The 60,948-nt window shown below is 39.2% G+C and overlaps 3 protein-coding genes and 1 non-coding gene across 4 annotated transcripts; 2 read left to right on the forward strand and 2 right to left on the reverse strand.

The window, feature by feature from the left end:
* Positions 1–2,153: 2,153 nt before the first annotated feature.
* Positions 2,154–5,826, forward strand: LOC131327451 (probable LRR receptor-like serine/threonine-protein kinase At3g47570). The gene is made up of 6 exons (XM_058360620.1): positions 2,154–2,196; positions 2,493–2,613; positions 3,809–3,877; positions 3,966–5,425; positions 5,514–5,689; positions 5,752–5,826. Exons 1-6 carry the CDS (start codon positions 2,154–2,156, stop codon positions 5,824–5,826), a joined length of 1,944 nt encoding a protein of 647 aa, XP_058216603.1.
* Positions 5,827–17,147: 11,321 nt separating this feature from the next.
* LOC131327459 (uncharacterized) lies at positions 17,148–18,383 on the reverse strand. The gene is made up of 4 exons (XM_058360628.1): positions 18,248–18,383; positions 18,053–18,164; positions 17,724–17,941; positions 17,148–17,470 (listed from the first exon to the last, which is right to left on the reverse strand). The coding sequence occupies exons 1-4, from the start codon at positions 18,381–18,383 to the stop codon at positions 17,148–17,150; spliced, it is 789 nt and encodes a 262-aa protein (XP_058216611.1).
* Positions 18,384–44,567: 26,184 nt separating this feature from the next.
* LOC131327478 (uncharacterized) lies at positions 44,568–49,967 on the forward strand. The gene is made up of 4 exons (XM_058360645.1): positions 44,568–46,037; positions 46,215–46,343; positions 47,271–48,854; positions 49,350–49,967. The coding sequence occupies exons 1-4, from the start codon at positions 44,568–44,570 to the stop codon at positions 49,965–49,967; spliced, it is 3,801 nt and encodes a 1,266-aa protein (XP_058216628.1).
* On the reverse strand, positions 44,949–45,055 carry LOC131308942 (small nucleolar RNA R71). The gene has a single exon (XR_009194621.1). It is a non-coding gene; the product is annotated as a small nucleolar RNA R71 (small nucleolar RNA).
* Positions 49,968–60,948: the final 10,981 nt, after the last annotated feature.

Consider the following 60,948-nt stretch of genomic DNA (forward strand, 5'->3'; position numbering starts at 1 on the left):
AATCACCGAATAGCATGGGGTATCGCCGCCTAGCACGAACCGTCTTACTAGTACGATCCATCTCTATGGCACGGATCGTCAAATAGCACGCCGCGTCTTACGGAGCATAACTCATCTTACCCAGCTATCACAGAACAATTAAGAACTGTTGCATGAACGTGCATAAAAATCTAGAAAATTATACACAAGATTTGATAGAGAAAATTAATACCGCAAATAAATCCTTATATCATACAACCATGATTCGAATAATAAAACACTAAATCAAAATATAAACTTTATTACTCAGAGATCGAGTTTCATCTATACCCTAGAAACGAGTTTAGCCGGACATCGGAGAGGAGAACATCGCGCTGATCTTTCTGTTGATTGCTATGACTGACTGCCGCGGTACTTTTGCGCAGCCCTCTGTTCTTTTCTCCCGTGATACGTGCGTCAAAAAGTCCTCTCTTTTTTTTGTTGCTGTAGCCGACTTCCTCCTGTTTTTCTTTCTTTTCTCTTCCCGAAGGCGTGTCTCTCTCGCCCACTGTTCTCGTCTCCTTTTATAACCCCTGTAGCCGACTTATATTTTTCGTCGTGCCTTGCATGCGTGGCCTCCCAAATCCCCAGTAACCCTATTTGTTCCACTGCATATGTCAAAGCTGTGGGCAATTAATTCCCATTGCCGAGAATAGCTTGGAGGGCCCCCATTTTCCAAACATTGTGGGCAGGCCCATTGCTGAGAACTGGCTTGGGCCAATTCTTTTTTCCTCTTTTTTTTTCTTAGTCTCAGTCAAAATAGGAAAATACTACAATTCTTGGGCCACCAAGACAAGTACTCAAATTGTATTCTGTTACACATTCACTTCCAAAAACACATGGACTGCAGGAGTATTCATAAGGTCCATTAGAATGTTAAAACCTCTAAGTACCTAAAACACAAAAATCAAGCATTAAGCACTGAGTAATAATATAAATGAAATTCGCAAGGATAAATTAAGAAGCGCTTATGTGAACATTTACGCGCCTATCAATGGTCTAGCGGTTTTTTTTATCCTTGGAGATAGACGCCGTGCTACGTCCCAACATCCTTGGTAAGGTGGCAAATCTGTTTTAAGAAGACTGTTGATCATACAAAAGTCGGTTCACTTGTTGATTCGTTTCAGTTCGTTATAATGTGTAATTTCAGTTTGCATATTATACATGGAAATGTTCTCTGGAATTCGCGGATGAAATTAATTTTTTTCCAACATTAACATTATGGCGTCCTATAATCGCCACCCTTTTTTCTCCCTTTGTGTCACACGTTGAAGAAAAACAAGGCCATTCAAGTTTCTTTCAGTCAGTTCCAAAAACAAAAAACAGTTTTATCAGTCCAATCGGGAATGGGTTGGGTGGGAAATTGGGAGAAACTCAGAAAGACATTAATTGGATTATTAATGGACTCTTTTATCTTTTTACACGGCAATTGGGAAGGACAGTGGGAATGTTGTAAAACAAAAAGCAAAAACAGAAAGTGTAGAGAGCACATTCAGCACAACATGGAAATCACGATTTGGGGTCGGGAAGTCAGTTTTCCCTTTTTCACCCGTCGGAAGTGGGGTAGAAAATTGGTGGATTATAGAGTAATATGTACTACCTCCGTCCCTAAATAAGTGTTCGGCGCGCAAAACTAGGCTTTACAAAACAGGCATATTTTTTATTAAAAAAATTAATTTTTTTCCACAATCTAATAGAACTCATTGCTATCTATTGATTTGTGAAAAAAAAATAATTTTTTTAACGAAACAAATGCATTTTTTTGAACGCCTAGTTTTGCGCGCCGGACACTTATTTAGGGACGGAGGGAGTATTATGTTGTGCGCATCAATGGACTTTGGGGTCCTGATCGAACATGGTTCAAGGTGAATTTTTTTAATAATCGGATGTTGAGTCAGCTTGCGCGCAGCTCAAATAAATACCGAATCTTAAAGTTAATAACCGAAAAAACCTCCAGTACGACGTCAATGTTTGGAATGTTTGGTCTTTTTGAAATTCGAACTTGGAACCTTTAGTGGAACAACTTGTGACCTAGCGTTACTTTCTCATACCCACCTAGTTAGATTCCTAGCGGCTGCTCAAATGTGAAACAGCTACTCCTATTTGATGCATTTTTTTTTATTTTTATTATCAAAATGGTAGAAACTTTTATTGATGGAAAGGAGTTTGATACATCAAGTAAGATGGTCATCATTTTCAAGAGAATACAATAACCAAATACGAGGCCTATAGCTAGATTCCCAAGTTTAGACTCTAGAACCTCGCAAACCACAAGCCAAATGCCGGCCAGCTCATGACAACAAATGCCGACGACAAACCGCCACTACCAAAAATGGGAGAGAGGGTCCCCAAAAGGGAAGAATAAAAAACCATACAATAAATTGAAAAGCTGTAAATAAAACTGCCAATTTTCCTTCTCTTTTGTTTGCTCGACACTCCGTCAACTCAAAACTCACTTGATTTGCCCCTATCAGGAGGGTTGAAAGGGGAAGGAATTAAGGAACTAGAAACCGGACCAAGTAGAGAGAGCATCGAATGGACTGAAAATGACAGGATCGTAGCCTTCGAAGCAAAGCCTAGCGAAGCGAGACCAAGGTAGCTAGGTTCGTTAGGCAAGTGGGTTGCTAGTGGGAAGAGGTAACGTCGCTTGTTTGTACACCGCCTCGAAGAACTGCTAGAGATGGGTGAAAGGATGGAGGGTAAGCGGTAGGGCAAAGATCTTTCAAGGAAGAGTCTAACAGAGACAGTATCAAGGAGGGAAGGAGGAGGGGGAGGGGGAGGGGGAGGTGGAGGTGAGAGGTGGCGGCGACCCCCTTAGTAAAACCCTAGTTGATGGAAAGCTCTAGAGAGAGAGTGATTGTGGCATTTACTCATTATTGACATAAAGACCGCATGCAAAAGAAACAGAAAAAGAAAAAACCAAAAAATAAAATAAAATAAAATAAAGAAAAGAGAACCAAGGCCGGCCACTACAATATTTTTTTGTAACGTAAATTTCTTCGCAAGTGCATAACACAAGCCTAGCTTCTCTAGCCCAGAATTGTGGGACCATTGACGGCACGAGTCTCCACTGCAATTTCTAATAATAATAATTTATACCCAAAAATTATAAAAGTATGGCAATTTGTATCCGTTAATTATACACATTTTCCCTCTAGTATCTTTGTCAAAGTTCTCAAAAACAGTTTCTTTTTCGTAATTTTTTTTCATAAAGACCCGTTATCTATATGTATATTGTAGCAAATATTATGTTTTAAGTTCATTTCTTTTATATTATAGTTGTTTACTACGAAAAATAAAAAATTCTAAGATCATGTTAATTAATGGTGCCTCCACCAAACTAACTTTTTGGCTACGCCAATGCTTTAGACGCCTGAGATATAACAATAACTGGCCCTTTTATTGATGGTGAACGAACCTGAGACCTTACGGTTTTATCTTTTGTGAACTTTTGCATGTGGTGTGTGTTTGTAGTAAATTTTTGGGTCGTCCTAACGAAAAGATTTCAAGAAAAAGATGGCCCTCAAAGTCAAGCCAAACAAGGCCTAAACCATGGAAACAACTACCCATTGCCCACTGGTCCCACTACAATTTTAAATTACGGGCTTTTAAATCTACGAAAGTCATGAAAGTACACCATCAGTCTATTTAAGCAAGGTTATCAGCAAGCAGCATATTCAGCATTACCATTCCAATCACCAAATGGCTATGGCAGTGTTAAAGCCAATATTCTTCCTTTTGATACACGTCGTTTTTCTGCTGTCCTTGCATTCTGGCTCTTCTCTTGTAGTCGGCATGGTGCAAGGCGGGAACGAGACCGATCGTCTAGCCTTGCTCGCATTCAAGGCTGGAATAACCAGTGATCCCTTTGGAACTCTGAACTCGTGGAATGAATCCATCCACTTTTGTCAATGGATTGGCGTGACATGTGGCCGCTGACACCATAGGGCCACCGTGTTGAGGCTTGAACATCAAGAGCTCATTGGGTCTGTTTCCCCTCATGTTGGAAACTTGAGCTTTCTTAGGGAACTATGGCTGCGGAACAATAGCTTGAGTTATATAATTCCACCAGAACTCGGCCGCTTGCGGAGACTACGAATATTGACAATGGTCAATAATTCGATTACCGGTGAAATTCCGTCCAATATATCTGGTTGTTCTAACCTTGTTGCCCTTGAACTCTCTGGCAATAGGCTGGCTGGGATAATTCCTATGGCGCTCGGTTCTTTGACAAAGCTCGAGAGATTGCTGATCGAAAGAAACAACATAACAGGAGGTCTGCCTTCTACTCTTGGGAATATATCTTCTCTTACGAATCTTACTGCTTATTCCAATAGAATTATTGGGAATATACCAGATACTCTTGGTGGATGCAAAAAGTTGGAAGTTCTCAGATTAGCGGCAAACAAGTTAGTCAGTACCTTTCCTTTCTCAATATATAACCTCTCTTCCATGACACAATTAGTAGTAACGTCAAACCAAATCGAAGGAAGCCTTCCTTCAGACATAGGGATCACTCTCCCTAAACTCCAACGCCTAGGTCTTATTGACAATTTGTTTACTGGTTATATACCTATTTCAGTATCCAATGCCACCAAACTACATCTCCTTTCGCTTGGAGGGAATAGATTTAAAGGAAAAGTCCCTCCATTAGAAAAGCTACGTGATCTTGAGACGTTACATTTATATCAGAATCTTCTAGGAACAGGGGAAGTGGATGACTTGAGCTTTCTAAACTCATTGACAAATGCTTCCAAGTTGCGCACTCTGTCACTGAGCAACAATAACTTTGGAGGTGTGTTGACTGAATCTATTAGCAACTTTTCTGCTTACCTTAGTAAACTAGCTTTGTATGGCAATAACATAGGGGGAAGCTTCCCAACAGGAATAGGGAATCTCATCAATTTGCAGGTTCTTTCCATGTACAACAATCATCTAAGCGGTAACATTCCTGCTAATATTGGGAAGCTTCAAGAGCTATATGTATTGGATCTCAGGGGTAACAATATCTATGGGGAGATCCCATCATCTCTTGCAAATTTAACTTTATTAAATCAACTTGGTTTGTCTGAAAATAATCTCCAAAGCAGCATCCCTTCAAGTCTGGGAAAATGTCAACTATTGCAGGCACTATTTATTGGTCAAAATAACCTTAGTGGTATCATACCCAAAGAAGTTATCAGCATCTCATCATTATTGTATCTAGATTTATCTTACAACAATTTGGCTGGTACCCTTCCAGTAGAAGTAGGAAATTTAAAAAATCTAGAAGGATTTGATGCTTCTCAAAACAAACTGTCCAATGACATTCCAAGCACTCTCGGTAGCTGTGTCACACTAAGATTACTGTACCTTGATGGCAACAAATTCTGGGGATACCTTCCTGCAACCTTATCTAATTTGAGAGGTGTGGAAGAATTAAATCTTTCTCACAACAATTTCTCAGGGAAAATCCCAGTGTACTTGGATGGCTTCATCTTTTTTAAACAAATTAGACTTGTCATTCAATGATTTTGAGGGTGCAGTACCAGAAAGAGGTGTATTTAAGAATGCAACCGCCATTTCTGTTGGTGGAAACAACAAGCTTTGTGGGGGCATCGCTGAATTGCAGTTGCGCAGTTGCAACTCTAGAAGGAAAGGATTCTCTCTAATTGGAAAATTAATACTCTCGGTATCATTTGAGATTCTAGGACTATTTGTGATGTTGAGTGTTCTTTATCTTTGTTGGTCTAGGAAGACAACAGAAGTACCCCCCTTCCGGATTTTAGGAAATTCATTTCTGCAATTGTCCTACCAAAGTCTGCTTAGAGCTACTGATGGGTTCTCTCTATTCAACTTAATTGGAGTGGGTAGTTTTGGTTCAGTTTATAAAGAATTCTTGATCAAAGTGGAAAAGTTGTAGTGAAAGTTCTAAACCTTCAATTCCGTGGCGCCTCGAAGAGTTTCATTGCCGAGTGTAAAGCCATGAAGAGCATCAAACATCAAAATCTTGTAAGTATTCTGACAGCATGTTCGAGTATTGACTATCAAGGTAATGATTTCAAAGCTCTGGTTTATGAGTTCATGGTCAATGGGAGCCTACATGAGTGGTTGCATCCAAATGGAAATGAAGATGGTGTGCACGAGGAGCTAAGGAGTTTAAACTTGCAACAAAGGCTTCATATTGCAATCGATCTTGCTTCTGCTCTTGATTATCTTCACCATCATTGCTGGGAACCATTAGTTCACTGTGATTTGAAGCCGAGCAATGTTCTTCTGGACAATGAAATGACTGCACGTGTAGCTGATTTTGGTTTAGCAAGGTTCCTTCCCACAGCCACTCATGAGTCTTCTGCAAATCAATCAAGTTCCATTGGCATGAGAGGATCTGTTGGTTATGCTCCTCCAGGTAAATACATCTCTTAAGACTTTCATTTTTCCTTAGCAAAACCACTGCCAACATTATTTTGGCTAATAGACATTTGGTTTTAATGTAGTTTGTCAATCACTTTATAAAGCTCATTGTATATTGTTATTTTTTCTCCTAACCTTATCATTTGACTCTCAGCTGAGAATCGAGGGGAATTTCCAATATGTCATGACTTAAGACAAAATTGCCAAAGTGCTTATTTCTGCCCCGCATGGCAAGGTGTACCAACATATTGCCATCAAGTCGGTATATTGTCAATACCCTAAATATAAAGTTTGAATCTGTTTATGCAACCAACTAGATTCGTGAGGGCCTTTGATGGCTACCAAGCAATGTGGGAAATGGATTGCGTAGTTAGTTATGCTATTTCCACTATAATTAGGAAAATAGACGGTTTTCAATGTCTTTATTGTGTAAATCAATCAGTTGAAGTAAAATTCATGAACTGTATCTTCAACTTTTTATAAGCATTTAGAACCATTGACATTTATTTAACATATATTGCTAAGAATTCCTTAATAGAGTTTCTAGTTTCAAATTATATAACCACAAGAAGCTAATGTTGTTATGATTCTTATGACACATCTTTTCACAAGGCACATTACTATGCTCTCATATATTTCTGACCAAGCAACGTCAAAAGTTTATTTGCTACACTAACTAACGTATTGTAGAGTATGGCATGGGAAATGAGGTATCAATATCCGGAGATGTGTATAGCTATGGCATTATCCTTTAGTTGGAGATGGTCACTGGAAAGAGACCGACCGATAGCATGTTTACCGGTAGTCTTACTTTGCACAACTTTGCTAAGACAGCCTTGCTTGAATTAGTGGAGAGCATTTTCGACCAAACATTGATTCCACAAAGACAAATGGGGGAGGCAAGCGCAATTATCAACAGTGTTCGAAATCAGAGCTCTCTTAGCAGTCACAAAATTCAAGAATGCTTGATTTCACTACTTCAAGTTGGAATCGCCTGTTCGCAAGAACAAGCATCAGATCGGCTAGACATCAACGAGGTTCTCACAGGTTTGCATAAGTGTGGGCTACCACAGCCCCGGGTGGATCGGGGCGGCCCGAAAAATAAAGTGTTTTGATTAAAAAAATTGAAGAGTCGCCACCCGGGTTTGAGGTTTGCCACCCGAGAAACCGTTTCATTTGAAAATGATTGCTTTGAATTGAAAACCAGAGATCGTTTTGGGTTCGGAAGCCACGTTACGAGGGGGGAAGGTTTTTACGGCACCCCCCTCGCTCGACATGGAGTCGGTCTTTACTCAACATTCGCGGGATTTATTGAAAACATTTTATTTCATGAAGACAGCTAGCATATTCATAAAAACAACAAACAACAGTGTATACATGTGATTGTGTACAAAGTATGCATGAGATATGAGAGATTAAAATGGAAAAGTACTTTAAAATGAAACAACACCATTGAAAGCAATCTTGAGCGCTCAGCAGTGTTCCTGGGCGCTTAAAAGTGGCTCTGGGCCCATAGGGATGGTCTTGGGCCCTCAAACAAGCCCTCAGAAGTGATTTCGGGCGCCCAGAAATGGTCCTGAGCGCTTAGGAGTGTTTTAGGCCTCCTGTGGTGATCCTGCCCCCCTTGGAATGATGTTAGGCGCTTAAAAGTGGTCTTGGGCGCTCAGGAATACACCTAGGAAGCTAAAAAAGTTTAATTGAAAAAAACTTTTTGTGATCTCTTTGCTCTTGTTGTTAACCTAAGATCAAGTGGCTCACAACTAGTATGAGGAACTGGTATGAGCCCCTGATCTCCCTCAGAAGTAGGAAAAACAGAAACAACTTGAAAAACCAAAGTTTATACCTTTTCTTGGCTTGAACTTGACTTCTTGGATGGATTTGGAGGCTATAATGTGGCTGGAAAATAGTTAGAAACATAGTCTTAGATGTATCTAAGACTGAAAATACTTTTGTGATTTTCTTGGAAAATTATTTGAACATAGTAGTTGAAAAATGTTTGAAGATGGTTGAGAACTTGGGTTTCTGAAAATGGGAGAGTGAGAGAGAGAAATTTCATGGCCCTTTGAGTGTAGAATGAAAGGGGTATTTATAGGGAAGGAGAAAATATATTTGAATTTTGAAAAATAAAGAGAAAATAAAGAGAAAATGGTTTTGGGAGGGAAAACAGGCATGATGAGATGCACTGCTGGCTCAGGCAGGCCTCTGCTATATTCAGGTTTGAAAACCTGTAAAAAAAACGTGGCCAATGGTCAAACTCATTATCCATTGGCTTGTCAGCACTCCCGAGCGCTCAAAAGTGGCACTCCCAAGTGCTCAAGAGTGGTCCCGAGCGCTCAGGAGTGTCTGCCCAAATTCAGAAGGGCGCCACGGACACTCTCGAACTCGGTTTTGGGTGTTTTTCAAAGCGTTGGAAAGTTGGTTGAGTCCTCTTTCTAACCCAATTGATTTCATTCAAATATATTTTGTATGCTTAAATGTGTGCCCATTTTACCCTCAAGGTGTCGGGAAAAATGATGGTTTGTATATGTGGGCACGCGACCCGAAAATTTTCAATTTATAGAGTCGGGTGCGGCCCTTTTTTGGAAAGCGCGGCGAAACACTTCGATTCAGAATCGCCACTCAGGTTTTAGCCGTGAGAGCACCCAAGGAACCGAACTCGAAAACGTTTGCCACGTTTGCTTGACTTTGAAAAGGCATAGACCGGTCCGTCGTCACCTTCGATATCTGATGTTCGAGAGCCAGTTTACGAGAGGGGAAGGGTTTTATGGCACCCCCCTCGCCCAATCCGGAGATCGGTCTCTACTCTGGCATTTTGTTTTGTAAAACACTTGCATTTTTCTCTCGTTTGATCATTTTTCTATCCAACTAGGGCGGGGAAATAGTTAATGGGGATTAAAACCGTAATAGCTTGAGATTTATATGACAAAAATGCTTTAATGGATTATTTGCTTGCAATGCTAAATATAGATTGAGAACAAGCACTAAGCAGCTTGAATAAGTTGGAGTACGCTGTCTTGAAGGGACGAGAACAGGCTTCGCACCAGCATGCACTGGCCGAACCAGTGCATGCTGATATGACCTGCGCACGCCACAACCCAACTGGCGTACTCCACTTATCTAGTTTCTCAGTCTTTGTTTGCAATCCTCTGGGTTCCGGAAAAGGACCAGCGCACACCCAGGACAAACCACGCAGTTAATAGAGCAGAGTACATATATTTACAGACAGGTGAGATGGCTTCAAGCCATGAAAGACAACAAAATGCCCCAAAAACAGTGTGGGGACAGAAATAAGGCCAAGACAAAGCTAAGATGCAAGGACCAGCCACTGGATCCTGGGCAACACTGCCGTACGCCAGTCATAGAAAACCGTACGCCAGTCTGTCCTTAATCCAGTGCTTGGCTTTGCATCATCTGGGCTCTGGAACACGACCAGAAGGATCCCAGATGGCCCTTTTAAGCAGATGAAAGCAAATATTGAATGCTATAGCTAAACAGTTTTAGGATACAGAAAGCTGTAAAACTGGTTATTAGCACGCTATAAGGTGATGAGAGAAAGTATAAGCAAGAAATGGATGATCAATGATCCCCACGCCAGTAGTGCGCATACCGCCAGGACTGGCGTACGGCTCGATATTACTGGCGTGCGCCATTGTTCACTCCTTACGATCCTTGAAATTAGGCCAGCTTTAGGGCCAGAACTGGTATTGATTACCAGCCTTGACCCTGCTAGCCCCCCTCAGGGGTCAGAACAGAACGTAAGCAAAAAGGTGGTATACCTCTTTGGATTGAGTTTTGATGATGGATTTGAGCTTTGAACTTGAGTGTTGATGGATGGGAGATGGAAGAATGGCTGTGTAATGGTGTGTAAGAGAGGTGTTTGCTTGCTCTTTCAACTAGTGTGAGAAGAGAGCAAGAAGAAGAGAGGGAGAGAGCTTGAGAGCTTCTTGAGTGTAGCCCTTTTTTTTTTTTGAAACCTTTGCAAGAGTGAGAGAGGGGTGTATATATAGAGGAGAGGGGGGCTGAAGATAGACTGAGATCAGTTGGGGCTAAGGGCTGTTTGGCCTTGAGTGGGAGCCTCCCATGCATTAAATGCATGGGACTTGCCTTGATGGGGGGTGTAGGAGAGAAGGGGAACGGGCCTGGACGATATAATCATCAGGGAGACTGTAGCCGACGTCAGGGTGGCACAAAAGTCTCGTCCATGTGGCTGAATAAAGTTGATTTGAATGGGCTTGACTGGCGTGCGCCATGTATTGACTGGCGTGCGCCAGTGATAACTGAGTCAACGGTCGATGACCGGCACGTGGTAGCTAACTGGCGTGCGTCATCAGGGTACTGGCGTAAGCCAGTTTGGGTCTGGTTTGAAGGGTTTGAAAGAGGTTCGGGACGCTCAAAGCTCAAACACACCATCGTCGTCAGACTGTTCTCGACCATTAATCATCATTGGGGAAATAAAAGATCGAAAAATAACGTTATCTGGACAGTCCAAAATGGGGTGTCTACAGTATAAAACCAAGAAACATCATTCAAGCTTTAGCCAAGTCCTATTTCGATTCCGTTTCATCACTGGGGAGCCTCAAAGCCACAAATTAAGAATTATTAATAGGTCTAAATTGGGGTGTCTACAATAAGACACAGAACATTCTTCTTGGAAGTTGAGTATGTGGAGGTAGAAGATCGATCACGAGTACGTAGGGCCACACTTTCTTCCTCACTTAAGAAATATCATACGTTTTGCCCTAAAAACAGCAGAGTTCTTCGCTAGTCTAGCTAACCTTGGCATTTTCTGTAGATGCTTAAATACATAATGCCTTTCGCAACAATTCTACTTAACAAGGGTTGTCAAAGTTTATGTTTTTATTTTTATTTTTAAAAGGTGTTGCTTATGCTAGCATTACAATTTATAAAAATCTATGCTAGCATTAGGTACAGCACAAGCAGACGAATTCTGTTCAAGACAGCTGACAATTGATGTTATTAATGGAACGAATGCTTTATCAGTCATTCTCATTCGTTCAACTTTTCCTTCTCTCTGCAGTATGCAATCAGGGACATTTAAGCAATGTATTGATCGTAGCTTTTCCTTTGCCTTGCATTATGAGTGAGAGAGAGAAATTTCGTGGCCCTTTGAGTGTAGAATGAAAGGGGTATTTATAGGGAAGGAGAAAATATGTTTGAATTTTGAAAAATAATGAGAAAATAAAGAGAAAATGGTTTTGGGAGGGAAAACAGGCATGATGAGATGCACTGCTGGTTCAGGCAGGCCTCTACTATATTCAGGTTTGAATTGCAGGTTTGAAAACCTGTAAAAAAAACGTGGTCAATGGTCAAGCTCATTATCCATTGGCTTGTCAGCACTCCCGAGCACTCAAAAGTGGCACTCCCGAGCGCTCAAGAGTGGTCCCGAGCGCTCAGGAGTGGTCCCGAGCGCTCAGGAGTGTTTGCCTAAATTCAGAAGGGCGCCACGGACATTCCCAAACTCGGTTTTGGGTGTTTTTCAAAGCGTTGGAAAGGTGGTTGAGTCCTCTTTCTAACCCAATTGATTTCATTCAAATATATTTTGTATGCTTAAATGTGTGTCCATTTTACCCTCAAGGTGTCGGGAAAAATGATGGTTTGTATAAAACCAAGAAACATCGTTCAAGCTTTAGCCAAGTCCTATTTTGATTCCGTTTCATCACTGGGGAGCCTCAAAGCCACAAATTAAGGATTATTAATAGGTCTAAATTGGGGTGTCTACAATAAGACAAAGAACAATCTTCTTGGAAGTTGAGCATGTGGAGGTAGAAGATCGATCACGAGTACGTAGGGCCACACTTTCTTCCTCACTTAAGAAATATCATACGTTTTGCCCTAAAAACAGCAGAATTCTTCACTAGTCTAGCTAACCTTGGCATTTTCTGTAGATGCTTAAATACATAATGCCTTTTGCAACAATTCTACTTAACAAGGGTTGTCAAAGTTTATGTTTTTTTTTTTTTTTTTAAAAGGTGTTGCTTATGCCAGCATTACAATTTATAAAAATCTATGCTAGCATTAGGTACAGCACAAGCAGACAAATTCTGTTCAAGACAGCTGACAATTGATGTTATTAATGGAACGAATGCTTTATCAGTCATTCTCATTCGTTCAACTTTTTCTTTGCTTATTCCTTTGCCTTGCATTATGAGTCGCTTATTTGATATATAAGTCCCTAGAAAACTAACTTCAAATCTCCTGTAGCTTCTTAATTATGTGTCCATCTTTACGCTTCTCATCATATCTATCCAACATATGTGTGATCGAATTATTACTTTTTCTTGTCCTAGGTTTCTGAGGTGTAATTGGTATAGTGTACTGTAATTTCTCATTCTGCTTCTTTAATGTTTTCTCAGTTTTGCAACTTTCCTGAATAAATGTATTGTACTAAGGCTACGGCTTGCTATGATGATCCTGTCGTTAAGCATCTGTTACACTACTCTAAACAGTGTTATCTTAATGTGGTGCTGCATGTAGTCTCTTTCAGTTAGGTGGTTTATGGAACTGAGGGAAAGGATGAAGCTGTGATACAGCCGACGGTAAAAGGGCGGAAAACATTGAAGTAACCCCCAAAGACTATGCCAAAGATCATGCCTACATTATTTACTTTCTATACTTCTTGTGCAGCAATATGACCTTCGGGATTAAAAAATAAACTCAGCAATCAGAATCTGAGATGCTCATTCGGATTTAAAGAAAAGGCAGTTTTTTTCTGCTATTTTTTTTGGTGATTTTGGTGTTAAGCAATGTATTGATCGTAGCTTTTTGGGGAAATCCAGAACCGTTATCCTTTTCGCTCAATTTTTTCAGCTTGTACACAATTGGGCCCAATAGTTGTCAAGCCTAGCTATCAGCCATCGATCACGCAACAAGATGTTGGATAGTGTCGGTTATTGACTAGGCTGATATATAGAGTACAACAAATTTGGGGTTTCTGAAATAATATCAAATTTGGAGGCTCGATGTGCGGCCGTATCCTCAACGTATAGCCAAAGGTGGCCGGGAGAGGTCGTATCCACTGTATCATTAAGGCCGTTTTCTTCTACTTTTCCTCCACTATGAAAGGTACTCTAGTTAACATAAGTAGGGCTGCAATAAAAACCAAAATAACTGTAAAACTGGTCCGAACCGAACCTTATATTTTGAATATGAAGTGGAGTATAGCAAGATATTCTTAATAAGAAAGTCACCTATTAAGCTTACCATTGTACTACATGTCCATTTTAAAGATGCCTGAAGGGGTCATCAAATCCATCGAATCTATTCAAGCAAAATTCCTATGGGGGGGCTCTGAGTTGAAAAGGAAAATTCATCTTGTGGCCTGGTCCAAGTTATCACAAGAGAAAAGATGTGGTGGGCTTGGAATTAGGATTATCAAATTGATGAATGAAGCTCTCTGTTCATGAAATGGGGGTGGAGATTTGGCATGGAAAAAGATGCTCTCGGGAGAAAAGTCATAAATGAAACTTAACAGAAAGGTCTCAAACATTTGGAGGGATATCATGCAAGTTCAAACCAGACAGCCCCTAATGTTTCAAACTTTTGTGGATGATGCATGTAGAGGTGGCAAATGGAACCAGATCCATTAAGAAACCCAAACCCACCTATTAAAAAATAGACCCAACCCAACCCATTTATTAGTTGGGTTAAAATGAGTCCAAACCCATATAACCCATTTATTATTGGGTCTTAATTGGGTTTCAATTTGGTCAACTTAAATGCCCAATGGGTCATGAACATTACCCAACAAAAAAATAGAACTACCACATAAATGAAAAAAAACAAAAGCAAACATGTTTCATTAAACAAACCTTTTTCTTAGTCAAATCGGAAACTAGAGACTTGGTTTGAAAGGTTTCATGTTACGAATTCCACTTACAGTACAAGCCGAGTTTTGTAGTGAACTCATACACTAAACGAACCAAAAATTCGAACTCAAACTTCATTTGTTTGTAAACGAGCCGAGTCCGGTTCGAGAATTTAAAGTGTTGAGCTCGACTCATTTACTAAACGATAATAGTAATTTTAGTATACAGGTCGACTAAAATTGATGAGTGCATTTTTGTTCTCTCTCATCCCTATCCTTATCTCTCGCTTTCCTCTCGCATCGCAAATCTTCTCTCATTAGAACCCTTCTCTCAATCACCTGTCGCTGGGAAGAGTCGGTGGGGGAAGGATGAGATGCATCTGCCAGATTTAAATGACCAAATGAAGGATGAACTTCAGTAATCGTGGGAAATAAGTTGAATTAATTAAAGTTTGTCGATTGGGTTTCTCCATTCGGTTCAGTAATTTGATTATACATGGGTAATTTGAGATTTAATACGAACAATATATGTCGTATCGTTTTACCCAAAAAAAATTTATGCCATATCTCCTCCTTCATTTTAGGCCCCGTTTGGCTAAATAAGCTAACTGGCTTATTTTTTGTCCATATTCAAATTTTTTTGTATTTGTTAATTTTTCGTTAATTCTTTTTAGGAATTATTGCATAGACATGGCGAGAGGAATCTAAAAAGTAAAAATTTCTGATCGAAATCTTTTTTTTTTTTTTGGAATAAAGACGAAAAAATTAGCATATTGGCTTTTTTTTTTGTCTTTATTCAAAACAATTAGGTTTCGATCGTAATTTTTCACTTTTTAGATTCCTCCTTTCATGACGATACAACAATCTCAAAAAAATTGACGAAAAACTAACAAATATGAAAAAAATTTGAATAAGAACAAAAAAAAACCCATTTGGCTTATTTAGCTAAACGGAGCCTTAGTATATAGGGGTATTATGGTAATTTTAATATGTAAGGGTAATTTGGTCATTTAAATGTACAAGGGTGATATAGTCATTTCAGTGTATATGGGTATTTTAGTTATTTTTAACTTTAATTGGATTAATGGACGAGTTGGGTTTGATTTTAAATAAATGGGTTGGGTTGGGTATGGATAATTGGACTCCTAACTAATTAGGTCTAAATGGGTCATTGACCCATTAAAGACCCAACCCACTTATAATTTATCCAATTTGGTCCAAACCCGCCCATTTGACACCCTTAGATACATGCCAAGCTAAAAGAGGGGGATGGAAGCACAATCCTATTCTGGAAAGATGTTTGGATGGGCATTACACTATAGATAAACTTATAGCTCAGGTTTCATAGTAGCGAGTGGGCATTACGTTATAAATTAGTACTACACAGGAAAAGTGAGATTTCACAATATGTTTTGTAGTGTCTGAAAACTACTGTACTGTAGAGTTTTTATTTCTTTGAAATTGTTGCCTCATACGTAGTAAACTTTATTGAGTTTTTGGTCAAAATTCATGATTACTTTTCATGTGAGAAACCAAAATAAGTCAAATAAAAAAGAAGACATGTTTGCAACGAAGTTACTTAACAAAATAAAAAAACAAAAAAACAAAAACCCCGTGAATCTTTGTTCGAAATGTGCTTACTTTGTCCATTCAAGAGTATCTAATTTTTTATTTTATTTTTTTTAGTAACCAAAAAAAACTATTTTTTTAAAAAAATTTTGGCGGACAAAAAACTGCATAAAAGCTAGATAACGACAACCCAAACAAGTTACGGAGTAAATTATCAGCGCATTTTGGCAAGAATGGGCTCATAGTGTAATGCCCATTATCTATAGTCTCTTCGGGAATTCCGTTGCGTTAACTCTTTTCCTTCACTCGTAACTTAATAATATGACCGATTCTCCACAACTGCAATTTGTCCACACCTATATTTCTTCTCGTTGAGCCGAACTGTTCATATGGTAGGCCTCGTCGAATAAAACATCCACGCAAAACTCCATGTTGATCAGACTTTTTGAACTTCCAAATACTTTTATTTAAAAACTACAAGGTTTAACAAGTTTTCTTTTTCAAAAATAAAATGTTATTATCAGTTCCTCGGGATTTGGAAATCTTATAGTGCATGGGTGCACTACATGGTGTACTGCGGCATCCGAGCCCTTTGTTCGACAATTAGTGATCCAGATTTCATCTCAGCTCTTGAAAATCTGAGTCGTCCATTGTCGAAATGAGATGTACGTGGACCATTGATTACTGAGACAGACTGCTGAAATGCCGCATGCCACCATGTAACCCCCCCACCCCCACTTTGTATCCCCATTTCCGGCATTACGGGCCGGGTGTCGAATCAACTTGAATTTTTGCACCGACAATTTATTTCACAGTGTGTATTACATTATATATAAACGGCTCGGATCATAGAGAAAAGATTCAAATATGAGCAAAGTACTATACTTCCGAGTCCTAAATCGAACCAGAAAAAAACATAGTGGCAAAAACAAAAAGCAAAAACAGAAAGTGTAGAGCACATCATGGAAATGATTTGGGAGCATCTCGACCCCACAAAGTCAGTTTTCTTTTTGTTACCCGTCTCAAGGGGGTAGAAAATTGGTGGATTATATATATATATATGTGTGTGTGTGTGTGTGTGTGTGTGTGTTGTACGCATCAACGTACTTTGGGGTCCTGATCAACATGGTTCTGAAAACTTTTACAGAACTTGAAGGAACCCTAAACTTGATCTCATTAGATTGTAATTTTAGTTCTGATTACAAGAGAGCAGCAAGAGTATTACACGTATATATAAGCATCTCAAATACAATGCAAATGAATCTAAGATTCTACTCAAATGAAACTACATTTGCCAGCTCAGCAACTAACCAATTAACAAGAGAAAAAAACCTAACGTCACCTAGCTGTGATCACGGTCTTCATTTTCTTTATCAGTTAACAGCCCCCCACAAACTGATGCTGGTACTTGAGATAGCTTCAGTTTGTCACGTAATAGAAGAAATCTAGCCACAGTGAGAGGTTTAGTAAGAATGTTTGCAATTTGGAACATAGAAGGAACATGTCGAATGCTGAACTGCTTTAGAGCTATCTTTTCTTGGACAAAATGAAAATCAACCTCAACATGTTTTGTGCGAGCATGGAAGACTAGATTTGTGGCTAAGGAAAAGGCAGAATTGTTATCACACCAAAGAATAGGAGGAGCAGTCAGTTGAACACCTAAATCTTTGAACAATTGAAGCAACCAAATCACTTCAGCAGCAGCATTAGCTAGCTAGGGCTTTATACTCAGCCTCTGTAGATGATCGTGCCACAGTCGTTCGTTTCATAGCTGACCAAGATATGATATTAGAACTTATAAAAGCACAATAACCACCTGTGGAACGTCTGTCAAGAGCATTCCCTACCTAGTCAGCATCAGAAAATGCTGAAATAGTGAGAGAGCTCTTGGAGAAGGCAAGCCCATGAGCCAAAGTACCCTTGATGTAGCGTAAAATTCGTTTCACAACAGTGAGATGACACTCTAATGGTGCATGCATATGTTGACAGATGGTATTGACAGCAAAAGAGATTTCTCGGCGCGTGAGAGTAAGATAATGTAAAGAGCCAACAAGAGATCTATAGTGCTCTGGATTGGCAAGAGGAGTGAGGTTTTCTAGAGTAACAGGTTTGAGAGAAGAAGGTGACTCACAAGGCCTACACTCAGTCATACCAGCTTTGGTAAGTAAATTCAAGGCATACTTGGCTTAAGAGAGAATGAAACAATTAGCAGTGGGAATAGCTTCAATGCCTAGAAAGTAATGTAACAGTCCCAAATCCTTAAGAGCAAAGGAAGAACTATGCTGAGCACCTATAGCAGCAACTAACTCAGAACTTGAACCAGTAATTAAAATATCATCCACATAAACCAAATCTGAGCCTTTGTGTAAAACAAACAAGGAAAAATCAGCAAGATTGTTCTGGAAGCCAAGAGAAATCAAAGATTGAGACAGCATATCATACCATGCTCTTGGGGCCTATTTGAGGCCATATAGGGCTTTATGCAACTGACATACATGAGAAGGAAACTGGTCATCAACAACGTCTTATGGTTGCCTGATATAAACCTTTTCTTGAAGAGAACCATGAAGGAAAGCATTGGAGATGTCTAACTGTTTAATAGGCCAAGCAAAGTGCAATGCTAAAGATAGAACAACCCCGACAGTTGATTGTTTAATAACTGGGCTAAAGGTCTAAGTGTAATCCACTCCTTCAGTATGTTGAAACCCTTGGGCTAGCAATTGTGCTTTATATCTAGCAACAGAGCCATTTGGATTTCGTTTGATCTTGAAAATCCATTTGCAACCAATAACAGGAGCACCAAGAGGAGGAGAAACAAGAGACCATGTTCCCTAGGACATTAAGGCCTTGTATTCTTCAGACATGGCCTGTTTCCAATCAGAAAAATGCATTGCTTCCTTAAAAGTACTTGGTTTAGTAGAGGGATGAGTTTGTACTAATAAAGAAAATGGAATCTTAGGAACAGAAATACCATTTTTGACCTAGTTTGCATGGGATGAGCTGGAATTGGAAGACAATGACCAGGCAGAGAAGAGATAGGAAGAGGGGTAGAAGAGGTAGGAGTAGAAGTATGAATAGAGGAAAGGGAATCATGAGGAATAGAGGAAGAATAGTTAACAATAGAAGAGTTAGAGGGTGCAAGAGATGGAGGAGTTACAATAGAAGAAGGAAGAATAAACAGTGGAATGTCAGCTGAAGGAGCAGAGGTAGAAGGCTTAGGAGTAGAAATAAGAGCTGGATAAGGAAAATCATGCTCAAGAAACTCGGCATGTCTAGAAACATAGACCTTGTGAGTTGTGGGATCGAAGCACCTATAACCCTTGGTATTAGTACAATAGCCTAAGAATACACATGGTGTGGATATAGGTTCAAGTTTATTGGATGCATAAGTTCGAAGCGAAGGGAAACAACAACAAACAAAAGGTTTAAGGAACATGTAATCAGGTGCAGTATTGTAGAGTTTTTGAAAAGGGACATTAAAGTGCAATGAAGAATAAGGTAAGCAATTGATAAGATATAGAGCTGTATTTATAGCTTCAAGCTAGAATGTAATAGGAAGGTGAGCTTGTTGAAGGAGGGTAATAGCTGTTTTTATGATGTGAGCTTGTTGAAGGAGGGTAATAGCTGTTTTTATGATGTGAGCATGTTTTCTTTCCACAAGACCATTTTGTTGAAGAGTGTAAGGACAAGTTGTTTGATGAAAGATACCAAATTGAGAGAAAAAATAGGTCATGACTTTGTTAAGGAATTCTCCCCCACAATCTGTTCGAAAGGTCTTAATTAGAAACAAACACTTGAAATGCTTTAACATGAGAGGAGACATCACTCTTAGCATGGAAAAGGAACAACCAACAATATCTTGTAAAATCATCTACAAGTAACAAATAATATCTATATCCAGAAAAAGAAGCAACTAGGAATGGTCCCCAAACATCCATTTGAATGAGTTCAAAAGGTGTAGTAGTGTGAGTGGTGGAATCTGGAAAAGGAAGTTTATGACTTTTCCCTTTATTACAAGCATAACAATCTAGCTTAGGAATAGAAGAAATAGGTAAACGATACTTGTTTGCTAAATGTTGAGTAAGGCCAGCATGAGGATGACCTAATCTTCTGTGCCACAGTTCATCAGAAGATGTGGTACTGAGAAGAGCTGTGACACCAGGCAGAGTTCTAGAAGAAGGCAAAAGGGGATACAGGCCCTGAAGATAAGGCCCCTGGTGGACCACTTGATTGGTTTGTCTGTCCTGGATAACATAGCCATAAGAATCAAAAGTTATACGACAGTTGTTGTCCAGGGCAAATTGCTGAACGGATAAGAGATTATGGGAAATTTGGGGAACATGAAGAATATGATTAAGAAGAAAAGAATGATGTGGAGTAGGAAGCAACCCTTTACTTGAATTAGAGACGGGTACTGCCTGACCATTTCCCATTGTAACAGTGGTAGAAGCTGTGTAAGAGGGAGCTGTAATATGTGTTATATCACTAGTAACATGAGCTGTTGCCCCTGAGTCAAAATACCAAGTCCACAAGATACGGTAGGAGGTGTGCCAGAAGAACTAGGACCAAAGGAAGTGAACCCTGTTGGTGTGCCAAAACCTTGACCAATAGGAGGCATGGAGACTTGTGACAATGGAGGATAACTATGGGGGAAATAGAAATGGCAGAAACGAAAGTCCACTGTTCAATCTTCTTCAACAACTGAAACATCTTTATCTTCCTCAGATCTTCATCAATGGCGAGCTCTTCCACAGAGTATTTACCCCAAGCTCTCTATTTTCTTATCACCAATTTTCAGTCTTTCATTACCGTCAAATTAGATTCTTCTAACTACTTTGTTTGGAAAACACAAATTGAGAATGCCTTAACAGCGAATTCTCTATTTGATTATGCAAATGGTTCAATTGAAGTACCTTCTCCTGAAACTCAAGATACATTAGGGAACAACATACCTAATCCAGCATTTGAAAATGGGAAACCATCGATCGCATGCTCGTGTCTTGCATCATAGCTACTATAACTCCAACTATTTTGCCTCACATCATTGGATCTCGTTGTACTTGTGAAGTTTGGTCTAAACTAGAGGAGAAATATAGTAGTCTCTCACGCACTCAAGTTCATGATCTTAGATGCCGTATCTATAGCTTAAAAAAGACCACTTCCATGGAACAATACTTGGACTCTATTAAAGTCTTGATTCAGAGGTTGGAAGCTTCGGGATCTCACATGGTTGATGAAGAACTGGTCTTTCATACGTTAATAGGTCTTCCAAATGAAGAATATCATTCGTTCAAACAAGCTGTACGTACACGCTTTGAAACTGCTCCACTTACTTTTAGTGGTCTTTCTTCTATGTTAATGGCTGAGGATTTGTACTTGGACACTGATCATCCTGTCACATTTACAATTCTGGTTGCTCAACATAGTGTTCCTCCTTCATCCACTACACAAACTAGTAGTATCAATTCTACTCCTACTCTACCATCAACACCTCAGTTTTAATTTCCTGTTGCATTTGGTTCTCAAGCACCATAGTTTGAACCTGTTCGCCCACAAATGTCTGGTTTTGGTCCTAACAACTATGGGGGAAATAGAAATGGCAGAAACTACTACAATGGTAACAGATTCAAAGGAAACCAAGGGCCATCATCCTCTCGTAACAGCATTCTTATGGATTTTCCTTTTCCTCTAGGCAGTTGTCAAATCTGTGGGAAAACCAAGCATCAAGCCTACAATTGTTATTAAAGGCATAATTTAACATATAGACCTCCACAGTTTGGTTTCTCTCCAGGTACTGGCTCTCAGTTTGGGCAGAATGGACCTTTATTTGGGCAAAATGGTATGGTACATGGTGCAACCTTTCTAACTTCTGGCTTAGGAATGCCACAGACTCAGGGTTATGCTTCTCAAAGGCCACAGGCTTTCATGCTCACTGCAGGTTCAGGTGGCTATCCAGGTTCCCAACAACTTTCTCAGTATAGTGGTTTTCAACCACAATTTTCTTAGTACAGTGGCATTGCACCACACTTTTCTCAGTTTAACAGGTTCAAGTTGAATTTTTTTAATAACTGGTTGTTTAGTCAACTTATTTGAACTTTGATTAATTACGGGGCCTTAAAGTTAACAACTAGTGATCAGAAGAACTTGTTTGTAAAAGCATCGCTCTTAATTGTTTAATATCTCAACTGATTATGAATTTGTATATGTATATCTCATTTTAAGATTGCTTTGTTATCTTATTCCGAATTTTCAAGTATTCTTAAGAAAGAGCGTCTGTAGAGACCCATATAAATTTTAAATATTTGAAAGGTTATATGAACGTTAGAAATTGAGAAAAATGAGGGAGAGTGTTGTGATTATGTGAATTGAGGTCTGAAGTAATGGAATTGTTAGCAGTGGGAGTTACTGTGTAGTTTGCATAAGTATGTTAGTATATAAAGGGTGTGTGGGTGTAGGAGATATATATCTCCCTCATTTCTCTCCCTCATCTCTCGGCTCCCTCTCTTCCCTCTACCGTCTCTCTATCTCTCTACCTCTCTCACACAAAACTCCACTCAATACATCAATAACCTTACGGATCTACTTCCTCTCCACCTAGTGATCGTGTGTTGAGCTTGGGTTTCGTTGCGTTGTGCTTGGAGCGGAGTATCTCGGTCGATTTCAAAGTTTGGGAGCTAGGGCTCGTCCAAATCACGTGGGTTTCAATCTTCACTTAGAGGTAGGGATTTCTTACTTGTTCTATGCGTTGATGAGTTGAATTTGTGCCTAAATCTCAGGTCTGATCATTATTTTGAAGTGTATTGTTGGTCCTTGAAAACTGTGTATCGCGTTGAAAATTTCCAGGCACTACCTGTAGTCTGTTTTTGGTTCTACCCATAGCCACTGATCAGAAACAGAACATTTGTTCCGCTACCCGTAGTCCGTTTTTGGTCGTAACCGTAGCCACTACAGATTTTTGTAAAAACTCTTGTTCTCATAATCTAACGTCGTGGTTCATTTCCATGCGTGGTGGTATGTATCTTTATGAGTTCAAGGATGTTAATTTACATCTAACGGGAAGTATGACGATAGCTTGATGTATATGATTACCGAATGCTGAACCGAGAACTTATGACACTTTATTTGAGGGATATGATTGAAATAGAGCACACGAACATCGAATGCAAGTTGTGAACTTTATGACTTGGTGATGTAATAAGAATCGATGACATGAGTAATGAAATGGTTTAAGGAAACTTGAACGGGCTCGTCAATTGGCGTGGTGATCGGCAGAGGATGAACGGGGTCCCAAATACCCGGAATGAACGGGTCCACCTATTGGTGCGATGACCGGCAGGGAATGAACGGGTCCATCTATTAGTGCGATGACCTGCAAGCGGCAGGGAATGAACGGGTCCACCTATTGGTGCGATGACCGGCAGGAGATGAACGGGTCCACCTATTGGTGCGATGACCGATAGGCGATGAACGGAGTCCCAAATACCCAAAATGTGCACTTGGAGAAAAAGACTTATTAACCATAAAACACGGGACACCTTGAATGTGACGGAGAACTAGATGATTGTTTCATTTTTTGGCTTGTCATTTCGTATGCTCGTTGATTCCTTGAATTCTTGATCTCTTATCCATATATCTTCCTAGTAGTGCTTGATCATCTCATTGACATACAACATGAGTATAGAATTCTCTACTGGGCGCTTGTTTGCTCAACCTTATTATCATTTTCAGGTACACCACAGGGACATTGACATGACATACATGGAGTGCATTGTTGATCATTCTTTTGAAAACTAACATGGGAAATTACTTTGGCATTTTTTTTGTAGAAGCTCTTTTGAGATGTAATTGTAATTTTAGATATTATTTTCGTTTTGACTATGGATGACTGTAAACTCTTGACTCCTTCCTTTAGTATAAGTATTATGTTACTTTGGGCCGTCGAGCCGAGGATGTAACCTTTGAACTTAACTTGTAAATTCTGGGAATGAAGTATCTTTTGGGGTATAGTAGTGTGTATTTGAGAGATTTTGTTTATTAAAAGCTGTCATTATTAATTATGTTGAAAATCGAAGACGTGACAAATGGTATCAGAGCGTCTAGATTTGAATACTTTGAGACCGTGGGGAGACCTTTTAGTCTCATGGGTTCAAAATGTCGCATATCTTTGCTTGGGTATAGTAGTGTGTATTTGAGAGATTTTGTTTATTAAAAGTCATTATTAATTATGTTAAAAATCGAGAGCGTGACAAATTGGTATTAGAGCGTTTAGATTTGAATATTTTGAGACCGTGGGGAGACTTTTAGTCTTATGAGTTCAAAATGTCGCATCTCTTTGCATGACATGTGTGTGCTTGTGTGAATTGACATTCCTTGGACTATATGGCATTACATTTATATTTGAGAAGAATGACGTGTCGTTGTCGACCCGTGTTAGAAGTTGGAGGCTGAACCTTATAGGTGATGTGGTTGTTGTTGATTGCTCCCTTTCTTTAACTCTTGTGATGGCTCGAAATTGCTTGTTCTGTAAATACGTGTGTCTGTAGAAAGTTAAGCCTTAACGTGGTTGATGTGAGTGATTAGACTTTGTAGTTGTTACGTTCTAGTGAGTATTCTGTATGTTTATCTTTATTTAATGCTAAATACATTTGATGCTTGTTTATGTTATCATCAGTGATAAAGATTGAATCAATAGTGTGTCAAATATGTTCATGTTAAGAGATGTTTTGATCACTAAAGGAGGACATATATAACATTTGTGAAACTCTTTTTTTCTAAGAACTTTGAGGATCTATTTTTGGATATCCAATTTGAAGTGCGACTGGCCACCACGACCTCAGGATTGAATATCTAGAATAGATGCTCTTTAAATAAGGTGAAAGGAAGTGATTTACCTTCAACTATGGATCAAAAAGAAATGAATTGTGAGATGTTATAGTTAAAGGTTAGCACGTAGCACTGCTTATTGGTTTTATGCTTTTAAACAAGGGAGTAGTGTATTGTAAGGATTTTAGTTGCAAAATGATAAAGACGTAGACATATCAATTTGGACCTTGTTCTTATATGGTGTACTAGTAAGCAAGATAGGATTCAAACTTTCTTTTACCATAAGGAGATAAAATTAATTGCAAAAAAAAAAAAAAAAAACTTATGGTTGACCTCACCAATCTACTTGAAAGGAGGTTTTGAAAAGTATGTATGTCTAAGTAGATTTGCTTTCCATTCTCCTGTAAATGAGAGGTTTTTTTTTTTTTTTTTGTATCCTATTAAGAATTGAGAACAGATAGGTGACGATTAAACCCTTTGGAGTTGAAATGTTTTCTCTTGTTTCCATGAGAGTGAATTGGTATGTGTATTTTTGATACTTGGAAAGGCAGTGGTATGCCATTGTGATTGAAGGAATGTTTGTGAACAGATAGGAGATAGATAACGTGAGATGGCCAAGGGTTAGATTGAAATTAGGGATGGGAATAACCGTATTATATAAAAGTCATGTGTAGCATAATCGAGGATTATCTTATGAAATGAAGATTTGGATATCTAATGAAGCAATCGGAATAGAAGATGGATAACAATGGATTATATTTTTGACGATGACTTGACAAGTGAATTGTTGATGTAATGTATAAGTTATTTGATGCCGTTACGTGACATTGAGCAGTAGATCGTCTATTTGACACTTGTAGTATGATGAATGGAATTTGGTAAAATTACTTGGCAAGAATTTATGGTTGATAAGTATTGATGGGTGCTATATTGCTAAAGGTCCGTATAGGTACTTGCAAATTAGACTACTAATGCGAGGGGATATCTCGAAGGAGATCTATTAGGTGGTAAAATGAGATATGAAACAAATGTTGATTTCCTATGTGAAAGATGTGGAATTTTGTGTCATTCTTATTGAAATTGTGAAGATGAGATTATTTACGTGTGTTTGCTCCATGAATTAGTTTGGTGGCGTGCTTTGTTATGTATTGATTAGAGAGAATGTCTAATGGTGAAGCTGCTAGACTAGTGTGGTTCGAGAGGTTGTAGTTAAGAATTGAAATGTGAGGATTACTGCAATGCAAGGGTTGGAAATGCCGTGGTCGGTGAGTATGTGTCTTTTGATTCAAATTGTGAAATGAGATTGTTATTTACACCTTGGTTGCATGCTATTAACGTCGAATATGAATGTTTGTGGTTTATGAAGAAAAAGAAAAGTGAAGTATTCAGATGAGAAACTGTGATTATTGAATGGGATTTGGCACCTTGGATCATTTGAAATGTCGATCAATACCAGCCTTGTTGTCTTCTTATAGATTTTTCAATTACTATAACATGTTGTTATGATATTGGTATAGACTTTTATTTGGTAATGAATGCATGTTTGGTAATCGTGATATGATATATGTATTGTGAAGGGTTTATAATGGTACTTGTACATTAGACTTATAAGGAAAACCCAGAGAAAGGAGAAACTTGGTTCGAGGATAGATTTGATGCTAATATAGAAGGCGTACATGTGTTCGAAGGAGTTTATGTGGGTGGCTCGAGCCTCTTAGTCAGATGTAACGCTATGTGATAATTGGAAACCTTTTGTCCTAACTCCTTGTTCTGTTTTAGCTTATGATTTAATGATAACTTTGTCTGTCTCTCAACTTCTTAACTATGGTCTTAATGAGACTAGTGACAGTTTAGTTAATTCTTCGTAAGATATTGAACGAGTTAGGCAAGTTTGGACGTTGTGGGCGTATGTCAAACCTGAATTGAGATCTTTACTTGGCGTGTCGAGCGAGTATAATGAAACATGTGGGGTAGTGAACTTTTGTTTCAAGATTTGTTGCAAGTGCACATGTTTGAAATTCAAGATTTTCTGGAAGGGGTAATATTTTGTGAAGTTGGTTCTTTAAAATAGTCCATTTGGGAATTTGAAATGGTACCGACGTGGAGTTGTGGGCACGCGCCCCGGAAATTTTGCTTGATGAAAATGGGGTGCGGCCCTTTTTGTTTGGAAGAGCGCGGCGAAACGCCTCGATTCAGAGTCGCCACTCGGGTTTTAGCGGGGAGAGCACCCAAGGAACCGAACTCGAAAACGTTTGCCACGTTTGTTTGATTTTTGAAAAGGCTTGTAGACTGGACCGTCGTCACCTTCGATATCTGAGGTTCGGGAGCCAGGTTACGAGAGGGGAAGGGTTTTATGGCACCCCTCTCGCCCAATCCGGAGATCGGTCTCTACTCGGGCATTTTGTAAAAGCGCTTGCATTTTTCTCTTATTTGATCATTTTTTTTAGCCAGTTAGGGCGGGGGAACAGATAATGGGGATTAAAGCACTGTAACAAGTTGCAGTTATGTGACAAAATGTTTATGGATGATTTGATTGCAATGCTAAATATAAATTGTGAACAAGCACTGAGCAAACTGGACAAATTGCAGTACGCTGCCCCGCAAGGGCATGAGCAAGTCCTACCAGCATGCACTGGTCGAGCCACTGCATGTTGGTTCAACTTACGCACGCCACAGAAAGACAGGCGTACTCCACTTATCTAGTTTCACAGTCTTTGTTCGCAACCCTCTGGGCTCTGGAAAAGGACCAGCGCACACCCAGGACAAACCATACAGTTTAAACAAGCAGGATATATATATTTACAGACAGATGAAAGGGCTTGAAGCCAACAACAAATGAAAAAGACAGAAAACCCACTAAACTGAGTGGGGACAGGAAGGAGGCCAAAACTAAGCTAAGATGCAAGGGCCAGCCACTGGATCCTAGTTTAAACTGCCGTACACCAGTCATGGACTGTCGTACGCACGTTTGACCCTAATCCAGTGCTTGGCTTTTGCATCATCTGGGCTCTGGAACATGACCAGAAGGATCCCAGAGGCCCTCTAAACAGATAAAGAATAAGCAATAACCTTTATCTAAATAGTTATAAACATACAGAAAATAGTAAACTGGTTATTTAGCATGCAAGGGTGGTTGACAGAAAGATAAAACAAAAGGAATGACGATCCATGATCCCCACGCCAGTTGTGCTCGTACTGCCATGACTGGCGTACGGCATGTAGAAACTGGCGTGCGCCAAGTATCGTCTTATACGATTGTTGTGCTTCTACCCGTTCAAGGCCAGGACTAGTATTGTTTACCAGCCTGGGCCTTGCTGGTTCCCCTCGGGGGCCGAAAACAGAAAGGAATGCAAAGGTGGTATACCTTTTTGGGTGTTGAAGTTTGAAGGTGGTTTAGAGCCTAAAGGTTGAAGATGGATGTTGTATAGTGACTGGATATCAGTGGAGGTATATGGAAGTGGGCTTCTTTCCTTTCTCTTTCAATGGAAGAAGAAGAAAAAAAAAAGCAAGAAGAGAGGAGAGGGGATCTTTTTACTTCTTGATGATGCTAACCCCTTGCAAATGAATGCAAGGGGGGTATTTATAGGGGAGAGAGACTGAGATCAGTCTGGTGCTAAGGCCTGTTTGGCTGGCTTGGGTCAAGAAGAGAGCCTGCCCATGCATTAAATGCATGGGACTAGTTGATGGGGGGTGTAGGAGAGAGGGGGAGCGGGCCTGGCCGATATAATCATCAGGGGCTACTGTGGCCGACGTCAGGGTGGCACAAAAGTCTCGTCCATGTGGCTGAATAAAGTTGATTTGACTGGGTTTGACTGGCGTGCGCCACACTTAGACCGGCGTGCGCCAGTGATAGCTGAGTCAACGGTCGATGACTGACACGTGGCAGCTAACCGGCGTACGCGTCCAATACACTGGCGTATGCCAGTTGGGTTTTGCTGGGGCTGTTTGGCTCTGGTTTGAAAGGTTTGAAACGGGTTTGAGAGAGGTTAAGAGCGCTCAAAGCTCAAACACACCTTTGTCCTCAAACTGTTTTCGACTAAAATCATCATTGGGGCAATAAAGGATCGACAAATAACGTTATCTGGACAGTCCAAAATGGGGTGTCTACAGAAGCCCCCCTTTGACGGCACTTGAGGCACCATCGACTGGAGACAAGTAACGTCAAAGGTTTTTCTAGACACCCTCTTCGAGGCTATTCAGAATACGTGAATCTTAAAAGACCTGTTTGATTTGGGATTGGACGGATAGATCGTCGTTGATTTGAAATTGGACGGATAGACCGTCGTTGATTTGGAATTGGACGGATGGATCGTCGTTGATTTGAAATTGGACGGGTAGATCATCGTTGATTTGGAATTGGACGGATGGCTCGTCGTTGATTTGAGATTGGACGGATAGATCGTCGTTGATTTGAATTTGGACTGGTGGACCGTCGTTGATTTGAAATTGGACGGGTGGACCGTCGTTGATTTGGAATTGGACGGATGGATCGTCGTTGATTTGAAATTGGACAGGTAGACTGTCGTTGATTTGAATTTGGACGGGTGGACCGTTGTTTGAGGGGGTCAAGCTATCCTTGGCACGAATAGTTCCAACAATCACGGGTAGGTCGCGTCAGGGAGGTTAAATTCCATCTGTTGGGAATCAGAGCCAATCTCCTTATCAAGGACCATCCGAGACAGAGCAATAGGACTGCTGGAAAATGTGCTCTAAGCTGGACTGAAGTAGAGGTAGTCATTCAGAATGGACGGACCATCGTTGAACATGGATGGTGGATCATCGTTGAGGATGACTCGGGAACCATCGTTGATTTGAGATGGTGGGTCATCATTAAGGACGACTCGGGAACCATCGTTGATTCGAGACGGTGGGTCATCGTTGAGGACGACTCGGGAACCATCGTTGATTCGAGACGCTGGGTCATCATTGAGGACGACTCGGGAACCATCGTTGATTGGAGACGGTGGGTCATCGTTGAGGACGACTCGGGAACCATCGTTGATTTGAGACGGTGGGTCATCTTTGAGGACGACTCGGGAACGGGAACCATCGTTGATTTGAGACGGTGGGTCATCTTTGAGGACGACTCGGGAACCATCGTTGATTTGAGACGGTGGGTCATCTTTGAGGACGACTCGGGAACCATCGTTGATTTGAGACGGTGGGTCATCACTGAAGACGACTCGTTGAACCATCGTTGATTTGAGACGGTGGGTCATCACTGAAGGACAACTCGGGAACCATCGTTGATTTGAGACGGTGGGTCATCTTTGAGGACGACTCGGGAACCATCGTTGATTTGAGACGGTGGGTCATCACTGAAGACGACTCGTTGAACCATCGTTGATTTGAGACGGTGGGTCATCACTGGAGGACAACTCGTTGAACCATCGTTGATTTGAGACGGTGGGTCATCACTGAAGACCATCGTTGATTTGAGACGGTGGGTCATCACTGAAGACGACTCGTTGAACCATCGTTGATTTGAGACGGTGGGTCATCACTGAAGACGACTCGTTGAACCATCGTTGATTTGAGACGGTGGGTCATCACTGAAGGACAACTCGTTGAACCATCGTTGATTTGAGACGGTGGGTCATCACTGAAGGACAACTCGTTGAACCATCGTTGATTTGAGACGGTGGGTCATCACTGAAGGACGACTCATTGAACCATCGTTGAAGGATTGAGAAGGACGACATGGCTGATTGTCGTTGATTTGATTTGATTTGAAGGACGGCATGGCTGGTCGTCGTTGATTTGATTGAGAAGGGACGATAGACGACATGGCTGATTGTCGTTGATTTGATTTGAGAAGGACGACATGGCTGATTGTCGTTGATTTGATTTGAGAAGGACGACATGACTGATCGTCGTTGATATGATTGAAACGGACGACATGGCTGATCGTCGTTGATTGAATTGAAAAGGACGATAGACGACATGGCTGATCGTCGTTGAAGGATTGAAAAGGACGACACGATTGATCGTCGTTGATTGATTTGGAATGGATGACATGACTGATCGTCGTTGATTTGATTTGAGAAGGACGACATGGCTGACCGTCGTTGATTTGATTTGAGAAGGACGACATGACTGATCGTCGTTGATTTGATTTGAGAAGGACGACATGGCTGATCGTCATCGATTTGATTGAGATGGGTAGCACAAGCCATTGTTGCTTTGAATTGCATTCTGATTGCCAAAGTGTGCTCCAGGTGCTAGTGGAGCGGGACAGTGAGGCTGTGTGCTTGACATTTGTCATGGAGAAATAAATAAGGAGAACAGCATGTGGCATCCCCCTTACAATTGCACTTTCCCAGAGCAGTGGCTTTGGCTCCAGTTTCAGTAGTGACTAGATCCCAGGTATGAACCCCCAAAATCCTGATTACTTGCTGCTTTCGATACTGGACAGGTATGCTTTGACGCTGGATAGATTTTCCCTGTTTTCAACAGTTGATATACAATATGCAATGATATGTACGAAATTGAATGCATAAATTGAAAATGCAAGGGCAGACTAGGGCGGCCTCTAGAGGATTGATGGCCTAGGATGGCCACATAAACAAGAGTTACAGAAAGCGGTACTGTCACCTTAGCCACAGCTCAGAGATACGAGAGCAATAGATAACCAATGACTATAGGTGTGCAGTTTGAAAGAAAGGCCCATAGAAAGGGTGGCTCGTGCCAAAGAGTTTTCAGAGGTTCAGAGAGAGTAGTCTGAGAGATTAAGAGAGAGTGAGAGAGAAAGAGAACGCGTCAGCGAAAGCCTCCTCAGAAGAGGCGGATGGGAGAGGAGCCCCAGGTACTTCAAAGAGATCAAGAGTGACGACAACGACGACAACGAGGCCGAGCTCTACCACTGAGGACTACCATTGAGCCTCTTTACTTCATTGTCCTTTGCTTCTTAGATGCACTCCCACATAGATAGACATTGAGTGGGCCGGCCTGCCCCAGTTGACATTTGGAAGCGGCATTGGGTCGATGTACCCCTTTTTCTTCGATGCTTGGGCAGATGAGCCCCATAGATAAGCTTTGCTTGGCCTTGATCCAACATGCCCTCATTGCTCACAAGATTCCACTGCTTGTGGACCACAGATGGTAGGGGAGCAATGTAAATTGCATTTTTTAGTTTATTTTGACTTTCTTTTGAGAATGTCTAAAAGAATGCATAAACCAATCGCTAATATCTAATTTGCATTGACAAGTGAACTGAATTGACAAACAGACATATATATGTACAGACTCGCCTAGCTCAAATGAGAAAGGAAGAAGAGCCCTGGATATATCACGGACTCCTAGACATATGGAAAACAATGAAATTTTGGGCATTAATGTGCCAAAATTCACAGTATCCCTTAGACAGGTGAAACTGACACTTGCATAAGGTTCAATAAATGTACATTGACCTGCACAAATCGGTAAAATTTAGGAAAAGCATCCCGATATGACAATGGATTGAAAAACTTGAAAAGTGTCGCAAAGATGGACAAAAGACGCAAATGATGACTCATATAGGCCCGGACTGAAATCGACACCCCTGTGCAGCCACATTAGGACCATATGACTTGCACAGCATGACAAGACTTGGTAAAAGCCCCTTGAACGAGATTCGAGGTGCTTTGAATTTGAAATGTACTCCCGAGGGTCTAAAAATCTTTGTTAGGCGTGGTGGTTGCCTACTGTTGTCTGATGCAGGGATTGAAGAGGCGCGCGCAGGCTTGAGACCAACGCGCATCACTTTTGTACGAGTGCGTGTGAGCCTCAAACTAGCGCGCGAGATTGCAAAGCTGTTGTAGCCGCTTAAACTAGACGTTTGCTGAACTTAGAATAAACTGTGAGCCATTAAGCCTCATAAGCATTTCGTTCTGTTTTTGATGCTTCAAAATATTTTAAGGCTTTTGCTCAGCTTTGAAATCGAAGTAGCAGCTTGCATTAAACTTGAAAGACGAATGGTTTCCCATGTCTGTTTCTCCAATGAAGCTTGTCTTGTTCTCGACTTTTCTTGACCCTTGATGTGCACCAAAACGTCAACCATGGATCCAATTGATAGAGTGTGACCGAGCCTCGAAGAGAGACTGCCTACGTATCCCTTTCTGGGAATCAGGTCAAAACGTAGTTCAGGCAAAGGTTCACTCGTGTGTTCTACCTCTCCTTTTATGCTCTAACTTTTGCCTAGTACCGCCCTTTCAGGTTTTCGGTCAGCGAGCTTTCGACTTTTTGCCAATTCATTTTTGCCTAGACCGCCTTCATAGGTTTTCGGTCTAGCAAACTGCTCTAACTTTTGCTTGGAATCGTCCACCCTTGTGGTTTTCGATCCAACGAGCATCTCTCAGGGATAATAACGCTTGAGTTGATCTGGGTTGACCGAGGTATTGAATTTGTTGCCATCGAGGTCGATGATCTTTGATTGTAGCCCCAGATAGAACGGCTTTGATAGTGAAAGGGTCCTGACTGCTACAATTGGAAATGCCTCGCTCCAGGCCACTTTTGCACCCTTTTAATGTGCGCTTGATGGAACACTGTTGTTACTGTTTTGAACATGGTACAAGGCCTGGAGCCTTCTGAGCTACTACTTTCTGGCTTGGCATTCGGCGGCAGGGGATTTGATACTTCTTTATCCCATGATCAACGCTAAGCGTGTCTTTGTGAGACCATGTCAAGATATTGTTGAATTCTTTGAACAAGTCTGAACGGGTGCAATACTCTTATGGGGACAGTGCTGAACCAATATGAACCATCCGAGGGTTTGCCCCATCTTTCAAGTTTATTTGAAATTACTTCTTCTTTTTAGAGGCTGAGCATGCCTTTCATCTTCCCTTTCGGCGAGGGAACACATTTCCTTGGGGATGATCCCATCGAAATCTATCCCTTCGTCGTCGGGGTCGACACGGTTTATTCAAAAGCCAGCAAAGTACTTAAAAAGCAGGATAATGCATATCATAAGGACCCTCGGGGTTGCCAAGTACAGCAAAAAGACTCAAATTGAGAATAAAAGCTACGACATGGAGGGCCAAGAGGCACAAACTCCGACTCAGAGCTAGACTTAGACGACTTGACAGACACTGCGTCAGACTCAGACTCGAAAGTGTCAATGCAAAAGAGACGCGATTTGAAAATGCAACTTTTATAGTTACCCTTGACTTCCTCGCAGAAAGGTGGGAGCTAGAGGACAACAGGCTCAAGCAACAGCACTTCGGCTTCTTCAGCTTCTTCGTCCAAACCCACTTGAGAGAACTCCTTGAACAACAGCCCCAAATTCTCATGATTGAAGGATCCAAGCCAGTCCGTTTTCTCCTTTGATTGATTAAGCTTCCTCTTGAGTTTCTCCTTTGTAGACTGCTCATCACTGTCAACCCAGGTATCGGCGGTAAGGACCTCGATTGCACCTATGGCCATCAGGTTAACCTCGGGTTCGGATGGGAGAGACAAAATTGGCTTGGTTTGATTTTCTGGGCTAATGAAAAGGGTTGGGTTGAATATGGTGGAGCTAGGTTTGATTTGAGTGGAGCTTGAGTTGATTTGAGTAGAGTTGATGGATATCTGGTTAACTCATGGGTTGGAACCGTGTTGGAGCATGAAGTTGGATATGACGCTGGGCTTTGATGGGAGTGGAGCTTGAATGGTGCCATTGTCAATGAGATTTTGAATTTCATGTCGAAGGCGGAAGCAGGCATCGGTGAGATGGCCGGGCATTTGATGGAAAGCACAATAGGCGTTTGGGTTGTAGGATGCCGGAAATGTTCGAGGCGAAGGAGTTGGAAGGAGTGGCTTGAGGAAGCCAGCTTCGAGGAGCTTCTCATAAACCGAGGACAAAGGTGTGGAGAAGCGGGAGAAGGTCCTTGGTGGGTTCCGGCGATTGGATTGGGGGTTCAAGGTGGAGCCTTTGCTTGCTTTGTAGTTGCACGACATTGCACCATCAACAGGGTGCACTCTTTTTCCTTTGGGATTGATTTCTTTGTCGCGCATATCCTCCCTATTAGCGTTGTCTTTGAACAGGGATCCAGCATCTTCCTTCGGGTGAGTTCTGGCTTCATGAAACTCAGCCAGGTCTTTAAACACGTCTTTCGAGCACAGCTTGGTTCCAATTGCAGGAGTGTGGCGGGCCTGAAGAGGTTCTTTGACTAGCCCCAGATCTGTCTTTGAAATGACAGAGGTAAAAAGGTCAACCAGTCCCTGGACCATAGCCATTTGTTTGTCCATTTTCTGGTTCATTTCTTGACCAACCCTCTTTAGCTCAGCCAGCTCTGTTTGTGCTGCCATTTTGGATTGATGATTGAGGAGGGTAATATGGCTTTGGAAGTAACGGTGAAATAGCCCTAGCAGACGCTCCCAAGTAGGTTTGGCTCTTTCCTTCAGTGAAATGGCCTAGAGCTTTTGACAGTAAAGTAAATGAGAACTCAATGGCGTTCCTGCAGCAAGCTTTTGAAAGAATTTGAAGGAATGCAATGCGCATGTCATCGTCGTCGGTGTCCTCCTAGACTCTAGAACTAGAGGGAGTCTGCTTCACGACACTCGGACAGTTGCCATGGAATCCTCGGATTTTCTTTTCGACGGTGTATCCTTGATTGAATCGAATGTTACTAAGAGATGCCAAAACAGCCTAAGCTTTTGGCTTTCTCCCTTCTCGAAGTTTCAAAGTTTGAGCTCGGAACAACTCGGTGTAGATGGCGTGATACTGTAACCGAAATGGCGTAAGCAGCACTGTGCCGGAGCCTGAGCGGTGTAAGTGATTGGCACTCTTAACTTGAGTGGCGTAAGTATCACGTCATTCTCTCCGTTGTTCCTTGTTTTTCGATTTGAAACCTCGATGGGGTATTGGACAAAGACTTAGAAAGTGTTGATTTCCCAAAGTCTCATTGATTAAGAACTTGAAAATTTTTGGTAACGTGTAACATCGAGATGCACGACTCGTCATCGGTCCAAGGCAAAGCCGAGCGGGCGCAAGACAGACTCGACAAAAGACATCCTAAAAGCCGCCCTAGCATGCTCCTACGCAAAAACGGTCATGAATGTATGTACAGGCATGCGATATGGAAAGCAGTAACACATAAACAGGATGATAGGGGTTAGAAGCAAGTAATCCTACCCTGCGGGTTCCTGTCTTAGGTTGAAAGGTTCTAGTGCTTTGTAAATGCTGTAGAGGCCGGTTTTGGCTTAAGGGGTTCCTCTGATTAGAGCCGCGATATACCTCCCACTGCAACGCGTAGAGCAAAGCAATGGTCGAACGGTAGTACGACTCATCATCGTCCAAGGTTGCTGGGCGTTCAAGGACCCCGGGCTCCAGTAAACTGTGCCGGTTACCCAAAACACCTCAACGGAGCTGACCAACCATCGATACGAACGGAGAATGCCGAAGAATGATTCAATGAGAGAGAAATGCAACGCTTTTGAAAACAAATGCCTTTTGAAGCTTGGCTCACTTTTGTTAATTGATATTTGGAGAAAACTACACAAGAGAACAATAGTAAAAGCCTCAGTTCGGATTGGTCGGATGCTGAGATCCTGTTACGTTACCATTCCGTTCTTCAGTAGCGCGAAGCGTACTGTTTTGACAGACTTTTGAAAATTATTCAATTTATGTATTAATCACCAAATATCAATCAATGTGATGAGTCCCCAGCGGAGTCGCCACTGTGGGCACGCGCCCCGGAAATTTTGCTTGATGAAAATGGGGTGCGGCCCTTTTTGTTTAGAAGAGCGCGGCGAAACGCCTCGATTCAGAGTCGCCACTCGGGTTTTAGCGGGGAGAGCACCCAAGGAACCGAACTCGAAAACGTTTGCCACGTTTGTTTGATTTTTGAAAAGGCTTGTAGACTGGACCGTCGTCACCTTCGATATCTGAGGTTCCGGAGCCAGGTTACGAGAGGGGAAGGGTTTTATGGCACCCCTCTCGCCCAATCCGGAGATCGGTCTCTACTCGGGCATTTTGTAAAAGCGCTTGCATTTTTCTCTCATTTGATCATTTTTTTTAGCCAGTTAGGGCGGGGGAACAGATAATGGGGATTAAAGCACTGTAACAAGTTGCAGTTATGTGACAAAATGTTTATGGATGATTTGATTGCAATGCTAAATATAGATTGAGAACAAGCACTGAGCAAACTGGACAAATTGCAGTACGCTGCCCCGCAAGGGCATGAGCAAGTCCTACCAGCATGCACTGGTCGAGCCACTGCATGTTGGTTCAACTTGCGCACGCCACAGAAAGATAGGTGTACTCCACTTATCTAGTTTCACAGTCTTTGTTCGCAACCCTCTGGGCTCTGGGAAAGGACCAGTGCACACCCAGGACAAACCATACAGTTTAAACAAGCAGGATATATATATTTACAGACAGATGAAAGGGCTTGAAGCCAACAACAAAGGAAAAAGAAAGAAAACCCCCTAAACTGAGTGGGGACAGGAAGGAGGCCAAGACTAAGCTAAGATGCAAGGGCCAGCCACTGGATCCTAGTTTTAACTGCCGTACGCCAGTCATGGACTGCCGTACGCACGTTTGACCCTAATCCAGTGCTTGGCTTTTGCATCATCTGGGCTCTGGAACATGACCAGAAGGATCCCAGAGGCCCTCTAAACAGATAAAGAATAAGCAATAACCTTTATCTAAATAGTTATAAACATACAGAAAATAGTAAACTGGTTATTTAGCATGCAAGGGTGGTTGACAGAAAGATAAAACAAAAGGAATGACGATCCATGATCCCCACGCCAGTTGTGCTCGTACTGCCATGACTGGGGTACGACACGTAGAAACTGGCGTGCGCCAAGTATCGTCGCATACGATTGTTGTGCTTCTACCCGTTCAAGGCCAGGACTAGTATTGTTTACCAGCCTGGGCCTTGCTGGTTCCCCTCAGGGGCCGAAAACAGAAAGGAATGCAAAGGTGGTATACCTTTTTGGGTGTTGAAGTTTGAAGGTGGTTTAGAGCCTAAAGGTTGAAGATGGATGTTGTATGGTGACTGGATATCAGTGGAGGTATATGGAAGTGGGCTTCTTTCCTTTCTCTTTCAATGGAAGAAGAAGAAAAAAAAAAGCAAGAAGATAGGAGAGGGGAGCTTTTTGCTTCTTGATGATGCTAACCCCTTGCAAATGAATGCAAGGGGGGTATTTATAGGGGAGAGAGACTGAGATCAGTCTGGTGCTAAGGCCTGTTTGGCTGGCTTGGGTCAAGAAGAGAGCCTTCCCATGCATTAAATGCATGGGACTAGTTGATGGGGGGTGTAGGAGAGAGGGGGAGCGGGCCTGGCCGATATAATCATCAGGGGCTACTGTGGCCGACGTCAGGGTGGCACAAAAGTCTCGTCCATGTGGCTGAATAAAGTTGATTTGACTGGGTTTGACTGGCGTGCGCCACACTTGGACCGGCGTGCGCCAGTGATAGCTGAGTCAACGGTCGATGACTGACACGTGGCAGCTAACCGGCGTACGCGTCCAATACACTGGCGTATGCCAGTTGGGTTTTGCTGGGGCTGTTTGGCTCTGGTTTGAAAGGTTTGAAATGGGTTTAAGAGAGGTTAAGGGCGCTCAAAGCTCAAACACACCTTTGTCCTCAAACTGTTTTCGACTAAAATCATCATTGGGGCAATAAAGGATCGACAAATAACGTTATCTGGACAGTCCAGAATGGGGTGTCTACAGGAGTCAATCGCATTATAGTGGAGTCAGGCGCCCCATCGCAAATTCTTTACTATGTCATCTAGATCGACATTATTTTGAAATAATCATGTGAAATGTCTTTGCATGACTGTTACTCCATCCGTTCCAAAATGAATGATCTTTTTGGGAAAACGTATCATTTTCAATTGCTCATATCTTTCGATGTGAATGTCAAAAAATATGCAATATGGATATTGTTTGATAGATTATAATTAGTTTTATTAAACAAAGTTTTCGAAATCACATAAAACTTCGTAAATCGAAAGATATAAGATTTGAAAATGACACGAAGTCCCAAAAAGGTCAGTCATTTTGGAACGGAGGGAGTACTAATTAATGTTTTTTTTCCAAAGACAAACTTTCCCTTTCAAATATTTTTGTTGTTATTGTAAAATTTCGACACAAATGGACATATTACGAGAACTTCTAAACTACTCAGGCTTAAATCTTCAACAAGGTTCGATATTCGTCAAAACTACTTGATGACTTGTGACACTACACTCATGTTTTGGAAATTGTAAGTTGGAAACTTTTGATCATCGTTCAGTTTGGACTTCGTCGTTATTGGACGCATTAACGTCGAGTTAGTGTTCGCCATTTCGAGGGAGCTTGTCTTGAGTTAGTGTTGAAAATTATTAGAACTTTACTGGTGTGAATCTTGGGAACGAGAATAAGTCAGGGAGTAAGAAAACGAGATAAAAAGAAATGTATGAGAATTATCTTCCTTGTAAGTGTACGTGAAGATTATTGTATGCTTGAGATAGATGAGTTGATTTTAGAATTTGTTGATTATGTGTTGAGATTTGGAAATAGATGCTTAATCCGACTTTAATTGGGGATAATGTGAGCTAAAGTGTTAACGTACTTGCAAAACAAAAAAAAAAAAGGAGCGGCGAACCTAACTAACTTGAATATTACATAGTTGAGTATTAGTTGAAAGGGGGTGTTGGAGCTTGTAGCGGTATTTAATGTGATTAGTCATTTCAATGTACTAGGATTTTCACGGATTTCTGTTTTCGAGCAATCTTTTATTCCTAAACTGTGAACTTAAAAATTTGAAGTCACTCATAGCTTATTCTTTTGACACCTAGTTTGTGTAGACTCATTGACGATTGTGTGACGTTGTTTGACTGGACACTTAGAAGTTTTCCTTGTAGAAATGTAATTGAGGCTAAAGTTAATGAATAAGGAAGTATGTTACAATGGGGGTGAGATGTTTGAAGAGGCTCAACGGTAAATGTTATGAGTCGTGACCATGGATGGTTAAGTCATGCATTTCTTTCGTTCATATTAATACATGTTTCGGCTCTGAGTTTGTTGGTCATTTCAACTAAAGGTATTGACAAAGGTTGCACAACGTTGTCTTTTTCCTTTTCTTTCGAGTGCCAATAGCGTTTGCGATCTTACGATGTAGGTTTCGAGCATAATCTTGGGTTGATATAGGATTTTCAGTTAATAGAGTTCATGTCCTTAGACTTGTTAGGGAAAGTTGAAAACTTGGTAATCAACAACAAATAGTTGCTTGAAAGTTAATGTACGAATTATAAAGCACATATTGGTGCGATTGACTTTGGTATCGAAGTTGAAAGATTCTAATGGTTTTTTGCATGAAATTCATGAAAATGGGTCGAAGATGGAAACTTGTACTTATATATAGGGCTGCAAACGAGCCGAGCCGAGCCGAGTTTTAGAGTGTTCGAGCTCGGCTCGGCAAAAATTTAGTTGGCTCGAGCTCGGCTCGAGCTCGTGACGAGCTGCAGAACTCGAGCTCGAGCTCGGCTCGATAGGTATTTACGGAGCTCGAGCTCGGCTCGTTCGGCTCGTTTATGAAACAAATATATATAAATATATATATAAATAAATATAAATATGTAAAAAAAAAATATATATAAATATATTATATAATCGAGCTCGCGAGCCAATTCGAGCCGAGTTTTGACTAGCTCGAGCTCGGCTCGTTTATGAAACGAGCCCAGGACTCGAGCTCGAGCTCGGCTCGTTTTTGTCTTGAACCGAGCCGAGCCGTTATCGAGCCGAGCTCCGAGCCGCTCGCGAGCGGCTCGGATCGTTTGCAGCCCTACTTATATATATATATATATATATATATATATATATAGGGAAATTGGAGGGTTGAAGTACTTTTTGTGTTTTCTCCGTGAATGATAGGAGCATGAGTTTGATTACTTATTGTACTTTCCTAATTTGATTCTAGAAGGATTCGTTGGTTTGAGATCGAGATTAAAGATTTGAAGTATGATGTGTGCTTGTAGATCTTGAATTCGATTATTGCAACAAAGTGAAAATTTCTTAGTTGTACACTTGTGTTTTCTTGGATCATGGTGGTTGTAAGCTCATTGCATCTACTTGACTGATGTGTCATAAGTGTATCTTAGCATTGCGTGATTGGAATGATCTAGTTCATCAAATTTCGGGACAAAATTTCTTTATGGAGAGTAGAATGTAGAGACCCGTATAAATTTTAAATTATTGAAAGGTTATATGAATGTCAGAAATTGAGAAAAATGTGGGAGAGTGTTGTGATTATGTGAATTAAGGTCTAAAGTAATAGAATTGTTAGTATAGGGAGTTATTGTGTAGTTGGCATAAGTATGTTAGTATATAAAGATTGTGTGGGTGTAGGAGATAATATATCTCCCTCATTTCTCTCCCTCATCTCTCGGCTCCCTTTCCTCCCTTTACCGTCTCTCTATCTCTTTACCTCTCTCACACAAAACTCCACTCGATACATCAATAACCTTACGGATCTACTTCCTCTCCACCTTGTGTTCGTGTGTTGAGCTTGGGTTTCGTTGCGTTGTGCTTGGAGCGGAGTATCTCGGTTGATTTCAAAGTTTGGGAGCTAGGGCTCGTCCAAATTACGTGGGTTTCAATCTTCACTTCGAGGTAGGGATTTCTTACTTGTTCTATGCGTTGATGAGTTGAATTTGTGCCTAAATCTCAGGTCTGATCATTGTTTTGAAGTGTATTGTTGGTCCTTGAAAACTGTGTATCACGCTGAAAATTTCCAGGCACTACTTGTAGTCCGTTTTTGGTTCTACCCATAGCCACTGATCAGAAACAGAACATTTGTTCCGCTACCCGTAGTCCGTTTTTGGTCCTACCCGTAGCCACTGCAGATTTTTGTAAAAACTCTCTTGTTCTCATATTCTAACGTCATGGTTCGTTTCCATGCGTGGTGGTACGTATCTTTATGAGTTCAAGGATGTTAATTTACCTCTAACGAGAACTATGACGATAGCTTGATGTATATGATTACCGAATGCTGAACCGAGAACTTATGACACTTTATTTGAGGGATATGATTGAAATAGAGCACACGAACACCGAATGCAAGTTGTGAATTTTATGACTTGATGATGTAATAAGAATCGATGACATGAGTAATGAAACGGTTTAAAGAAACTTGAACGGGCTCGTCAATTGGCGTGGTGACCGGCATGGGATGAACGGGGTCCCAAATACCTGGAATGAACGGGTCCACCTATTGGTGCGATGATCGGCAGGGAATGAACGGGTCCACCTATTGGTGCGATGACCGACAGGGGATGAACGGACTCCCAAATACCCAGAATGTGCACTTGGAACAAAAGACTTATTAACCATAAAACACGGGACACCTTGAATGTGACGGAGAACTAGATGACTGTTTCATTTTTCGGCTTGTCATTTCGTATGCTTGTTGATTTGTTGAATTCTTGATTTATTATCCATATATCTTTCTATTAGTGCTTGATCATCTTATTGACATATAGCATGAGTATAGAATTCTCTATTGGGCGCGTGTTTGCTCAACCATATTATCATTTTCAGGTACACCACAGGGACATTGACATGACATACATGGAGTGCATTGTTGATCATTCTTTTGAAAACTAACATTGGAAATTACTTTAGCATTTTTTTTGTAGAACCCCTTTTGAGATGTAATTGTAATTTTAGATATCATTTTCGTTTTGACTATGGATGACTGTAAACTCTGAACTCCTTCATTTAGTATAAGTATTATGTTACTTTGGGCCGTCGAGCCGAGGATGTAATCTTTGAACTTAACTTGTACATTCTGGGAATGAAGTATCTTTTGGGGTATAATAGTGTGTATTTGAGAGATTTTGTTTATTAAAAGTCATTATTAATTATATTGAAAATCGAGGGCATGACAGCGTCTACTGTTATATAAATTCCTGTAAGCACCCATCCCTCTGATCTTCAAATCCCTTGAGATAGAGTAGATTCGGTTTAACGAATGACAAAAAAAAAAGAAAAAGGAAAAGCGTTACTGTTAATTTCCTGTATTCTTTAGCCACTGATGAACACAAAATATAGTATTAAAAAGTATCTCATACTTGCATTTTTAGTCGGCACTTAATAGTTATTTATGACTTATTATTATTGATTCATGTTTTGTAGGTATTTTGGACTTGTCGCACAAAAAGGCTTTGTCCGAGATTTAAAAAAAAGGATTTTGAGTCGGGTTTTGGAAGGAAATATGAAAGGCAGCTCATGTTTGGACGGATTGTACGAGTATGGCAGGACCAAATACTAGTGTTTGATCACCACCATATATACCTAATATTATTATACAATTAGGAAACATATTATTCTTTATTTGGGGTAGTGGTTCACAATTTTAGGGAAGCAAAATCAGAAAAGGTTTTGTTTTCCTTTAAAGGAACTCTCAGCTAGCCTTATAAAAAGAAAACATGACGAAACAGAGCAGGAGGCTTTCACAGAATTCGGCTTTTGAAGATTGCAAGGCAGCAACTTCTCGGCACGTACAGGAGCAGCGGCAGAGGAAAAGGCTAGGGAAGAAAAAAAATAACTACTTTAATTTTGTAAGCTTTTATGGAGTTCTTTTATGATTTGAGTATGTGTTTTGACTCCATGAGCGGCTAAACTCTTCAACTAGGGTTGAGGATGAAGCCCCATTAACGATTATTATTATATATTTATGAGATTTGATTTTACCCAAATATGTGATTTCGATTATGATTAAATTGCTCTTACTCCAAATCAACTGTTAGGGATAAATTTTGGATATGAGTTCAATCATGTTTTTCTCATGATTTGGAATTGTCTTTAACATTGGATGTTGTTTTTTTTTCATCATTAACTATAAAACTGGATATTTATTGTGATTTGTTAAAAGCGGATACAATTAATGATTTGGTTTTATACTTACGAGCGGAGAGGAACAAACATTAAACTTTTTGATGAACTTTCACGATGATATTTTCCGTGGTAACAGAATTAGCTTTCAGATTATCATGAAGGAATTTTGGGTAAAGTCAATGATCATGAATATCTAATGATACTAGTTAATGGGTGTGGATTCCGAAACCCTAGTATTTTCTCCTTTGATTAAAAAGAAATTTTAGTTTCCTCGTCTTTGATAATTTAGTTTATTGTTTTTACTTTTCACTTTTAGTTTAAAAATCAATCTCAAACTTCTGTCAACTAGGTTAGGGTTGGATCATTTTAAAATTATTTAGTTTTCCTATAAAAATCACAAAGTCCCTGTGGGTTCGACCTCGCTCTCACCATACTATATTACAATACGATTCGTGCGCTTGCGAGTACATTAAAATTTCACATCAAGTTTTTGGCGCCGTTGCCGGGGACTTCATTTTTTTTAGGATAATTGAAAAACTTTGAATTGATTTTTCCCTTCTACTAGTTGTAGTTAGGATCGTAAAATTAAAAATAAAAAAAATTGCATTCTGCTTCCCAGCAAGTTGTTTTGTTTTGTTTCCTAGTTCTACTGTCATTTTTTCCTACTTTCTCCACCAAGTTTTTTTTAATTTGTCATTCATTTGCATATTTTAGGATATATTTCGCTTTTGTTTTTCTCTTTGTTTAATTGGTTCACTTTTCCTACGGTTAGTTGGTGTTTCGGAACCACTGTTATCACCGGGCACCACGGTGATTGGAGTTAGAAGCAACTAATTGAAGGTTAGTAGAATTTACTTTACTGTTATTATTTATTGTTTTCTTATTAACGTGTTCGTGAGTCAGTGTTTGCCAAAAAAAAAAAAAAAAAAAAAAAAAAAAAAAAATCACTCTTAGCATTAGATACTTCTGCCGCATTTTTTATTATTATCATTTTTATTTTTATTTTCGGTCGTTTCACTTATTTGCTTTCATTCATAAGTTTATGTTTGGCTGCCGTTCGAAAAAATTAGAATTAATACCTCTTGATCCGGAAATTGAGAGAACCTTTAGACGCAGTTTAAATATTCAAAGAGTGGGACATAATCAATTAAAAATGGCGGAAGTTGCAGAAGATACAAAACCTTTAAAAGAGTTGTTCTCACCCGTAACCACAAATCCTCCTTCTTGTATTGTGTTACCCACAACAAATGCGACACATTTTGAGCTGAAACCTCACATAATACAACTTCTTCCTCAATTTCATGGGATTGAACGAGAGGATCCATACATGCATGTTAAAGACTTTCTTGAAATTTGTGCTACCTTTAGGTTTCAAAATTTTTCTGAGGAGTCTGTTAAATTGCGTCTTTTTCCCTTCTCACTGAAAGATAAAGCAAAGGCATGGTTAAATTCTCTACCCTCTGGCTCAATCACTTCATGGGACATCCTCGTTAAAAAGTTTCTTTCAAAATTCTTTTCAATGTCAAGAACAACTACTCTAAGGAGGGAGATTACTGATTTTTGTCAAGAAGAACATGAAAATTTTTATGAGAGTTGGGAGAGATTTAAAGATCTTATTTTAAAGTGCCCCCCTCATGGTTTTGAAACATGGAGACTAGTTCAATTTTTTTATAATGGTTTAACTCAGTCTAACCGCAATATGCTTGAGTCAATGAACGGGGGTGGTTTTCTAAATCTTAGGGGCGATGAAGCTTATGAATTTCTTGAAAATTTATCTGAGAGCTCTCAACAGTGGGATTTTACTTCTCATAGAGACAAACAATCTTCTATATCTAAGAGAGGGGGAGTATATGAAGTGAAAGAGGATTCAGATGTGAGAGTAAAGTTAGATAATCTTACTCGAAAGGTTGAGGCATTAGTTTTAAGTAAAACTATGGAGTCAGCCAATCAAGTTCAAAGTGAGGTGTGTTCTCTTTGCAGTAGTCATGTGCATACAACACAAACATGTCCTTCCATTATTGGATACTCTGACAGCTATGTTGAACAAGCAAATGCGCTCAATAATTATGGAAAATCATTTGCTAGTCATTTTTCGGAAACATACAACCAAAATTGGCGAAATCATCCAAACTTTTCATGGCGTCAGAACCAACCTTCTACAAATATAGGTGGGCAACCTTTTCATTCACAAAATCAATCTCCCCCAGGTTTTCGTCCTCCTATACAGTCATATCCTACTCAATCTCAACCATTTTATGCTCCAACTCCCGTGTCTCAACCGAACTTCCAATCTGTTGCACCACAGCAACAATCATCCTTAGAGGACACCCTTAAAGCAATCATGGCTAAAATTGAAAAAAATGATGCTAAAATTGAAAATTCAACTCACTTGCACGCTCAAGCCATTGCTAAACTTGAAAATCAAATGGGTCAATTAGCTAGTCAACTTGCAGAGAGAGAAAAAGGGAAGTTTCCGAGTCAAACTCTAGTGAATCCAAAAGGACAGTTTTCTATAGGCACGACCTCTACTCCTTCAAACGAGCAACACCATGTTCAATCAATCATTACCCTTAGATCCGGGAAAGAAGTTGATAATAAAGTTAGTATGCCAACAGAGGAATTAGTTGAAGCTAAAAAAGAAGAAAATCATGTTGATCCTACTAAAGTTCAAGAGTCTATTTCTCCACCACTTGTAATAGAGCCACCTGTTAGGAACTTTGTCCCTAAAGCTCCTTATCCTCATAGACTAGTAGCTCCTAAGAAAGGTGCACAATTTGGAGACATTCTAGAAGTGTTTAAGCAAGTACAAATCAACATTCCATTCTTAGATGCCATTCAACAAGTGCCCTCGTACGCTAAATTTTTGAAAGATCTAGTCACTATAAAAAGGAAGACAAATGTTCCAAAGAAGGCGTTTTTAACTGAACAGGTTAGCTCCATTATCCAATGCAAAATTCCAATAAAATACAAAGACCCTGGTTGTCCAACAATTTCTTGCGTTATAGGTAACCATCATATCGATCAGGCTTTGTTAGATTTGGGGGCGAGTGTCAATTTATTACCTTACTCAGTGTACTCACAATTAGGTTTAGGAGAGTTAAAACCCACACAAGTAACACTCCAATTAGCTGATAGATCTGTCAAAATTCCTAGAGGAGTCATTGAGGATGTTCTAATTAAGGTTGACAAATTCTATTTTCCTGTGGACTTCATAGTCCTTGACACTCAGCCTGTCCAAAACTCTAATGGGCAAATTCCTGTTATTTTAGGGCGTCCCTTCTTGGCCACATCTAATGCTTTAATCAATTGTAGAAATGGCGTGATGAAATTATCATTTGGTAATATGACTGTCGAGCTAAATATTTTTAATACAAGCAAGCAACCACTAGATGAAGATGAGGTTAGTGCAGTTTGTATGATAGACACTTTGGTTGAAAATACTTTTGTTCAGTCAAGTTTTGAGGATCCCTTAGAAGCTTGCCTAGCACATTTTGGGTGTGAATTTGACACAGATGAATCAATTGAGCAAGTTAATGCATTATTAGACAATGCCCCGTTAATGAGCATCGATGAATGGCAACCAAAAGTGAACCCTCTTTCACTGTCTACATCACCAGCACTTCCATCTATAGTGGAGCCACCTAAGTTAGAACTCAAACCTTTGCCAAACACTCTCAAATACAAATTCCTTGGCCTTTGTGAGTCTTTACCAGTAATCATAGCTTCTGATTTAGATGATACACAAGAACAAAAATTGTTGAATATCCTAAAAGAGCACAAGGAAGCAATAGGGTGGTCCATAAATGATATCAAGGGAGTTAGTCCTTCATTGGTCATGCATAGAATCCATTTAGAGGAAAGTGCTAAAACTTCACGTGAGCCACAAAGGCGTCTAAATCCTGCAATGCAAGAAGTAGTTAGAGTAGAAATTCTTAAGCTTTTAGATGCTGGCGTTATTTATCCAATATCTGATAGCAGTTGGGTGAGTCCTGTTCAAGTTGTTCCTAAGAAATCGGGTGTGACGGTAGTAAAAAATGAAGATAATGAATTAGTTCCCACTCGTGTTCAAACAGGATGGCGTGTTTGTATAGACTATCGAAAATTAAATTCCATGACACGAAAAGATCATTTTCCTTTACCGTTTATTGACCAAATGCTAGAAAGGTTAGCGGGACATGAGTATTATTGCTTTCTCGATGGTTATTCTGGTTATAATCAAATTCCCATCGCACCGGAAGACCAAGAAAAGACTACGTTCACATGCCCTTATGGTACTTTTGCGTACCGCCGCATGCCATTTGGATTATGCAATGCACCAGCCACCTTTCAGCGATGCATGGTTAGTATTTTTTCTGACATGGTAGAACGTTTTTTGGAAGTGTTTATGGATGATTTTTCAGTTTTTGGATCTTCTTTTGATGAATGCTTACACCATTTGACCCTAGTGTTAGTACGATGTAAAGAAAAAAATCTTGTGCTTAATTGGGAAAAATGTCACTTTATGGTTAAGCAAGGAATTGTATTAGGGCATATTATCTCGCATAAAGGTATTGAAGTGGATAAAGCTAAAATTGATTTGATATCTAACCTTCCACCCCCACGTACTGTAAAGGAGATTAGATCATTTTTGGGTCATGCGGGCTTTTATAGGAGGTTCATTAAAGACTTTAGTAAAATTGCTAAACCTCTATGTAATTTGTTGGCCAAAGATGCCCCGTTTGTATTTCACAAGGAGTGCCTTCATGCTTTTGAGAGATTAAAAAGTGAGTTGACCTCCGCCCCTATAATTCGACCACCCGATTGGAATGTCCCTTTTGAAATTATGTGTGATGCCTCTGATTACGCGGTAGGCGCTGTTTTAGGACAACGTGTCGATAAGCTCCCTCATGTAATTTATTATGCTAGTAAGACGTTAAATGATGCACAATTAAACTATTCCACTACAGAAAAGGAGTTACTAGCAGTTGTTTTTGCACTTGATAAGTTTAGAGCTTATTTATTGGGTTCTAAGGTCGTAGTCTATTCAGATCATGCTGCATTGAAGTATCTGTTGTCTAAAAAAGATGCTAAATCTAGATTAATTCGATGGATTTTGTTACTGCAAGAATTTGACATTGAGATTCGAGATAAAAAAGGCTCTGAGAATGTGGTGGCTGACCATCTATCTAGATTAATTGTAGAGTTCACCGAGGATTCATTGCCCATCTCTGAAACTTTTCCTGATGAACAACTGATGCATGTGTCTCAATTATCTTCACCTTGGTTTGCAGATATTGTAAATTATCTTGTAACTGGAGAGATACCTTTGCATTGGCCCAAGCATGATAAATCTAAATTTTTATCCAAGGTTAAGTACTTCTTTTGGGATGATCCATACTTGTTTAAATATTGCCCTGACCAGATTATTAGAAGGTGTATTCCTGAAAGTGACCAACGAAGTGTCATTTCTTTTTGTCATGATTATGCATGTGGAGGCCATTTTAGTGCTAAAAAGACGGCTGCAAAAATTTTGCAGTGTGGATTTTATTGGCCTTCTATTTTTCAAAATTCGCATGCATACTGTATAGCTTGTGAGCGTTGTCAAAAGTTAGGTCGTATTACAAGAAGAAATATGATGCCTCTTAACCCAATTTTGATTGTAGAGATATTTGATGTATGGGGCATTGATTTTATGGGTCCATTCCCTAATTCCTTTGGTAATTTATATATCCTTGTCGCTGTTGATTATGTTTCTAAGTGGGTTGAGGCCATTGCATGTAAAACTAATGATCACAAAGTGGTGGTCCAATTTTTGAACGATAATGTGTTTGCTCGTTTTGGGACACCACGTGCTATTATTAGCGATGGCGGTAAGCATTTTTGCAATCGAGTATTTGAGCATTTAATGAAAAAATATATCATAACGCATAAAGTTGCAACTGCTTATCACCCCCAGACTAGTGGTCAAGTTGAGATATCTAATAGGGAGATTAAAAATATACTTGAAAAAACAGTGAACCCTAATAGGAAAGATTGGTCTTTACGCCTTAATGACGCATTATGGGCTTACCGTACGGCATTTAAAACTCCCATTGGAATGTCTCCTTACCGACTTGTCTATGGCAAGGCATGTCACTTACCTGTAGAACTAGAACACAAGGCATATTGGGCTACCAAAAAACTCAATTTTGATCTTGACAAGGCAGGTGTTCGCAGAAAGCTTCAACTTCTTGAGCTAGAGGAAATTCGGGATGATGCTTACGACTGTGCCAAATCATACAAAGACCGTATGAAAAGGGTTCATGATCAAAACATTTTAAGAAAATCTTTCACTTCTGGTCAAAAAGTCTTTCTTTATAATTCTCGTTTGCATTTCTTCCCAGGCAAACTTCGTTCTCGATGGTCCGGCCCTTTTATTGTTCGCACTAGCTATCCGCATGGGGCAGTTGAAATTGAGAATCCTAAAGATGGTTCCGTGTCTAAAGTGAATGGGCAGCGGTTGAAACCGTTTATAGAATTGAAAACCCCAGAAGTAGAGGAAATCCTTTTGGAGGATCCTGTTTATCAGGATTAACCATTTAGTCTGCCCAAAACTGGTGATCTTTGTATGCTACTGTACATTACTCGATGAGATTAGTATTTTCTCTTCTCTTATTTTTATTTTATTTTTTTTGTCTCATTCAATTTTTGTAGGCATTCTTTTCTTTTCTTGTGTTCCCATAATTTGTTTTGCAGGAGTCACATAGTTCAGTCTTATTGCGCTTATCAGGTGTATCCTATCCTCTCTCACTTTTATGTTACAGTCTATTTTGTAAGCGCTTGCATTCATGACATTGAGGACACTGTCACATTTAGGTTTGGCGGAGGGTTCACTAATTATTTATGTCTGTTCAATGCATAGACTCCGTAGTCAGCCATTTTTTTTGTTGTTGTTGTTTCTCTTATTAAAAAAAAGAAAAAAAGAGTAAAAAAAATATTTTGGATATTTGATTATGATTTCCGACATGGCTATTGGTTCTTGATTTGTGCTAGTTTGTTTATTGCCCAAGTTGGAGTCTTGATATGAATTCATTGGTTTAGTTAAACTTGTGAACACATGTATTGAAGAGAGGCACTCAGTTGGTTCAAATCACCTATGTTTGGATAGCGATTAATCACTTGTGTACATGCCTTTGCACGAGCACTGTCACACTTGGAGTTGGATTTGACCTCGAGTGCCATACATATATTTTTGATGCCTCAGTATGAGTCATATGTCTTATTAATATGCGTAATGTCCTTTCCCCAAAAAGTAAAAAAAGACAATGAATAAAGTGCATGCTTTTTCGGGCTTTTCACTTAGTAACCGGGCCTCTTGCCTCAGTAAGCAGTGAGTGTTCGCGTCAAACAGTGGAGAGTTCTGCGATTGTCATGTGTGGTTAGCTTGGGTTCGTAGCCTTTTTGACTTGAGTGATTAAGTCCGTTGGGGTGTTCTCTACATCTAGTGCCCTAAAGCCATTTGGTTTGGGTGTCACTGGCCTAAAACTCGTTACAAGGGTCAATTAGAAAGCTTAAGGGACCAAGGCATTGCACGACCACAAGAAAAAAAATATATAGCAAAAAAAAAAAAAAAAAGAAGAAGAAGGAAAAAGTATGAATAAAGGGAAGGGCTATAATTTGATATAAGCATTTTGATGAGTATTGAGGCATTGAAGGTGCGTGTATTGTTTTCGAGGTTAATGAACATCTTTGTGTGATTTTTCACTTACACGCATGCCTTGTGATTTCTTTCTATCCAGATATATGTGGGAGGAACAGTTTTTGTGCAAATTCGGATCAAAATGTTCACTTGTTTAACTTTGTTAATGGATGAAATATCTTGCCTCTAAATTGTGTTATTCTCACGCTAGTTACTTTGAGAGGCCATAGACTATGTTTTGGAATTCTAATCGAGTGTCATCTTGTTAAGAATTTTGTGGGTATATTCACGGCAAACCCTCACGAGACTATAACTCGTCCACTAGGGCAACCTAGGGGTTTAAAGGCTTGTTGCATACGCTAAATGCAATCGGACTCCTCCGAAAAAGGATTATCTAGTGTTTTCCTTGTTCTTTGTTTTATTTATTTCTTTTGCTCGAGGACTAGCAAAATGCAGGTTTGGGGGTATTTGATGAACACAAAATATAGTATTAAAAAGTATCTCATACTTGCATTTTTAGTCGGCACTTAATAGTTATTTATGACTTATTATTATTGATTCATGTTTTGTAGGTATTTTGGACTTGTCGCACAAAAAGGCTTTGTCCGAGATTTAAAAAAAAGGATTTTGAGTCGGGTTTTGGAAGGAAATATGAAAGGCAGCTCATGTTTGGACGGATTGTACGAGTATGGCAGGACCAAATACTAGTGTTTGATCACCACCATATATACCTAATATTATTATACAATTAGGAAACATATTATTCTTTATTTGGGGTAGTGGTTCACAATTTTAGGGAAGCAAAATCAGAAAAGGTTTTGTTTTCCTTTAAAGGAACTCTCAGCTAGCCTTATAAAAAGAAAACATGACGAAACAGAGCAGGAGGCTTTCACAGAATTCGGCTTTTGAAGATTGCAAGGCAGCAACTTCTCGGCACGTACAGGAGCAGCGGCAGAGGAAAAGGCTAGGGAAGAAAAAAAATAACTACTTTAATTTTGTAAGCTTTTATGGAGTTCTTTTATGATTTGAGTATGTGTTTTGACTCCATGAGCGGCTAAACTCTTCAACTAGGGTTGAGGATGAAGCCCCATTAACGATTATTATTATATATTTATGAGATTTGATTTTACCCAAATATGTGATTTCGATTATGATTAAATTGCTCTTACTCCAAATCAACTGTTAGGGATAAATTTTGGATATGAGTTCAATCATGTTTTTCTCATGATTTGGAATTGTCTTTAACATTGGATGTTGTTTTTTTTTCATCATTAACTATAAAACTGGATATTTATTGTGATTTGTTAAAAGCGGATACAATTAATGATTTGGTTTTATACTTACGAGCGGAGAGGAACAAACATTAAACTTTTTGATGAACTTTCACGATGATATTTTCCGTGGTAACAGAATTAGCTTTCAGATTATCATGAAGGAATTTTGGGTAAAGTCAATGATCATGAATATCTAATGATACTAGTTAATGGGTGTGGATTCCGAAACCCTAGTATTTTCTCCTTTGATTAAAAAGAAATTTTAGTTTCCTCGTCTTTGATAATTTAGTTTATTGTTTTTACTTTTCACTTTTAGTTTAAAAATCAATCTCAAACTTCTGTCAACTAGGTTAGGGTTGGATCATTTTAAAATTATTTAGTTTTCCTATAAAAATCACAAAGTCCCTGTGGGTTCGACCTCGCTCTCACCATACTATATTACAATACGATTCGTGCGCTTGCGAGTACATTAAAATTTCACATCAGCCACTCTCATTCAATGTCTTCAATTCTTAATTATTTTAACATGTGATAGCACATGCGTTGTTAATTATTTCTGCATGACAACTAGATACTGCCCATATATTCTGGCCAGTGAGCGAGTCGTTATTTATACCATAAGCTAACTCACGTTTGTGGAATCTTTCTAATATTAAAAAATATAGTATTGATCATCATCAATAAAATGGCAGAAGCGTGAAATAAAAACAATATATATATATATATATATATATACATATACATATATACAGAGTCAGGTTCCGGCGAGGGATCCCGGGACTTCCCTTTCCGATTGAATTTCAATGATCCGAGCCGCTCAAAGTGATCAGAATGTGATTTTAAGGGTCCCCACGAGAAATCAGCAAGAAAAATGACCGGGAAGGGCTTCATCCGAGCAGTTTTCATTGAACGGTTCAAAAAAAAACTGCTCGGATGAAGCCCTTTCTGGTCATTTTTTTTGCTGATTTCTTATGGGGACCCTTAAAATCACGTTCTGCACACATTGAACGGTTCGGATTTTCAAAATTTGATCGGAAAATGAAAGTCCCGCATTTTAACAAAATGCGGGATCCCTCACTTGATCCGTGGTGTGTGTGTGTGTGTGTGTGTGTGTGTATATCTATATTATAAAACAGGATGTAGTCTTTCGGGATTGCTTTGTGGTTGGGCTATCATTTAGCTATTTTGCTGGTTGTTTTTCTTTGTAGCTGGGTGGTTGAGGCGTATACTTTGGTGCTAAAGTGCAAAACCACATCAACTGGAGTGACTTACAATTTTCTTGCATAATGCGGTTTAACGTGAAATTGACTACTTCGAAATTAATTGCTTGCTTTGGTGGAGTACATAGGGATGACAATTGCATGACTGCACGAGCATGGAGGCTGAACTTCGGGGGTTACCCCTAAGACTTGGATACATTTGGGGACAAGGACCGACTCAAGTAGAAATAGGGGGCTGAAAGTGGTAAATCTAATCAAAGAAAACCAGCTCCTCATCACCTTTATAGCAATCTAATCGAGGAATGCAAGGTCATGATGTATTGTAGTAACAGGCTAACAGCTCTTCAAAAAAAAAAAAAAAAACTCCATGAGACAGCAACAAAGTGACTGATGTCTTGGAAGATATAGGAATTTAACGGAAACAAATGGTTTCCGTTGAAACACCACAACTCTTTGTTTCACAAGAAAAATCTCCTTGCAACTGATAGTGCAGGGGTTATATCTGAGAGGCCATGTGGCCTTCTCTCTTTCATTTTTGTTTTCTTCTTGTCTTTTATGTTTTTTGTTTTGGTCATTTCCTCTTATGGTCATGTGTTGTGTGTTGTATTGCTTTGGTTGTTGGCTTCAATCAAAATGGATATGTTTTTTGTTTTGGTCATTTCCTCTTATGGTCATGTATTGTGTGTTGTATTGCTTTGGTTGTTGGCTTCAATCAAAATGGAAGAGAAAGTGAGTGAATGCACAATATGAATTCACGTAGAAATCCAATTTGATTGTAATACATTCCCATCTTAAATACATTCTAAATTTGCAGGTAGTGTTGTCGGCATGAGTAATTGGTTTGTTTTTTATGGTGATAAAATTATGTTGGTATGTGCCTTTGGGTACAATCAATTTGTTCACACATAACTAAGGTCATTTGAATATGTTTGGGTTATTGTTTTTTGCATGTTTTTTGCGTAGTTGAATTTGTTGGGTAGTAGATGATATATTACACTTGGGTTCAGTGTTTATTTGCGTGTGCCGATCGTTCGACCCGTGCCTTCAGGCACGGGCATGCACTAGTATATATATAAAAAGAATTGATTGTTTAAAAAAAACCCGTAAACATTAAATTCACCCATCAGCCTTACACATCACTGTGGCCCGCTACTACTGACATAAACAAATCAAATACTGTTGGTGTATGAAAACATCGATCATAAAGTACATTACAATACCAAATCCGAAATACATTATTATTCGAAGAAAAACATCACCAAATAATAAACCACACAACAAACTGCATAGGGCGTCTTCACTTGCGGTGTTCTGAAACGGTAAAAAACATTTCATGTTAGAATTACGTACGATATGTAGACATAATTAAATACGTAACATGAGACTAAACATGACTTATTCAAACATATATAGCATGCCAGTTTCTATCAGTAGTAAATCACAATATCTCTGTATACAGTAGCAATGGAAGTTTTCAGACTCGAGAGATGCAAATCCTAGCTAGCTACTACATTAAGTCACGATAAATTCATTTTGATTATAATTAACCCTGATCAATATACATATCAAATTAAACATTCATAATAAATTAATAATTAACCTATTCATACAAGATTGGAATTAACCTATTTCTTTATGAAAACTATAATTCTCATCAACCAAATCCAACAGATTAAGACTATAAGTACATATTCGTTTAATTAGCAATTAAATAATAAGGGTAAAGTGAGATATTCATGCAAGATTGGAATTAACCTATTTCTTTATGAAAACTATTATAATTCTCATCAACCAAATCCCACAGATTAAGACGTACTATACATATTCGTTTAGCAATTAAATAATAAGGTTAAAGTGAGATGTAGATATTCATAACAAGATTGGAACTGACCTATTTCTTTATGAAAAAACCCTATAATTCTCATCAACCAAATCCCATGCACAGATTAAGACTACACGTACATATTCGTTTAGGAATTAAATAATAAGGGTAAAGTGAGATATTCATACAAGAGAAAATAAATATCCATATTGTTTTCATTACTTATTTTGATCAGTTCCCCTCCTAATTAATGAATATAGTGGTTTAAAAATATTATTTAGGATTATGATTTTATTGATTCAAGGATACGAAATATGGCTGATTAATTAATGTGTATGTCGCTGATCATGATCTGATGCGTTAGCAAATACACAGTTATGGTTTCGACGGTTTACCGGCAGGTGCATACGATACTTCGAGCGAGACAACATTGATCTGGGTTTGCGATTAGGAAGGAGGAATCAGAGTATAATCAACGTTGACTATGGTAGCTGCGGCGCTTGCAATGAGGGTGAACTCTTGGAAACTAAGAAGGAAGGTTGGGCAGCCAGCAAAGAGGCATCCCCCGTCAATTACAACCTCCAAGGTGTTAGTCGTACAGAATTGGTTCGAAGAAGTGTCGCAAATTAGAGAGTACGTTTGGCCGCAAGCTTGCCCATTGTTCCATACGTCGCTGTTTACTTGGGCATAATATTCGGCGTTCGGTCCGTACGTTGTTGAACCGCATGCCAAAAGTGCTGTAAAAAAAAAAAAAAGAAGAAAATTTTACGAGTTAATTATTTGGGTTTTAATTTGAAAGTGTCGTGGGTAGATGTACAGCGATAAGATTTTCTTTGCCGTTATAAAAAAAAAAAAAAATGGATATATGATACACGATCGAGATATGAGCTAGGGATTTTATACAATTCATAAATTCGACGTCTACAAATTTACATGGACAGGCCATTATACTATTTTGAACTAGGAGACCAAATTATTACTACTAGATAGAGTAAAATAAGTGCAAACAATGACATCACCCCGGGCCACTCAATTTTTTTAACTTCATATGCTTTTCAGGATGGGTTACCTGTTTTACACCCCCGCATTGTTTTCTGAAAATAAATTGCTCATACACACAAGACCATCGTTCATACCATCTATATATTCATCAATATTTTCCCATTTTTGGAGCTCAACTTCACTATTCATGAATTCCAAATCTATACATATACTATTTGCCGATTGAAAAAAAAAAAAAACTAAAGATATACATGCTAATTAGACATCATAAAATCTAGCACTTACCAACATTAGCGCCAGTACTAGTGGTAGGAATCAAGTCTGAAGCATTCCCAAACGAACTTGCATATGTCTTCGGGATAAAGTAAATTGAGATAACTACCATTATTAAAACCATCATTTTAGCACCCATTTTGGCTTTTTTCTCTTTCCTTCCTACCAAACACCTCTAGAAAGGAATACAATTTTTTTGTTGCAATGCACAAAGTGTAGAGAAGGGATAAAGAAAGGAATACAAATTTTTTGTTGCAATGCACAAAGTATAGGGAAGGGATACCTCTTTTATAGCTAAAGAACTAACTTTAAAAAAAATTCATGTGAAAGGCAATATTAATTTTATAATTCAAAATTCAATGACAATGCATGTAAGCACGAGGGACAGTGAGTTGTTAAATGGGATTTGTAAATACATTTATCTCTCTCAATCAGTTAGTCAAATCAAATGCTGAGGTTGACAAGTATCTGTCTATATTTATACAAATCTCTCTCCCTATTTCAGATTCAGGCACACAATTAATTCTAAGGTTTTTTATTTATTTATTTGAAGACCACTCACCTCATCAAAAACATAACTATAGAGGGTCTGGTGGGATAATGTGTCTCATGCATAGTCTTTTTATATTGGACATTGAAATAGGTACTATTAACATTTGAATATTGTGGGAAACGTTGTCATTGAATAAGGTAATTATGTAATCTAAAATATTTCTTTGTGCTAGTCATGGAATTGTCATGATTTTGCCCAATCGTTGACAAATCTTTCAAAAAATTACAAATACAAAAAATCAATTAAATGCGTTATCTATATACGGTTTGGATGCTAATTTGTTACTTAATTATCATTAAAATAAAATGACTTAAGAAAACCGTGGAGTTTGCACCAAAAAAATAACTAAGCTTGTAGCGCGGGTACGATTGGACTAGCTCCTGCTTGGGCCGCTTGAATGTCCAGTGATAAAGACCTCTAGAGCACCACGAGCAAGTAATGATTTTTCTTGCTTTCATGGCTTTAGCTCAAAGATCCGAGGCATTGACATATGATTAAATTTTGGCGGCAAAAAAACATCATTTGGCCCTGTTCAATTGCACGAAAAAGAATTAAAGGGATGAAAAAACCAATTTTCTGAAACTTTCTTAGTATTGAGTTATCTATAACATTGTGGAGTTAATTTATAGCTTTTAACTTTTCTATTGAGACGCTTTATTGCAAAATAAATCTTGCAAAAGTGAAAGACTTCCGATTTTCTTGCGAAATGTTTTGACATCTGAACGCATAGGAAAGTAAAGTCGTTTTCTCTTTACCTCACTCTAAATAATTTGCATTTCTTTTTAATTATTTAACGTAGTGTGTAATTAGATTACCTACGAAAGTAGCATAATCAAATTGGATTAGGATATGTTGATATCACGTTTTCTAGTATTGTATTACTCCCTCCGTCCTTTTTTTAGAGTCCAGTATTCTATCTTGGGCTGCCCCTTAATAAGTGTCTATTTTGTAAAGTTAGTGGACAAAAGTTAGTGAATTTTTCATTTTGTCCCTAAAATTAAATTCCATTTTGAAAAATTAGTGAGTAAAAGTGTAATGATGATATCTCCATAGAGGGTAAGTAGGGAAAGTGGAGATAAAAGTTGATGCGAAATGTATAATGATGATGTCTCCTTAATAAGTTGGAGTTACGAAGCATGACACTTAAAAATGGACGGAGGGAGTATATGACTAGAACTAACTTAGCCGATTTTAATTCTGTATTTCAAGCAAAACTCTTTACTTAGAACTCTGATTGAGCTAATTCAAATTGAGTTCAAACAATAACACAAAGGGCTAATCAAAATTGCTAATTTTAACGTTTAAAGGTTCAAAATGACATTCGATTCAACTTTACTTGCTAATTTTAATATCAAACACATATATTATATATTTTAAAAAATACACCAAAAAGTGTGTGTAGTGCAGTTGGGGGAAGTCTTGTGTACGAAGACTTGGGATCCAAAAAAAAGATTACTTTTCCATATGAAAACGTCTTTTGTGAAGAAAAATTTTATCACCAATTTCCTATATTGGTGACGAAAATTTCGTCATCATTGGTGATAAATTTTTTCGTAGGAATAATTGGTAACATCAACTATGCGGTGATGTTACCAACTATTCGGTGATGAAATATTTCCTCATCAAAAGGCACGTACGATAGAAGATGAAAAATAGATTTCGTCATCAGGTAGGAATCAATGACGACCTTTAGTCGACTAAAATTATTTTGTCCATACTATTTGTGATGAAAAGCATGCAATCTGTAACGATTTTAATTCAAGGTACTTTGTTTGAAGACCAGTCACCATAAACAAAACCTTTAAAATCAAGAGGGTAATGTGACTCCCGCATGTCATCATCTTCTATATATATAATAAAATTGATTGATATGTACTGTTAATTAAAATACTACCATTGTGGAAAATGTTTTCATTGAATACGAGGTCAAGCGCCATCTAATCTAAAATGTTTCTTTTTGCTTGTATTGGACTTGTCAATTTACACGATTCAATAATAAATGGATTTATTATCTGTATAGGGATTGGATGCTTAATTAGTTGCTATTAATTATTCAAAGCCCTTTAACAATGTAAGCACATGGGGCAATGAGTTGTTAAATGGCAGCTGATTCGGATTTGTTGGGATTTGTACGGTTAGCTACACGCTGTATCTCAATCAATTAACCAAATGCTGAAGTTGACGAGAATATATAACAAGAAAATGTGAAAACAAAAGTTTTGATAAAAGAAATGTGAAAAGAAATGTAAATTTTGGACGAATTTTATCAAAAGGGTTGCATATGAGAGTTTTCAATTGAGGAACTCGCCTTTCAAAAAAAAAAAAAAAAATATTGAGGGACTCAAATAAGTGGCAAATACCAAAGGTATAACTTTGAAATTTCATGAGTGCATTTCAACGCTTATCGAGGGGTAGACAGAGGCAAGGCAAACAAGCTAGAGTCAGCGATCTTCTCATGTTTCGATGTACTAAGAAGTATTCTATATAAATTCTGGTTAATAAATATTTAGAAAATAGTACGTATGTTGACTCTTAATTATCCCTAGTCATCAAATTAAATAATTTTATCTTAGGTATTCGAACCATCATAATTTGGTTTGAAAAATTTCTTAGTTTGAATTTTGCGTTTGCGATTATATCTCTCTCCTTTTGACAAATTTTCGAAGAAAATTGGTACACCCGTTCCCTAGGAATGGATTCAAGAGTGATATTGCGATCTAGAAAGAGAGAGGGAAAAAGATACTTCTACTTTTTGCCAATTAATCAAATGAGTTAGTACTAAATCAAGAACATGTAGCACCAAATTACACGTACGTTCAGATTGTACGCATTATTGATTCAAGAATTGGCAAGTAGTGCGACTGCTTGCCACAAACCTAGTGTGACTCTTTTTGTTACGAAAAAATGCTAGTATTACACCTCTGCTTTACACAGCACGCAAATGCTCAAGCATAAGGCTTTTGCAGTGTCAAGAAGTCGTTGGTCCCGTACAAGTAAGCATTTCAATGGGTTATATACTTCAATTTTTACACTTGTTCAATTAATGTTGGGATTTGGTTACAGTGGCGGAGCCAGGATTTTGACCCCCGGGGCCCCGGCTTAATAGACGTGTATATTTTATTGAAACGTACACTTATTATATCATAAAGTTTCTTACTTTTCAATTCATTAATTACATTTGTACATTTAAATGATTCTTTAAGCTATTTCAACTGTCACATGCTTATTTTTTTATTTTTGAAAGAAAATGTGAAATGAGAATGTAAAATAACCGTTTATTTATCAAATCGAACCAAAATTATTAAGATTATGAGTAGCTTATACACGAGTAATTATCAATAATATTCAAAATCAAGTATATACAAAATAAAAATTTTAAAACTCGGACACTCGGGGGCGGATGAGGGGCCAGGGCCCCCCGGACCCGACATATCTCCTCCCCTGTTTGGTTAGCAGTTGCACTTTTATACACATGTTCAATTAGGTACTGATTTGCACTGTATACTCACTTCCCTATGAGGAATCGAACATATTATGAATTTCCTAAGCATTTGTGCTGATTATAAGATCAGAATACGTGATTTCAAAGGTAGCTAGAGTGGCAGAGGAGTGAAAATAGACAAGCTATGCACATAGACTTTTGAGTCCTTAACGCTCGATCAGTTTTCTCTGGTGATTTGGTGGGTTTACTTGGGTTATTTTGGCTCCAGCTTTCGTAGTTGCTAGCGTGGAT

The sequence above is a fragment of the Rhododendron vialii genome, chromosome 1a (genome assembly GCF_030253575.1).
Source record: "Rhododendron vialii isolate Sample 1 chromosome 1a, ASM3025357v1".
In the NCBI taxonomy this organism is placed as follows: Eukaryota; Viridiplantae; Streptophyta; class Magnoliopsida; order Ericales; family Ericaceae; genus Rhododendron; species Rhododendron vialii.

Bases quoted from the DNA above. Each gene is read 5' to 3' on its own strand.
- LOC131327451 (XM_058360620.1), top strand. From the start codon at position 2,154: ATGGTAGAAACTTTTATTGATGGAAAGGAGTTTGATACATCAA. The intron at 2,614-3,808 runs GTAGCTAGGTTC...CTTCTCTTGTAG, and splicing joins CCTAGCGAAGCGAGACCAAG to TCGGCATGGTGCAAGGCGGG. The intron at 5,690-5,751 runs GTATCATTTGAG...TTGTTGGTCTAG, and splicing joins TTGGAAAATTAATACTCTCG to GAAGACAACAGAAGTACCCC.
- LOC131327459 (XM_058360628.1), bottom strand. From the start codon at position 18,383: ATGCTTTCCTTCATGGTTCTCTTCAAGAAAAGGTTTATATCAGGCAAC. The intron at 18,165-18,247 runs GTATGATATGCT...TTTTACACAAAG, and splicing joins AAATAGGCCCCAAGAGCATG to GCTCAGATTTGGTTTATGTG. The intron at 17,942-18,052 runs GTTACATTACTT...GACTGAGTGTAG, and splicing joins GCTCTTAAGGATTTGGGACT to GCCTTGTGAGTCACCTTCTT.
- LOC131327478 (XM_058360645.1), top strand. From the start codon at position 44,568: ATGGCGGAAGTTGCAGAAGATACAAAACCTTTAAAAGAGTTGTTCTCA. The intron at 46,344-47,270 runs GTTAGCTCCATT...ATCCATTTAGAG, and splicing joins AGGCGTTTTTAACTGAACAG to GAAAGTGCTAAAACTTCACG. The intron at 48,855-49,349 runs GTCATTTCTTTT...TATCACCCCCAG, and splicing joins CTGAAAGTGACCAACGAAGT to ACTAGTGGTCAAGTTGAGAT.